The following is a 72,089-nucleotide window of genomic DNA, read 5'->3' on the forward strand; positions in this document are numbered from 1 at the left end:
CATAATATATTAAATTTGATTATTCAGTTTTTTGGGAGTAAAGAATATTTTGTAAGACTTAATACATTTATATTATATAACCATATTGGCCGCACCCTAGAGCCTGAACCCCTGACCAAGGGGCCATGAATTTCACAATTTTGTTAGAATGCTTCATGAAGATTTTCTAAGATTTAATACATTTTTACTATATGGCGATATTTGCCCCACCTTAATAATAATTATTTTAATGTTTAAAAATCTTCTCTGTTCTCACATCTCACGTTTCCAATCTAAATTACTAGTGATTTGAAACTCAGTTTTTAGTATATTTTGTGAACACGGAATTTTTTTTCCTTTTGACATGTGAATTAAAATATGTTGTGATTTGCTATTCTATGATTATGTTATTAATCTCTATATTAATAAAAACTTTCTTTGAATAATCAAATTTTGTTAATGTCTTTCAAATACTCTATGGATTTCAGTAGGTCTTCCTTTGTTGCAGCAAGTTGAAAATATAATTATATGATTTGGTGTCAAGTTGCATTACATGGCGATCGACTGCATTGCACAATGTAGTCGTATTTTATATAACTTCTAATCCCCAGAACAAATTCCCTTGATTTAAAAAACTTTTAATAATAATAATTTATTATAAATCATTTTGTTCATAACTATAGAAGTTATACGTGTTCATCAGGTTAATTCATTAGCCACGTTCTCAGATTACGAACTCGCATCTTTAATGTGAATATGATTTACTTCAAATAATAGTCTTATTTAACAATTGATCACTGTAGTGAACCCTTCCAACTGTTACTCAATTACATAACAATTGATTACCTGGGGCTATTTATGTTCTGAGATCAAGTCAGAGATAAATATAACCCATACAAAAATGTTTGCCGTTTTCCGGCTGGACTCAGGGTGAACTTAGACGTATTCCGGTTAAAATGTAATCGTACTTAGGAGTATCAATGGCGTACGTGGAAAACGCTTTGCATGTTAGACGGATTCCATTTAAATTAATTCATAAACGGACCTTACCCCAAACCTTAGCCGTATTTTTAGCATCTAGCCGTTTTCTGTTAAAGTTAACCGTATTATTTGTCACTGCCCGTTTTTCCACTCAGACCATCATTAAATATTCCGCCTTACCTAGCAGTTTGGCAATTCTTTGAAAGTTATGATATAAAATTTACGGCTAAAACTTGAAATGACCAAATCAACATGTGTTAAAGACGTACTACAGTTCTTTTTCCGTGTTATAATTATCTCAATAAATACAATTTGAATTCTCAGAGAACTGTCTGTTGTTTTCACTCGATAAACTTTTCTACTTTCTTCATATCTTTTTTTTTGTCCGTCATTCAAACGTCAATATTAAAAAGTTTTTAAACATTCATTTTGAAACAATGCTTTGTAACTTAAATTTAAATTCAATTTGATAATCCGATGACACTCTCAAACAAGTAGACGTTAGTTCTACACAACGGCTGGTTAATTGCAAGGACATTTTATCTTGACCTCAATACAACAGACTATCATTTGTAAAAAAAAAATTGCTCAAAGGACTCCTTGATGGGCAAGAGCCGCAGCTTCTCCCTGCATTGCAGAGGGGCGTCAAAAGTGGAAATTTATTTTTTCTATAATATTCATGTACATGATATGTTTGCTACAATGTTAAATCAATATAAAGACAAGAATGGGTTATGAACACGCTAGCTTATTTATTGTACTTTTCAATTGCTACTAAAATTAATTTCTATGGTCATTAGTACTTGAAACTTTGTTAAATGAAATCAGCGTTACCCCTTGCTATATTTTCTGGCCTCAAAGGTTAGTGCTTTGTGAGTTTTGAATTTGGCTACAACGGCGACGTTCCCAAATTTCCTGATCATCTTTGTTTTACAAAGACATGTGTAAACTGTTATGAGGATTATTTTTTTGGAAATTGATTTACAGCTATTTGATGTAAACCTAAGTCTTATGGAGTAAAGCAAAGTGTGCGCTGTATGTGGACTAAACGCAAACACACATGAATCTTAATGTTAAATCGAAAGTAAGTCAACAATTTGTTATGTTCATGATTTATTGAAAATAGTAGTGAAGTGCACTTTAGACTGTGGTAATTGTATATGTGAGAATGAAAGGCATTTGTTTTAGATTATTCTTCATTTAAAAGATATTAGACAATATATCCTTGACCACTCGAAGAATCTCATTCCTTAAGAAATGAAAGCCGTTGGAAACAACTGACATTCTGTTGAACAGTAAAACACAAGAAAGCAACGACATCAGCAAGTCATTGAGAGTCTGACAAACTGTTTTCTTGTAAAGCTGCCCTAGTCTATTGAGGAACAGCCTGATTAAAATAAAAACTAGCTCAAAAGCAGAAGGACAATGGACATGAGAGACTAAAAAGTAGAATACCAGGCATACCATACATGAACCCTACCAAAACCGAAGTTTTTATTTACACGGAATACGCTTAATCTCATATAAATATTTCAAACCATATACCGCCCGAACTCCACTCTGTAAAATGAAAGACGGAATCCGCCTATCAAGGTCTCACACAAGGAATTAATTTCACTATATGTTACTATATTAGCTTTAATTCAGTAATTAATTAACTATATATACTTTCAGCATATAATTCATGAAAGAGAAATTTTAGTAAAATACTTCAAGAAAAACTTTAGATTAGAAAAATAACGCCTAATGCGGCTTCTAAGAGAGATTATTGAGAGTAAACATACCTATTCCCAAGTACACGTGGGTTCCATATGTTGACAAACAGGCTCTGAGCACCATCCAGGAAGTTGCATCATTGGCATCTAAAAAAAATAGTTCCATTAAAATTAGTGTGACAATTCCACTAAAGTAATAATTCTCCCAGCCACTGAGTCCAAAATCAATACGGAAGAAAAGAAATTGTCTCTATATATATGGAGGTACAATATTAATTAAGTTCTCTTTAATTGGCCATTTCCTTTCGTAAGACGTTTAAGACAACTAAAAGTTTATGAAATTTAGTGAAATTTGCAGAAAATGTTTAGTAGGTATCTATCTCCTATATACTACACAGGATGAATCTCTGCCATTCAGTTAACTGGAATGTGACTGATCGGTAATTGAAAGGTGACTGTATGGCATAGCTGTGCCATTCAGTCACCTTTCCAGACCTTTCAGTGAACATTCAGTTGACTGAATGACAAAGGTTCATCCTGTGCTAGTGTATAAAAATCTACGTTTGACCCTAAGGAAATAAAAAGTAGGAGATAACTCCTCTTAACAGATTGCTGAATTTTGGAGTAAATTTCTGTTAAAATTCATCTACAGTTCCTCTTTTCAAAACTCAATAACATTTAATTAGTGAGATGTTGAGAAAAGAACTTGGAATGAAATGAAACCTGAGTTTATGTGTATGTGCTTTAAAAAAATTCAACTCTAATTAATAGACATTAATTAGCTAAGAAACAGGAAGTTGACTTAAATATAAGAATTAATTAGCATAAAGTTGTGAATTTTAATTCTAAGACAAAAACAGAGACTGGAAAAAAAGATGCCAGAAGATTCTTCAATAATGTACCTTGGAGCTTTGATAACGGCGGCCGCTGATAAATGGCTAGTGATTAAGATAAGAGGTTCTTAAGCAATGGGGGTGATGAGGCTTTTTCATCAGTCATCAAAGATGGGATTCCTCTTAGAAGACATGGCAGCTCTAAAATAAATAAACAGTATGAAAGTTTACAATACTTGAAAATGTGCACCATACACAACATCATATTCTTAGAAAAAGTCTACAAGTGTACAGTTCAGTATAAATCATGCCGAAGAAAGGACCAAAGTGGCTACATCGATATCAGTACAAAAAAAGAAGCATTCCTCACAACACAAGGGCTAGAAAAGTACAGGGACCACCAGCCCAGTACAGTGTCTATGGCCTATAAGAAAGCTGAGTAAAGAAGAGTTTCAGGACGTTGTACAGCAGCACAAGGATGGAATATTCATAGTAAGCGATGCTGAGCGTAGAAGCAGTCAAAAGAAGATTTGCGACCCGGGCCGAGTGAAGTGCAGCTGGTAGACTCCTACATGGATGCAGAGTCACCGAACCCAATTCCAGACTTTACAAAGTACTCCACCAAGAAAAAACTGCTAAACTATGGAACCATGCATTTAAAAAGCACTCACATAAATTCCCAGACTGTGATGGTTCATGGACTGGAAACAGCATGGGGAGGAAAAAGAGGTCTGGCATGGATCCTTTCCATTCGATGTAAGAATTGCCATTTCACCAGTCACCGTAAAAAGCTGTACGAGGAAGTCAGTCGATCAGGAAGGGAACGGAGAGCCGCACAGCTTAATGTTGCCATGGCTGTCGACCACTTGGGTACCAGCCTTACAACAGAGGGTATGTGTGGTAAGCTTCTTCGCGGCAACATCGAACCAGCATCAGCCACCAATATTCATCAGACCTGCAACAAAGTAGGCAAAATCATCACTGATGTGAACAAAACAGCATAAAGAAAATAAGGCAGGACATTCAAGAGCTTAACGAGAAATGTGGACTTGCCAATACACCTATAAGCGCGGAAAGAGATGCCCAGTATAACAATGCCACCTTCAGTGCGATCCGGTAAACACCATGTCTGTTGAATTAGTTGTGCGCTGGTCTTCAGAAGAATATGGTTTTTCTATTGAAAGAAAATATTAAGATAATAGCTAGCGCGGCGAGGCGGCGCGAAGCGCCGCTCGCGTAGCGAGCTCCATAGACAACGTGTACGAACGTAGGGAATTCGAGTTGAAATCTGCACATTGTTCAAAGAAAATTTTGTTGACCCGCGTGAAAACGTTCTACTATCCCAGTGATCCTTTGCGGTGCATAGCAACATGGTGGAACAGGAAGCGTTTCAACGGAAAATTCTTACCTCTAAATCGCATACATCATTTTCATTTAACAATAAAAAATCCTTCTAAAACATTAAAATAAATAACACATAAGCCTACGTAAAAAAAACTGTACCTATCTGAACTTTTGCTGAAATATGACGTCATTTCCTTTCCCGAATTGTCCGACAATTTACGATAACTGTCGAGCGCAAAAGAAAGTTAACTATGACGTCACAGAGATCTCGCGTTTTAATTTCCCGCGATACATTTAAAGGCGGATCAAGCTTCTGTACTGGATGTAACATGTAGGAAGTACTCAGTATAAGTGTTAACGGTGACTCTTTGGCTGATAAGTTTTGTTTTGATTATTTATTTATTTTTTTGCATAGTAAAATTAATACACATGCAAGTTCCATGCTAAATTTATTGTCATATTAATCCAATCATACGTTAGGTAGGTGACAAAAAATTATTAAAAAAGAAAATTCTAATCATTATTAGATCTACGTGCAGCCACGTCATTTTGTAATGAATAAATAAAGGAAAAGAATTAAACTGTTAAAATATCTACATGTTTTTGTTATATAGTTGCATATGTGGTCAAACCTTTCAATAATATTGGATATCACACACTAAAAAAGGGCACATGTCTACAACGCTTAAATATAGCGTACAAAAATTGATTAAAAACAAAATTGATGTCACAGAGGAAAATAGTTAAAACACAGATAACACAGACACACAATTTATTGTTTACTGATTTTAATGATCATTATTAAAAGGTAAAGGAATGATAAAACATTATTTTATTTACATAAAAAAAACAAACGGCTTTGTGTTTATCTAAATATTTAAATAATTCTGTTTAACATTTTATTAATGCTCAGTGGTAGTTTGTTTAAGTGTATAAGCCTAGGAAGGGACCATTGGAATAAAAGTTTAATAACTTTGGGTTCCTTGCGGCGGTAAAAGTTTTCGAACAAAGCCCAAGTTTTTTGGTTACGGCAAGTCCATAGGTTGCATTTAACAATGATGACAGATGTGTGGTTCCTTCTGCGCTCGCCCCAACGGTCACACCTTAAAACATATTATTGTTTATTCTTATGGGAATTTTGTTGAAGTTTGTAAAGACTGTAATATGATTATTCTTAATGGTAGATCTAGTAGTGATCAAGAGGGTGGGTTTACATGAAAGAAAACTAGTGTTGTTGATTACTGTATTTCTAATACTGAATTTTTAATACATGTTCAAGATTTAAGAATATTACCATTGTCTTTATTTCTATCATATGTACATAATCCTATTGAGATACTATTAGCACTTGGGAAACAAGATTACATTGATTCAGTATATCAACAGGCACAAACAAAAGAATTAACAGAAAAATGGAATTCTGAAATAAAAGATACATATCATATCCATGTAGAAGATAAATCAGAAAATATTTCAATGTTAACAAATAAACTATCGAATATTAGGCATAAAAATATATCTCTAAATGTTATTGATAATGCTGTTGAAAAGATTTGTGATATTTTGGTCGGAAGTGCTTTAGATGTTTTTGGTAGCTGAAGGATAAAACGTACGCTCAACTAGGACTTGGAGTCACCCGAAAATAGTACTCCAAAATGAGTGTATTAATGAGCACTTTTGGAACTCTTTTACAAGTAAAGATAAGAATGTAAATCTTCTTTCTTTTTTTATATCCATAAGGAGACCACAGGTCACCTTCGCCCTAAAACAATGTCGTAATCATTTTGTTAATCAATACGGAAACAAAAGTCACCTGACAGCTGCCTAGTGTCATTTTACTATATGGCGGTTCATCAGAAGTGATTCAATGTAGGGAGACCAGGGGTCACCTTATGTGGAATATCAAGGAGGAGACCATCATCCATTCTGAGGTCATCCGGTCATCTTATGTTATTTTACAAGATTAAGATTTACTAGAAGTCAGTCATTTTAGAGAGACCGGGGGTTAAATTAAATGGAATGTCCGTATGAGACCAGAGGTCACTTTAGGTCCTAAATAATGAAAAAAGGAAATGATTTTGGTAATAAATAGAATAGGCGTCACTTGAAGTGAAATATTCATAATATTTAATTTGATAAAAGCATTCAAATTTTTGAAAAATATAGATTCAATTAAAGTTTCGACCGGAATTGAAATATTTCCAATTTCAGCCTTTTTACAAAAACAAAATGACAAATGCATTAGCACAAAAAAGTTTCAAGCGTAAATATCTTAAAGCGTTTTTAGAAAAGCCCCGCACAAAATGACTTTCTAAAAATTTTAAAAATGACGTAACGTCATAACTAAAATGACGTTGTCATTTAAACTTTAACAACCTTAGAGGACTTTAATAGCAAACAATCTCTGAAAGGGTCATTGACATCGCTCGAAAACTTTTTGAGTAATGAAACAAAACAGAATTTTACTTTGAACTTAAGGAGGCCGATTTGGGGGTTTTTTGCGGAAAAACTACAATAGCATAACTCTTTATTTTTTAACCGTATGTAATTTAAACCAACTCTAGTTTATTTGCGAAGGTTCATGAAAATCGACCGTCTGGTTCTTTTTAGGGACCATCTCAAAATAGAGGTACATTTACTATAGGAATATATAGGAAACTGTCATTTTCCGCACATCAAAGCAGTTTTAAAAAATACTACAATAGCTATTTTTCTCAAATTGTTTTATATGATTAGTAATATCATTTCCTACCTTATATGTAAAAAACACAAAATTCTATCGTCTGGTTTTTAGTGGGGGCCATCTCAAAATATTAAAATGCACCAGATTTTGCTATATATTTGGATCATCACGAATGATGATTGGAATAATGGATTCATTCCAAAAATGAGGAAAATGTCCTCGAGGATAGCATCATTCTGTATATAAAATTTCAGCAGCGTACATTTTTTACTTTTTCTTTTATGTTATTTCTTATAACGTACTCCTACAAAGCTTCATTTTATCATAACGTCATAAAAGCGCAATAGCAATGCTCCCCTACCGCACAACGTAAAAATCGTGTTAAAAATAAAAATTCCCTTTAAAAATCTAAATATTTTTATCTGTATTTGTTTATTGTGTTCAATTTTATAAATGATATCAAAAAAAATTCATAAGAGAAGTATAAATCAACTGTATTATATTAGAATGCGCACAAACATGCGCAATGCAAACTAAAGTCGGCCTCCTTAAGACTAATTTTTTTACCCAAAATGCGGAATTAAAATTTACGGAAAAATCAAGTTTTAAACACCAATATCTCTGTAATGCGTCGTCCGATTTACAAACGGTTTTCAGTGCGTATACGTATTTTATTTGATCAAAAAATTTAACTTTTCGAACAATTTGATTCACTTTCGGTTTAGAGCGAAAGTGATGGATTTTCATTTCCAGCCTTATTACAGAGGTAAAATGACAAATGTATAACCATCAAAAATTTCAATCCCGTATTTTAAAGTATTTTTGATAAAAGCCCCGGACAAAATGACTTTTTTTTAATTTTAAAATTGACGTAACGTCTAAATGGAAGTGACATTGTCTTTAAAACGTTGTTTTTGAAACTTAAACATCTTTGAGGGTCGTTAACGTGCAAAAATCTCTGAAAGTTTTATCGGAATCGGTGAAGAACCTTTTGAGTTATGAAGCAAACTTATCCCAATCTCCAATTCTGACCATCTTTTATTACCAAAATAAAAATCAGAATGAATATTCAGAAAAAAACAATGCCCCTTGCGTATACGCAGTAATATACTTTGCTTATCATTATATAGCTGACACCACCAGGTGAATTTCCAATTTCTATCGGAATGCGGAGTCCTGGGGAACTTGCAGCATTAATCACCGACGAGATACATACGGTACATATATAGTTGCACATTCAATACATATTCTATAATTTAAATGTTTGTTTTTATAACTTTGGAATTAAACAAACTCTTTTTTTCTCTTTCTCTCTTTATCACAGAACAGTGACATTTGTATAAAACACTTCAAAGTTCCCTTTAATATTATCATGAGTCAATATACTTCATAGTTTATAAACCTTTGAGTCAATATCTGAAAAAAAAACCAAAATTGAAACAAAGCAGAAAAGGGTGGGCATTTATTTCTTGAGGTGATAATGAAAATTAGAAAACTAATATTATAATTATCAATTAAGTAACTGCAATTTACATATATATATTTCAAATCTTTGTCAATACATGTTATTAACTAGTAACACGAAAGCTACAAAGTTCATGATCAGATTTTTGTTTTGAATTTATCAAAGTTTGTACAAAGAATTTGCTTACAAACTATTAACTTTATAAACGTTTTCATTGTAAATTATTTAACAAATCGTTTACAATTTGATTCACATGAAAAAAATCCAAACATGATCTTTGGTTATACAACAAGCAAACCTGAGCTCTATAAAATGCTTGCTCTACATCCGACATTCAAATGTTCGTAACAGAAAATAGTTGGTTAATAAGGTAAAATAAAATTTACTTGTTTTTATTTGCAGGTATTGCCTACTACAACTGCAACTGATTCTACGGGGGAGATACAAAATGAATCGTTTCTTGAAACAATACAGAGTTTCCTGATTAAACGAAAAATGAATGTTAATAAAGATATTAAGAAAATACAGAAATACATTTAAACACACGAGAATAACGAACTGCAAAACTCATAACAAAAAATTGCAGAAGCCATATCTTATCTAGATGAAGTTTGTTTCACAGAAAACTCAATTCATGGTATGCTGAAACTTTTTCCAATTCATTTTAAGCTTTTTCAAGATGACTTTCAATTTGGTGACATTCTGCGGCAATTGCTGAGAATTTGTGGTGTGATTTTGAACTGCATTTGACATGCTCGCGACATAGAAGTTTTCGTATGCCACTATTTGGAAAATGACGAAAAGTATCGATCAACAGTTGCCAAAGATATTCGTGAACTAAAACGTTTTGCGATTTTTCTTCATGAAATTGAACATGCCGATAATATTCTTGAAAGTCGTATAACTGAAATGAAACAAGGGGCCAATTGTTTGAGGAAATGGAATGTATTACAAGCTTAACAGAAAGGGCAATGCCTGAATCTCGTTTAAAGGGTACATTTATTTCAGTCAGCATTCTACAACTTTCCATCTTATGGCAAATGTATGCTGTAGCAAAACTGCCTGGCCACAGTGAAAAAACCGCAAATTATTTGCGGCAAATTATAGTGATGCAAAAGGAGAACAATATAACGTTCGTAAAAAGCTTCAGCGGATGCAATTTGTCTTCGGGTAGTTCGGTTGATAGGTCTTTGGTCGAAAACTACCTGTTCTGCTTTGGATGCGATTCACGTGAGAAGCAGTGCTTGTGTTGCGATTCAGGTACGCCTAAACGATCTGAAATAATCAAATCAACCGGCAGAAAAAAAATTGAATTTATTACGGTTAGTTGTTGTGCCTCTCCTTGAAAATTACCTGAGAAAGAGTTTAGATTGGTTAAAAGCAAATTTTGAGCAAAAGTAGATCAATGTCTCAATATATTTGCATGATATTGCATACGGTTCTATGAACTTTTGGCAAAACACATGTGCGAAGTTGGTGATTACTCAGACTACGTAATACCGATATGCCTGTTAGATATGGAATACTAACTAATGTTTTGAGAAAAATGTGCTTTTTTGACAAATGATAATTGTTTATAGAAAAATAACACCAAAACTAATACTTTTACCATGTCTGTCAAATCATAAAGGAGTGATTATCTAGTTTATATCCTCTCGCCACGTTTAAAGAAGATTTTGTTGATAATCACGGCATGTATTCCACAGTGTCATTTGTACCAATTTTGTACATAATTGTGAATGAGGACTACATGATGTATAAGCACCTCGATGTTTGAGTTAACAAAATGAAATTTGTTAAAACAGTATAGCTTAAATGCTAAAACTATCTGAAATTCTACCGTAATTAAACAAAATAACGATTGGTCCATTTTCAAATTTTGAAGAAAAATGATCTCGTTTTAATAAAATTGTAGAATATAGAAACGTTTTAGCAATACGCTATATTGATTTAAACATTATTTGATGCACAACCTGCAAATCCTTTAATACCAGACGAAATACTTTAAAAAAACTATTTATTTCACTCATTATTTTTTTTGCGTGTTGAACACATCCATCTCACAATATAAGACTTTATTAGATAATGTCTTGTACGTTTTAGCTCACCCGAGCGAAAAGCTCAAGATAGCTATTCTGATCAAAATATGTCTCTGTCGTCTTGTTGTTGACGTCGTTTTAACCTTTTCATTTTCTTCTTTAGATATACTGTGCCTATTTTAACAGAACTTCGCACAAAGCATCATCGACGGAAGAGCTTTCAAGTCTGTGGCAATGAATAATCAGTTCTTCTTCAAGGGGAGACAATAATAATTAAAAAAAAAAGTGAAAATAGGGTTAGGTGATTTATAAAAATTCTACTCAAACACTTGACCAATGACAAACAAACTTATCAAATATAATTCTTTTGGAAAAAATTCAAGGTTGGTCATATAAAGGGTTAGTTCTTCTCTAAAGAAGAGATAAAAAGAAGGTAAAAACATGGTTGGGTGTTTTAAAAATCTTCTCCAGAACAACTGGACCAATTTCAACCCAACATGACACAATGCCTTATTGGGGAAAGGGTTTCAAACTTAATTAAATGGATATTCAGTTAAGCTTTTCAAAGATGATAATTAGGAATGAGTGAAAATATGGTTTTTAGAAATTAAAAAATTCAGAATTACTAAGCCAATTTCAACCTAACTTAATGCAAAGCATCCTGAAAAAAGTTTTTTATTTGTTCAAACTAAGAGTTAGTTCTACTTCAAGGGGTTGATAATTATGAAAGAGTGAAATAGAGTATGGTGTTTACCAATTTTTCTTCTCCATATCTATTAAGACAATTACCACACAACAGGAAATCTTTGGGGAGAGGTTCACACTTTGTTGAAATGACGGTATAATTCTTCTTAAAATGGGAAATAATCAGGAAAAAGTGAAAATAGGGTTGGGTGTTTGTAAAAATCTTTCTCCAAATCCCTAACTACAGCCTATTAGAACAAGACTTGGCATAAAGCATCCTCGAGTATTGGGGTATGGTTTCAAGTTTGCTCAATGGATGGCCATTAGATGTTGATGAATTGTAATCAGCTGAAGCAAATAGATTGACACTGTGCATTGAAATTTCATTCTTTTGTATTAGAATTAGAATCAGAGAGCTTCAGCTAGTTGATTAGACTTACAGGTTTGACCGATGTTACTTAGGTGATTAATGTGGCCCCTGGGCCCTCTTGTTTTTTGATGCATACACGAATGTTTACAATTAAGAAGAACCAATTCGAGAAAAAATCAATGTTTCTAACACTATTTAGCATTATTCCATTGCAAAGCTTTTTTGATAATGCATCAATCAATTTAGAATAGATTCAATCACCTTTCTTTAGAAAACGATTTCGAATACTGAGTCAGATTACAAAATGTTTGTAAGATACTAAATAAATGATTATATAAATTCTTTCTGCATTTTTCAATTTATTTTAATAATCCGATCTTACATATTAAGACATACATAATTAAGATCTTACATCTTACATATCAAGTGAACGCAAACTGTGAGTTGCAATTTTAAAAGACGACGTTGAAAACTATTACAGATGACAGACAGTGACTAAAATTATGCTTAAATTGCACCAATCTCTCATCATAAATACACATGATTCTTTGTATGCTTGGGGCCGCTTTTACTTCATTTCATACTAGATGATACCCCGCGCAAGCGCGAGAATTAATACTTAACACATTATTATAATATAATGCTGAATGTGTTAAACCATATTTTTTTCATTCTTGTACACACTTTGTCAAAATTTTTATCCTATAAAATTGAAATAAAAAACAAACTGCATTGTTGGATATTTAGAAGACCGGGCAGAGATAGAAAAAATCTATTGTATATGTACGTGGCCTTAATCCGGTTTGTTGCGGCTGACTGGAAAAAAATAAACTGTTTTATTCAGTATGTATTTATTTCAAACCAGTGAAAAGCTTTTAGCGCAGCTATCTCTAAATTTAGTTCTTTCTTAAAACCGTATCAATTTTTCCATTTTAGTTATTAACTTCTTATATTAATTAAAGTCTGATCCAAGGCATCTGCTTGATGAACTCATCCTTCACTTTCCGTTAATTAGTCAATCCACGATCTTGGTTACCCCGTTCTGGAAAGTTTTATTCCATTCTTTCCAGGGGTCGTGCTTCGCAAGCGAATCAAAACTAAAATCGCCAACTAAAGAAACGAATTGGCTTATTTAATTTATTCATCACTTTTCATATCTTAACTTTTATATATTCTTTAAATAGGCTCACAGTAAATAAGATCACTCTATACGAAATCTTTAAATATTTTTTCATTGCAAGAATATAGTTTCATCGAGACTATCCCTGACTTGGATCCGCCAAAGCGTGTCCACCACCTTACTCTCATTTTTGCTATTTCGGGCTTGTTTATCGAAAATGAAAATAGGTTTTTGATTAATTTCACAATAATAACTTATCGGTTAAAATTCAATTATACCTTACGGACATCATCTCACATGTGTTGAAATACCAAACGTGTAAGCAATTAAGTACTCTGGTGCAGGCAATTTGTTGTTTATTTGCAAAATGCCTTAATTTATAAGTACATGTATAGATAGGTCAAATACTGATTGTACCCAGTTATTGAAAAACCAGAAAATGCCTTTTGCGCCATGCATACCACCAGACATAATAATATTAAATGCACAATTCAGAGTGTCGGGTCAATCATCGTTATCTCGATCAAATGTTATAAAACCCATCTATTTTGCAAGGATAAACTATCATCTGAAGAGTTAAAAAATAAACTGTGGTTTCATTAATATTTTTGTATATTAGTTACGCAATACATGAATCCGTGGTCAATTACGTTGTCATACATTTAATTATTAGAAAATGCAGTTTTATTGATATTTAATTTTGTAGATCAACTGCTCAACGAATATATGAATCTTGATGTAAGAACCCTAACCCTAACCCTGAGGATGAATTTATTTCTTTTCAGATATTCTTCAAACTTATCTACCACATGAACGAAGTTGAAATTACCGGTATGGAATTGTTACTTCTTACCCGCTTATCCAACTTATTCATACTAATAATAGGGTAGCATCATTTCTATTCTCATATTTTGAATTTGCATAAGTTTAATTATAAAAGAAAAGTAGTTAACTTGATACAATGACGGCGTCAATAATTCAATTAAATTTAGTTTTACAGTGTATTAGTTTCTTGCTTTGAAATCCTTTTTTAAAAAATGTATGTCTTTTATGCATATAGTAAAAACTTTTTTGATTGCCTGCAGGGATAGGGTTAATTACATTTAAAAAAAATTAATTTAATTACAATTGCTTGCAAAAAACCTTCAATTCAATTACCATTACCTTTACAAGGATATTAATTAAATTACAATTACGTTGCACATGTAATTTATTAAATTACATTTGAGGTAAATACATTTATTAAACATATTGAATTGACATGACACTGTACATATTTTGTCATGATAAACTAATGATATAGCTAGAGCACCTACAGATGTTCACAATTGCATTTAATGTTCATCTACCGTTCACTACTCATGTCCCCTAACCTACACCTATCATTTATTCAATTTTTTTATTGGACACTGAAACTCAAATTTATATTCACTTAATTCTCTCTTATAAACACATTGGAAATTAAGGTAAAACAGGGATAGAGAGCAAAATATAATTGTTATCAAAACACAATTCACATCAATTGGTCTAACGGTCATACCCAGAACCAACCAAGTAAACATATTTGGCAAAAATAACTTAAAACAAAATTGAGGACAGTGTAAATGAAAATACATGACAACATTGTTTAAACAACAAAAACATTGATTTTATGTTTAAAAAACCAGATGATTTTTTTATCCAACTCAATTATTATACGAAACATTTCTTATTTCAATAATTAATCAATTTTTGGGGAAAAGAGACTGAGCATACCATCAAAAATATTTGGTCTCTAACAAATTTATAAATATTTGTCACATTGATATTCATAGATTTAGGATCCTTGTGATTTGATAGTCATTCCTGGAAAAAGTTTATGTTCAAAACTACAGGTGAATTTAATAATAAACAAACAATAATAGTTAAATGTGTTTTACAACTCTTCCTAACTTGACTACCCTAGTGTTTGTATTTTTGTTTTATACTGATGTACTATGGAAATATAGGAGGTCAATGAATAGCAGACAGTTTCTTATTTATATATACCTCATAGTGTATTTAAAAGTAATTGGAAAGTAATTTGAATTACATGCATATGCTTTTTTAAAGTAATTAATTAAATACCATTACATGAAATAGAAAATATGGCCTATTACACATTACTTTCAATTACATCAAAAAAAATTATTAAGTACACCCAATGACCACTACAAATTACTATATCTCCATTCCTAATTGCTCTTTATTTTTTTTAGATGCATTGAACCTTTTGCAGTGTGGCAGGTGGTCTCAATTTAGAACTATTTCAACAAGACCTTGGACTTTCGGTAGGATATAACTTGTGTCAAAACAAGTCAAATAAAAAGAAGCTTAAAAGCCAGTCAAATATTGTTGATTTCAAAGACGCTGATTGGCCAGTAATGAAATAGGCCAGCGTCACAATGCTGTTTGACACAGTTAACCAAAGTGCAAGCAAACTTCTCTTCAAATGGTTCTATTTGATTACATTATGACTGCAGTTGTTACTGTACATCCCTAGATATATCACTCGTGCCAACATCCAAACATCTTACTGAAAGTACATTTTCACAGTTGAATACTTTTAGTTTATACATTCATATCTTTTATTAAAACATAACTTTCTGCACAAAAATAATACACAAGAGAAGTTTTCTCTCGTAGAAACAAACATTTGGAACTTGTTCAATATTTTCCAGCACAGTGACTAGAAAATATCTAAACAGGTCGTGCACCTGCGAAAGCTTATTATTTCAAAACCGAATAAGGACATCAACCTTTGTATAATGTTTAATTGGCTATAACACATAATATCTTTGTATCAATATCCCCACGTTTTTTGTGTATAAATTGGAGAGAGGGGGGGAAATTGACGTGGCTGTACAGTTCATATTTATAGCAGAAACTAAACACATATGCTTTTAAGTATAACAATTTAACTTCATTTAGTGATATTCACGAATATATTAGCATACATGAACGATTCATATAAATTATGAAACGTTGCTAAAGATCTGTAGTCTGCTCTGTACAAAGTTTACAGCAGGGTATGTCAGTCACCCTTACAATATGTAATCAGGAGGTAATTAAGGTGGTCTCTATGGATGTGAATCGTTTTACCTCCGGATGGATTGGAGTGGAAAAAACGATTATATATATATATATATATATATATATATATATATATATATATATATATATATATATATATATATATATATATATATAAAACATGTTTTGTCAGCAAAAGTCAACAGATACATGTAAAGTCTTCTAAGGAGTGCAAAGAGATAGGTTTTAATGTATTTATTATCATTGCATATGGATGCACTAGATTTCTAGAGATTTTGCCAGATTATACTTTTTAGATGTAAAGTAAGTTAATTTACTTGATTTACTTATTTTTTTTTTGGCTTGACAATTATTTTACTCTTTTACTGAGCATAGATTGTGTCTCTCCTAAATAAATTATTAACAATTTTTATGAGCCTTAAGAAAAAAACACACGTGAACAACAGTGTAGACAAATCAAGCGCGCCCTTAAGATTTGATTATATTTAGTAATATTCTTAATATCTAATATGTTTAAAGCGAAACAGAACGACAAAAGCGATACTGTCAAATATCGCTGCAATATGATCTTATAAAACCATGGCCTGTCGAAGGGTTTGAGTGGACATAGTTAATCCTGTTGTAGCACACCTATTGTTCAAGGACAATTATTTTGGGATTGCAGTTTTTATTTGATTTTAAAAGATAGTTCACGCTTAAAAGTTTACGCAATTAATTAGAATTAACACAGCTCAAACAGAGGCAAAAAAATCAGATGTGATTAGATTTAGCCTTATATCATTCATTGAATTATTTCAGTGTAAATGAAATTAAATGCTTGATTTAGATAACTTGAAATTTGTTATGTTTCTACAATGCAATTGGATCAGTGCAAAAAAAGGATGGGAAGCAATGTTTAACATGCAATGAAACATATATAGAGTTAGTGAAGAAATCCATCCTGTGAAGTTAGAAAGTTTTTTCAGGATTGTTTTTATACATAGCAAAAAGAATTGATTGCAACTTCAATATATTATACTGTTTTAATTATGTGGGCAAAAAAGTCTTTGAAAATAACCTATTTTAATGATTGGATCTAGTTTAGTTTGAGGTAAGCTTTATCTTTCCTTTTATTGGTTTATTGATAAAGACTTACATAACAAGATATTTATTTGCTTTGATTAAGTTTAATTATCTACCAAGGCCTTCATAAAGTCATTTAAAAAGTATAAAGAGGAATCAACTGTGAAATTTGTAGCCAATTCAAAAAAAAAAAAATTTAAAAGATTTTTTAATCGATTGCCGTCTTAAGTACATTGTTTATATAGATACAATGTACTATTTTCTCACGATTCTTCTATTTTTTAAAAATTGAAAGTCAAGTTGAAAAACACAGACAAATCAGACTTGTATCATTCGGAGGCGTAAAGATGGGGCGTGGGTCCCACTTTTTCACAACAAACTTTTTTTCCTTAAAATTATATATGAGAAACGGGTTTTTAAGGATCTGGCCCCTTCTTAAAATATACTGTAAAATACAAAATGTGCGTGCCTTGAGAGAATGCACTATTGGTAATCTTTTAAAAACTATATACCTGACAGTATGAATAACAAACTCAATAAACCTTCAGTCTGTGGTATACCTTGGTTGCTATGAAGAGCTAATCTGCAAACATTGATTGTTTATCTAACAATCAATCACTTTCGTTTAATGGTCTATTTCTATGTCAGAAGGAAATGTGACATATCGTTCACCTGAACAACTTAATTAATCATTGATCAACGAAACAACTTACAATCTCTGCTACAATCAAACTTTAACAAATTAATTTGCAAAAAAAAAATCTGCCGAACCGTTTTTCTCTTCAGGCATAAATGCAGTAGCTAGATTGATGGAATGTGTTTCGTGGTTTACAAGTTACTGGCACAAAAGTCGACAATGTTTAATTTACTATTTTAAGCTCAGCTGAGCTCAGCTGAGCTAAAACAGTTAAGAAATCAATTTACAAGAAATGTTTGGTCAAACACTTGTTCGATCTATTTAGATTGTGTTTGTTTAACGCCTGCGAATCACGTCTTCTTGAGTACGTTTATTCCTGTACATGTTTGTATTGCATAACGTCTTCTATATAAGGTGGTGTTACTTAAATACTTATTAAGAATGCCATCGCTACTGTCAAGGTACGTTTCATATTAAGCGTTCTACCTTAAACGACTTGCAATATTAAAATATCTTACTAATAGCTGAAATAAAATTGCTAAATAACTGAATTCAAAATAATGTTAAAATAATTTGTTTTAAAATCAGCGGAAGTGTAGTAGAATCATCAAGAGGTTGATTCTTTTTATGCCCTATTGATGATCCACATCAATTGACCGACAGGTAAGTTATTTTACAGTATATCAACAATTCCAATTGGTTTTGTCGTTAGACATTTATAGTGCTTTATTATACAAATTGATAGGTAGATTATTAATATTTATGTTTCAGCTTTTTCTGGTTGTGTTTTTAATTAATAAAGACAAACAGTAGTTGAATGACGTGATGGTAATAATTTTTATCAAAATACCTTATTTCAATATGTCAATCTTTTATTTCTATTTCGTCATCTAAAAGACAATATTTACTGTAGTCTTAACCGTATTGTACATGTAGCAATTATCTGTGTGTATAATAAAAATCAAACGCAACTTTAAACTGCCTAATTATCACCTATGATTTGGAGTTTGCATTGACGATGCATGATTGCTTAAAATATATATGCTCTATGTAGTCAATAATTAGAAAATATCATACCAGTTTTATGTCATGGTTTTGAACAGAAAAAAAAATACTCTATTTTGTTTATTATAAATTTGAAAGATTATGCTGTAAATTTGCCAAAAAAACCTAAAGCTTTTTCACCGATTGCGAAATAAATAGCTTTATATCCCATCCACTTAGGCATTCGAATTTTCATAGTATAGTATTTACATTCAGTGTATGTTTCACCTTATGTTTGCATTGGTAAGAAATCTACGAGCTTCAATTTCCTGCGAATGCTTTTAGCCTATTCATGCGCCATGAGCACAAATACAGAAGTTATCACTCGTTTTGAGTGTATTTATCATTGTCACATTAAATGAAACTTTCAAACTTACATAAATTATTTGATGGAAAAAATGACAATACCAAATCGTGAACTATCTCAAAAATCCATAAAACGAAATACAAATTCAAAGCAGAGCATCATGGACCTCCAAATATATAGAGGTAAGATCAGGTACCACGGAGGAGTAAGCATCCTCTGCTGACCGGTCACAACCGCCGTGCGCCCAATGTCATATCGGTAAAAATGTCTTATCGAGAAAAATGTCGTAATTTGGGGAATTTATCATAATCGTGATATGTACTTATGAAAAGAAATTATTAAATCACATCTATTCGTTTATAAAAACGATTTTTAACAGAACAATATACTTTTCGTCGCGGAAGAGAGCTAAATAACATATGAATATGACTGTTCCATATATATATATTATATGTATCCCTGACTAAGAGCGTATGTAATGGATTTGAGGCGACGATACACAAATACTTCACACAAGTTAACATCAATATGAATATAAATATAAACATAAAATGCTTATATTTGGATATTGTCGGTCCTATAACACATTAAGGGGGTGCAGTCAAAATTGTCATACCGCGCCTTAGCGATAAACCTCAAAACTAAAATTAAAATTAGTATGAACCAAAACAATTACATCTCGCAACATTCTAGGGTAGAACAAGTATAAACGTTACCATGATATAAGCCTCTGCATTGGTGTTCCCGTACTTCATGAAAACCTACATTACAACCAAAAGATGCACAAACATATTTACAGCAAACCCCTATGGATGTGAAATATATAGATATGTTTTTAAGAAATTTCTTACATGCCTTGTTGATTTTCTTTTTCTTTTCTCTCCCTCTCTTCTGTTTATTTTTGAGGGAGGGGTTTTTTTTCTCAAATAGACGGGGATCGGAGTGGAGGTGTAGCACTCCCTTCAAAATCCGCAACTCTAAAAACCATTTAAATATGAAATAGATACAATACGATAAACCAGGATTGTTAATCATTCCAAGGACTAATCACATCTGATGAAAACACGAACCAATCCCCCCAAATAACTGACGTAAAAAAATTAAATGATCTCGTCAGTATTACAAAATGGAAAAGTCTTATAAACAACATAATTTTTTTCATCTCATTTAATATATCAGTCCCTAAAGCGAGCCATTACCCGCAGAAGCACAGAAGAAAAGCTGAAAATTATATTCCCTTAGTCATGTTTTGACGTGAACACTCCGAAAAAAAAACTTGTTTAAAAACATCGATCTCCGAAAAAACTTGTTAAGAAAACATCGATTATTCCAAGCACAATGTTAAAACCCCATTACAACGAGTAGTGTTTTATAAATGGAAACCCGAATCTCAATAACTAAAGATAACCACTTCACCACATTTTTATAGTGGTCATGGTTTACCATTTGAAGATGAACCTACTCTTTCAGGCTTAAAATTTGAATTCTAAATTTTGAATTGCGAACTGCGTTCCAGAACGCAGTTCACTTTTCAATTCCAAATAAGCCCGAATTGAAAAAAGCAGAGATAACCACTTCAGCATATTTCCAGATTGGTAATGGTATACCACTAGTAGATGACCCGGAAAATTTCAGGCCCCAAATATAAAATCTAAATTTTGAATTTCGAGCTGCGTTCCAAAACGCAGTTTGCTTTTTCATTGCAAATAAGTCCGAATCTCAAAAAGTTTAAATGATTACTACACCATATTTTCCGGGTGTTAATGGTGTACCACCAGTAGATGACCCAGAAAATATCAGGCCACAGATATGAATTCTAAATTTTGAATCGCGAACTGCGTTCCAGAACACAGTTGACTTTTAATTGGAAATAAGCCCGAATCTTAAAACAGAGAGATGACCATTTCACCATATTTTCAGGGTAGTAATGGTATACCACCAGTAGATGACCCTGAAAATTTCAGGCACAAAATATGAATTCTAAATTTTGAATTGCGAACTGCGTTCTAGAACGCAGTTCACTTTTCAATTGCAAATTAGCCCGAATCTCAAAACGTAGAGATGACCACTCCACCATACTTTCAGGGTGGTAATGGTATACCACCAGTAGATGACTCTGAAAATTTCAGGGCCCGAATATGAATTCTAAATTTTGAATTGCGAACTGAGTTCTAGAACGCAGTTCACTTTTCATTTGCGAATAGCGAATTGCGAACTTCTTTCCAAAAACCGATTGTCATTTTGACCACGATACAGAAATGCCTGATTGCTAATATGGTTATTGTTATAAATGTGTTTTTTTTTCTTTTATTGACTTGTTTAAACAATTCGTATTTAATGCTTTAAACTTAAATTCGTATTCAAAGTCGGAACTTCGATTTAGATCAAATCACTAATGCTGAGTCATAGAGTTCTGATGTTTGTATCTTCTTTTTTATTCAAACAATTGAATTCTAAATCTTTTATGCTTGCTGTTTTTCTTTTCATCTGCTTGTTGTTATTTTGTTGTATATACTACTTATAAAATAAAATACCCATTTTAAGCTTTACCATCGTGCAAGAACATTTGCAAGAGATGCTTTGAAAATAATTGACGCATGCCTCGGGGAATTTGAAGAAAAGATTCTTGTTGGGATATCTTACAGCTAAGGGGCATGGTCACGATTTTGATCAGATTCAATTTTACTATTTTTATTTTTTACAAAGCTTAGGAAATGTATTTCTAATGACCAAGTGAAGTTTGAGAGTCAGTCGTAGAGTTATGAGCAAGATACAAGCTCACAACTCTTTGTCATGTAAACAAGGCTCGTGCCCTGTATTTGTTTACAAAGGTTCAATTTACCAGTAAAATATTTTTCAAGCAGATTTGTCTTTATTCATTTTTAGCATGAATAAACAGTTTCTAACATTTAACACATTCACTTTAGGTCTAAAACAGGAATTTGTACTTTAAGGTAGCTCCATACTCGTAAAATTCTCTGAGGAAAGTTGAAAAACCAAACTGATTTCAACTTTATAGACTTAAATGTCATCAATTGTTAGAAAAAATATACATGTCATCACACTTTTTGAGATGCCAGATAAACATAAACTAAAGCATATTTTAGCATTAGAAAAATGTAGTTTTTTTCTGTTAAAAGTAAAATCTTGTCGGCTGAAATTTGTTTTTCTTGTTTAATTTTAATGTCAACTTTATCAGAAAACTAAAATAACAAAAATATTTTAAAATTAATCGTTGGAATAAGAAAAACTATAGCATTTAGACATACAACTGAGAGAAAGGTCAGAAAAAGAGTTATTTCCCCTTTGCATAGATAAAATATATAAAAATTTGGAAATTTAGAATAAAATTAAGTGCCAAAATATCTTAAACCTACCAATAATTCTAATTACATCCATGTGATTATATTCACATAAAATAAATAAAACTATCTTGCACAATTTTTAAAGAATTCAAAGTTTTACAAAAAAGTGTGACGTCACAGAACACTGGATCTACTTTAACATTCAAAATGTAAACAAAAGCTTTGTTTACATAGCAAAGAATTGTTAGCTCTGCAACTCGGTTATAACTCAACAATATATAACTCAAATTTTGGTTACCTATTCAAAATGCCTTACTGAAGCATTGTAAACATTATAATCGAAAAAATAATTGTTGACCAAAATCGTGACCATGACCCTTGAATACAATGGGTTAGCTTTTTTTTACTCAAACTGTATACTTTATTACTTGCCAAATTGATTTTCTATGTAGTATTATTTTAATATTTACGGTACGGAAAGAAAGTAATAGGTTTATTTCTTTTAACATCAAATTCAAAAGCTTTGAAGAATTTACTTGATTACTTGATTTGTTTCTTTTATCGTACAGTGGAGACAATTTATGTCGCATTCATCTTACAAAACGTGGTATTGATTGAAAAATAATATTCAAACGTCAAATTTAATTACTTTGATATTTATAGAACCTCCCATTAATGTTGTATTTGTTTTAACCTTGAACTATGTCGAAAAATATATCTTAATATATCTCCAGATCTAAAAAAAAAATCTAAACATTTGTAAATCAAATAAATTTGAAATTAAGTGAGTAATCGAAATTTGAAAATAAATAAGTAATCGATTCACATCTAGCAAAAGGGGCTCGCCCTCAAAATTGGGAGCCAAGAGAGTTCTTAACTTTTTTTTCAAATAAAGAGTAAGTACTAATATGTAAATTCAGATTTTAAAAAAAAATTGGTTTGTATTTTTTTTCCGATTATGTTTAAATACGGGACAAAGTTTTAGAAAAAGTCCTTATGGTGACCTACTACTTTGACAATTGACGGCCTTAAAATCTTCATGTTATTTTCAATAGAGATCGTGCTAATGGCATCATTCTTGTAACAATTTTTGAACATGTTTAACTCCGGTTTTTCAATTTCAATTAAATTTTTAGGTATGATCTTTAGAAAATAATTCTTATTCGCATGTTTTAATATGAAACGAAATGTAAATTAATTTGAGATACTGTTCTTTACACCTTTATCCCACTCTCAGTCAACAATAAATTTTAAAGAATATTCTCCTACAAAAAATATTAAGTCCAGGCTGCTCTCCTCTCTAGTCCTGAGAAATGAATTCCATACACTGATCACCGTCCGTTATGAATAAATTCTGATTTTACATTCATATGTCGATGCTATTTTTAATAATAAATGTCTGGTAGTACGGATAATTGATGAAATTCTGACGACTGAAATAATTATATTTTCGGATTTCTTTATGCATATCGCAATTATTTAAAAGATTTGACCTGGTCTTAAGTACGAAACTATTCCTTGCCACCTATAGTTATTTTTTCTGTATGTGGGCATTATGAATTGGTTTACCTGCAGTAAAAAATTTTAGGATTTAAATACATGTATATAGGACACCTGTTTTGCGTTATTAGCTTTGATGTTGGAACATTAAAATAAAAACTGAACAACACGTAGGTTAACAAAACAATACTATTATGATTAATATTAAGTATATTTGGAAAAATGGGATTTTCTTCATTACATGTACAAACCTTTGTTTAATTCTTACCAAAGTGGCGTTGACATAGAGCGTCGAGAGTTACGTTAGAAAATACAGCGTGGAACAATTGTGTTAAAATGCACATATATAACATTCGTTGTTGTATGAGCATAAACTGTTAATAAGCTGATCCTTCTCAGTCTTTTGCCCGAGATGGAGGTAAAAATATGACGTTTACGACAAAAATAACGACGTTAACAACGATTGACAAAGTTTAAGGAGATATTTATTCTTCTTCCATGAAGTCGAAATGTTATGCCAAAATAGTATTAAAAGGACCCGTTGAAACTATTGTAACGAATTTGTTCATTTTCATTATACAGTTTGCATTTTTCTTAAAGTTTTTACAGTTTAAACCGTTTATTGCCATTCTAAAGGTTCAAATACTTACTGTTGGTCATTTAATTCTTTCTACTCTCATATTTTTGAACAAGTTAAATGTTTTCCTATTTATAGTTACAACTCTACAGGAAATAGTATCCATGTTGTCACTTTTGCCTAAGTTATAAAGTTACCTGTTCTCTGATTGGCTAAGTTAGTCTAGTTTATGTGGTTGTCATTGGTTAAAGTTAGTGCATAGAATCTAGGCAAATATAAGAGAGTGTTCGGTCAGTTTTCTTCACTTGGGTTGGGGAGTGATTACCTAATGGTAAGTCTCCATTTCTGTTCTTAGCACTTAAACCTCTTGGTTTTAAAGCTATGAATAGATTAGAGTTAGGTTTAGCATGATAAAGCATGATTTATGTAGAGTTAGGATCTAGTTCATTTTTGTAGGATTTAAAGCGTTTTTTATAGTACAGATTTTCCTTGTTTAGAGTGTAAGTTTAGATAGGTTTTCCCTTTCCCAGTCGTCGTTGAAGGTGTTGTAGAGAACTTATTATTTTTTATAGGAAGGATTATATTAGTCATTAAAGGGAGAAATTTGATATTTATAGAGATGTAGCTCGTTCCTCTTCTTTGATTATTGAATCTATTTTTAGATTTTATGGTGGCCTAGTAGTGACATATTTTAATATTTAGCAATTATTTGGCATTTTTGCATTTTCTTATTTATTTTAATTAATTGTAGAATTTGATTAAATCATTAAGTATCCATTGTAATATCAGTTCATTATAAATTCAGATTATACCTATTTTCATATTAATTTTCACTTTGAGTACTTCCGGTTTTTTTTCTCTGATTATAAAATTCTTATAGTTATTGCTATCTTTGACTTAAATCAACTCTATAAACATTAATAAATTGTGTTAAATCTTACTAGTCTTTTCATTTCAAGTATTGACCATAGTTCATTTTTAACTGAACCAGTATTTGACATTAGGGTTACTTCGATCACAAGAGTTATTGTCCTTGTCTTACTGGTCCCGTTTACACTATAACGGGGGGGGGGGGGGTAGTATACCTTTGACATGACTCCAACTTCTCTATATTTCAATCTTTTAACGTAAATTTAGGAATAATTATACTTCATGCGAGAAAAAGTGGGGGGCTGAACCCTCTATGATGCTACGTGCCTAATGGTTAGGTCTAACTTTGCAAAAAAAGTAGGGGGGGGGGGCGGCTAAGCCCCCCCCCCTAGCCCCCCCCCCCCGGTTCCGACGCCTATGCTTAAGGTATATTCTTACAAACATTAATACTGGCTTACTGACTATTAAGGGTTGGTTGTTTAACTCGAATGGGCCCCAGTGATACCACATTGTACCCCAATGCACCCAGTTTAGAGGCATTCCAATGTTTTAATAAGTTATTAGGTCTTAAGAAACAAGGGGAACTAGAAAGACATTATAATAATATTTTTATAAATGATTATCATGGTAAAATATTTCAACTAGAGGAAAGAGACCCATTTTATCTACTGTACATGTTTGTAACCTTAAAAAGACCGTAAAATTGATGTTATTTTAAAATAGGGAAATAGTAAAACATACTTATATTGGATTCTATCCGACGATTTTTTAAAAATAATTGACAAAATTCTGGTATTGATTGTAAACGAATATCCATCTCGTTAAAATAGTTATGAAATAAGGTAGATTTGTCATATCTGTCTGACATCATTGATTTCATCTAATGAGCTTATTGTTCTTGTTAGGAGGGGGGCAAGAAATGCATGTCATGATGTTTAAAAGTTATCTAGACTAAAATAGAAAGGGGGGGTCAATTTTTTCCTTTTACAACCGAATATTTTCTTTTTGAGAAAAAGAATTCCCTTAATTTCTTTGCTAGACACAAAATGCTACATGTAAAACAGCCAAAGAAATGGGTCTCTTTACTAAACTTGCACGTACTTAACCTCTTATGGCTCCGGCTTTGATTGCTCCGGCTCTTATAGCCCAATGCAGGCCCATGCATTTTGTAATGTAGGCTCTCTGTGGTTCCTGTTCTTGTAGCTTTGTATTACATGCGTCGAATACTTTGTAAAAATAAAAAAAAGAAAAGACTCTTGTTGCTGTAGCAACAAAAAGGTCTTCCGTTCTCATAAAAATGTATTTTTCTGTAAAAACAAGCTTGTTTCAAATAGAAAGTATCAAAGATATAATATTTACTTTGAAGAAAACTTTAAGAATGTACTTCCATGTCAAACAAAGAAATGTTTTAAAAAATCATTTTTGAGTACTTCCTTTGACGACAGTAAGTTACGCCGATTCAATCAAACATGTTTAACATATCTTTATGCAAATGTTAATCATCCCACAAAGTTTGGTTGTTGAATTCTTTACCGTTTTGAGATTTCGTAGAGCAAAGGTTTATTGTCTTGGGACAGGAAACGGACGAACGGAATAACCCTATGAAGATAAAAATTAGTATATCTTGAACATTTGCCTAACATTACTACATTACTGTTTATCAAGCTTACTAAAACAGTGTAAGAAACACAGTTAAACATATAAAAACTGCTATTTGTTTTAATCCTTCCGGTGAGGACCTGAAGTGACTGCCGACAAAATGAAACACGTAAAACACATCTTCTATCAAATGTCTATTATCTATGTAAGATTTGTGTCTTGATCACTTACAGTTTCTGAGATTTGCCTGGTGCAACATTTAGTTTAAAAAAGCTACTTCACATATCTAATCGGAAGTATATATATTTTTTGTTTATTTAACATCGCATATATATGACTTATGTAACGATTTATATTAATATAATAATTCTACGTAAAATAACTAGAACGGGTTTAAAAAAATAATTTTAGAAGTGCTTCCGGTGACGACCTTACGCCGAGCAAACCAAAAAAGTGTAAACTCATCTACATACCTACCTACCTAGTCCTTGTTGCACCCGGAGGCACACAGGACAATATCTAGGGATTTCAACTCTTCTCTGTTCTTGGCTATCCTTTCCAATTCTCCCCAGGTAAGGTTTATTCCTTTAGTTCTTTTTCGACAGTACGCCTCCATGTTGTTCTCGGACAGCCTTTCCTCCTTTTTCCTCCTGAAGTCCATCTTAGTGCCACTTTTCTGATGTCATTTTTTGGCTTTCTTAATACTTGACCTATCAATCTCCATTTGTATTTTCTAAGTAATGTCCTCATGTCTGTTGTTTTTGTTATTTTATGTAGATTTTTTGTTTGTTGGAAACTCATCTACAAACATAGATCTATCATCCCACATAGTTTGAAAAAGTCATTACCGTTTTTGAGATCTCGAGGAGTCAAAGTATTTTGTCCCGGGACAGGAAGCGGACAAACGGAAGTGCTCAATGAAAATAAAAGTTAGTATTTGTTGAACATTATAAAACAGGACTTTGTTGCTTATCAATCTAAAATTGTCAAAAAAAAACCCAGTGTAACTTAAAAACAACTTGAATTGTTTAAACTCTTCGGTGTGGACCGGAAGTGACGGTCGACAAAATGAAAACAGTTAAACAAATTTTCATTCAAATGTCTATCATCCATGAAAGTTGCGTTTCTTTATCACTAATAGTTTTTGAGATCTCATGGGAACAAAATTTGTTTTAAAAAAGCTACCTGAGATAATTGAGAAATTTCACCGGAGGTAGAATGTTTTTGTTAATTCAACATCGCATAGATGACACATGTAAGAGTTTATACTATCATATTCATTCTATGTAAAATAAATAAAATTCGTGAATAAAATAATTTTGGAAGAGCTGTCGATGACGACCGGAGGTTGCGACGAACAAAACAAAATAGTTAAAACACATCTACAACAAAAGAAGTCTATCATCCCACAAATGTTTGGATGTTCAAATCTTAATCGTTTCTAAGATCTCAATGCCACAAGCTTTTCGTCGCGGGACAGGAAACGGACAAACGGAAATGAATTTTCAAAAAATTAAAAAAAAAACACGCCTCGAGTCATTATCATTTCTATCATCCCTGAAATGTCTGTTTCTGAAAAAAATCTGTTCAGCCATCTCTGACAAATTCTGTCAACAAAAAGGGGGGAAAATAAGAAGAAAGAAAGAAGAAAAAACACTACATTTACTATTACTTTAAAAACAATCGCAATTTGAATAAAACTAATCGTTGAAACTCAATACTGGTGTTCTTCTACCAGCGCTGTTTCTGCATCAACTTACTCACCGCACTTTTTTGACAACGTCAAAGATGCAAGTACTATATGTACGCCTTCAAGAGGCGGTATGACTATTTCCTGGGGCCCGTTTCTCAAAAAGGCGTACATTTTGGTTTAAGTTAGTCCGACTAACAAATTACGCAAATATTTTGTCGGGTCTAAGTTGTGTTTCTAAAAGAGGCGTTAGTTAGAGTTTAAATGTCAAAGAACAAAGAGCATGCACATATCGTATTTTGTTTTGCTTTGAGGCAATGATTTATGTGGTGGATCAATTTTCCAATTCATAGTACATGTACCTGAAAGTACGCATGTTATACTTTAATCCTGAATGTGCATAGTTCAAGTTGTTCATAACAGTTTATATTAATGAAAGTAGAACAAATGCCTACACACTATATAACATACTGAAATTTTAGAGAAAAACAGTTGATATGAAAGAGGAATATTTAAGAGGTTTCAGATACCAAATATATGACAATTAAATGCATTGTAGATGATATTGAGGCACAGTCGTACAAATTTATTGAACGAAACAATGCATAGAAATTAACTCCAATGTTCGTGTAAAGTTCAAATATTTATAAACTACACAGACAGGGTACAGTAGATATGCCTGCATACATCTGCCGAATGATAATTATGCTTCATCTAGATATTTAGACACTTTCAGATGCTCGGATAAGGCTTGATTCCTTTTTAACACATTAATATATTTTTTATAGAAAATAATATGACCATTAATAATAACCAACAACCCGCTGAAATCGAAAATATCTACTGTATAAATAACATTACATGAACCTTGTCCATGTCTACAGAAGGAAGAAAATGTCCATTCTCTGTTCCAATATTGAAAGAATGTAGACAATGGCATGGAAACGATTCTTGATTTTCTGCGATTCAAATGATAATAGTTTTGAAAGATATTGTCAACAATGAACAAAACAAGAATAATAAACATTTGAGGACGTGGTCTCCCCAAACTCCCTTTCCTGGTTTTGGTTTAATCGATTGATTGTTTTGTTTTCGTTTTTTTCGGGGGGGGGGGTTAAAAGTAATATATACTGTATACAGGGAGTTACTCGCCCCCTTTTAATTTTCAATCATTTTACCCTCGTTGTCAGCGGGCGAATTTAAGACTCGTTGATTTTCACTGTCTAATATTCAGTAACTTAAGTAACAACTGTGACTTGGCGAATTCACGACAGAGCGAAACTGTTTGCAAGTGTAGAAGGGCGAAAACTACACGGGACGAAAATAACCCTGTATACGGTATCTTGATTAAAATATAGATATAAAAGCATTCATTTAATAACACCCTACCTATTTGAAGAAAGTTTTATAAATAAAAGGTTTCTAAAATTTTAATGGAAAAGGCATCTAAAAAATCCCTTATCCCCCTCCGGATAAGCCATTGTCCATTTTAACAATTTTAACAAGAACAGTACCGATAAGACCCAACCTAACACCATAGTAAATCTCAACTTAACCACGGGTTTATTTTGGGGTTTACTCTGGGTTTACTTTTTGAAAAATTTGGGTCCACTCGGGGTTTACTTTGGGTTTACTCGGGGTTTACTTTGGATTTACTAGAAAATTGCTTTTGAGGTCAACTGTACGCACTGAAGTGTGGAACAGTTTAGTCTCTGTTTCCACTCTGGGTTAACTTTGAATTTACTCTGTGTCCACTCTCGTAAACCCAGAGTAAACCCAGAGTAATCTCAGAAAGTAAACCGAGGGTTTAGTTGGGGTTTTACTTTCTGTTAGGTTGGGTCTGATCGGTACTGTACATTTGAGTTTTACTTTTTTCCCTATCTGCTTTGGCCAATGGGTTTTGGGGTGGGAGTGTATAAAATTATTAATTTAATAATTATGACAAATGCAAGCTAGTTAAATGTGTAAATGATACACACATTTGTAAAACTGCTAAAACAACGCTTTCGTATTGCAAGTCGACAACTTCGAAATAAAAAAAAATATTCCTTGATATACATACAGTACCAATCAGACCCAACCTAACATAAAGTAAACCCCAACTAAACTCTGGGTTTACTTTCTGGGTTTACTAGAGTGGACCCAGAGTAAACCCCAAGTAAACCCAGAGTGGACACAGAGAGTAAACCCCGATCAGAAGTATACCCTGAAAGCAGACGCTACATGTGTATTCGGAATACACAAGGGGCAGGAATCACAGGAAGTAGGATGATAAAATAAAATACAGGTCTGCTTCACACTTCAGTGCATATAGTTGACTCCAAAAGCAATTCTCGAGTAAACCCAAAATAACTCCGAGTAAACCCAAAGTTAATCCCAAGTGGACCCACAGTTTTAAAAAGTAAACCCAAAGTAAACCCAGAAAGTAAACGAGGGGTTTAGTTGGGGTTTACTCTGGTGTTAGGTTGGGTCTGATCGGTACTGTACATCTTAAGGTCAGACGACACGTTCCTCGAGAATCTTTTTTGTATCTCCTCGTAATAAAGAGTTCCAATAAAAAATATTAATTTTATAAATACTTTTAAAATGATCAAAATTTACTTGGATATGGTTATATGTCTAGACGGTCGAGTGGTTAGAACCGTGGCCGCTTACTGCCAGAAGCGTATAGGTTTTAGAGGTTGTGAGTTCAAAGCCCCGCCCCGGCGGAGATATAGTTCTAATATAATGAATTTCGCTGTGCTGTAGATGTATTTTTTTTTATATCAGCAAATTAAGAGTATTTTCAAGAGGATTATATAGGAAATTGCCTACTCTAGTATTCTGCAGAAATGCCTGGTAAGGTACCCTAATTTTTTGCAAGAAAGCTTGTCAAAGTAGTAGTAAACCATTAACAAATTCCTGGGAAAAGTTATCTAAAATTTAGGAACGTGTCATCTGACTTTAATATGATGAAACAAACCTGTCATTGATGTTTAATATGAAGGCAATTGATCACTTAATCCTAGAATTGATAAGATTAATGAATTTGATTTCCAAAAATTCAAGGAGGTGTGCATGTGAAATTTTAGAATCTTCAAGAACTTTGACAAACGCTTGTCAATAGATCTAGAATTGATACACAACTCTGTACGCTTCTAAAACATAGTTTCAAGTAATATTTTAACAAAAATTGATTGTACATGTATCTAATGCGAGTTCATTTACATTCAAAATACATGTAGCTTTCGTACGGTTTCGTAAAGATACTACGAGTAAAAAAATGAAAAAGAGAATGTATACGTGTTGTAAAATTGTATGTGATATAAGTGAATGTAAACGTTTTGCGTTGCTCCTATTAAAAGGAGTATTCTTAACATTTTGAAATTAGTTTTTTTTAATAGGTTCAAATATGATTAGAAACATTAAATTCTAGTCTATGCTTACTGAGTATTGATTTAAAAACCAATAATCTAATCGTACTTATGTATACATCTATCTTGTTGGGTAATACATGTTTAATTTAGAATTATTAGCATCTTTGTAATTATTGTGTTTATATCATTTATCGGGGTATACCCATCTTTAATTATTCATACTTAAAGTAGATTTCATTAACGAGTAGTAATGTATATTACATATCAAACTGATTTACCTTAATTTATTTAGAAATAGGAACAGATATCAAACAATGGTTATTTTTTAAAGTTATACGTACATGTACAAATATTTCAATAAGCGAGAATGAATACCTTAATAACACGTAGAACAAACTAAAAATTAAACTTCTTTGTTTATTTTGCCTTCAAAACAAAACACTATCCATTTTTATGTAGAGACTAAGGACTTACGCCTACCCATTAGCAGGCGTAGATTTAAACCCATATTTAGTCCCAACTTAGTTTCCGCCTTTTTGTGAAACGCAACTTAGTCTGGTTTTGAGGTCCCTAGTTTAGTCCAGACTAAGCTTACGCCTGGACGTAGGCCTTTTTGAGAAACGGGCCCCTGATTTCCATTATATCAAATTCAAAACATAATATTTTAACTGAGTACACCCTTAAGAAGAAAAAGTTTATATTTCGAAAAGAGGTTTTCAATCTTTTAAAATATACTCTGAAACTACAGGTATCACAAATAAAATTTGTTAAAACGAAACTTGATATCGTGCACGGAGATCATGCATGTGAAACAAATACCTGGTTTTATGAAATCATGACTATTATTTTTTTTTTTTCAAAAAATAGAGTACAATGTACATAACGGTAAGTTACTTTTTTTTATCTTGTAGATGGTGCTTAGAGATTAATAAGAGGACAAAAAACCATGAATTGTTAAAAATAAAAAAACCTTATACCAAACATGGCGACTTCATATTTATCAAAACCCGAAACTAATTTCGTTTGTTTTGCAAAAGTGTGCGTGGATGTTGTAAAGATACCTTTAATTGACATTCTTTTTGATCAGATCAAGCCAGACGACCTTTACCATAAAATAAAATCGTGTGCCGCTCTTTCAGCTGAAAACGGTAAACTTGTTCCAGATCAAAAGAAAATATGCTATTTATCACCACCTCATCTCCCTGACTATAAATCATTTGATGTTACTTTACTTTACACACTTATAAGAAATTTGTGTCCTTCGCTTGAACCAACGCAAGGTTGGGGGATTAAACCAAAGGCTACACATACAAAGATTGGGGATGATATCGAGCGTCTAAGACTGTTTAGAAACAGCTTTGCACACGGCGAATCAACTGAAATTAATGACGATGAATTTGATGACATTTGGAAGGAAATAAAGTCAGTTATTCAAAGAATGCAAGCATCGACAAACCCATTAAAAAAATATGAGCTCGAGTTGATAAATATAGAGGGCTGTAGGTTTGGATATGAAGATCGGGAAAAGTACAAAACTTTTTTGGGGGTTACATTGCAGATGTGGAAACATATCGAAGGTAAATGTAAGTAAGAAAATAATCTAACAAATCTAATGATAATCTTACTAATCTAATAACTAGATAAGGTATCAACATAAAATTTTCCCTGATTCAAGACTGTTCCAATTGATCGATTTTATTCTTGTTATGCTTGGTGTGTTGTAGATGAACCTCAGATTTGTATAAAAGGTGCTCAGGAAGTTTTATGCGGGGAAACAACGCATTTTGATGCAGACTTGAAACAGTTCGATTCTCAAACTTGGTCAATGTACTGGCAAAAGACAAGAGAAAAGACAACAGAACAAATTGACACAGAAAAGGATAAGTACAAGAATAGCTCCAATTTAAGGCTTACAGTAAATTTCGTGAGTAAGGAAGATGAAGGGGAGTACCAAGTTGTCTTAGCTAGAAAACACAATGGTGGGGATTACAAGTTATGCAGCAACAGAATTTATTTAACACCAATTGGAGGTATTGTTTATATTTATCACACCAAAAAGAAAACTGGAAAAAAAATCTTACCACATAAAATGTCTAAGGCTTGTGTTTTAAAATTGCAGAAAAACCATACTTCACTCGTTGGAAAACTACAACAGGAAAAAAGAAAATAACTATTAATTACAGTTACAAAATCTCAGAGAGGTCACCAAAAGTACTTAAGATAGAGTGGACAAAAAATGGGGAAAATATAGAAATTAAGACAGGAAAGTACGATGGAGGTGGCTTGAATGACGGCTTTTTTATTCTGAAATCACCAACTATGGACGATATAGGCAATTACTCATGCACAGTCACCAATGCTGTAGGATCAGCATCAGAACATGCAGATTTTGGTAAAATTGAAGATAAAATTACAATTGTCTTTGTTTAAGATCACAGAAATTATATTTCCCCCCTATTTTTAGCCGGTGCCATGGCTATCGGCATGTTAATTGCCAGTGTTCTATAAATAGCACAACTACCAAAGTAGACAAAAAACCGAACAGCATCAAAGTAAACGTTTCCCCTATACGAAAAAGTTCCACGGTTTTTTTAAGACTGTTTTTGGGGGGGTTTTTTGTTCGCAAGGAGATTTTCTGTAGTTTTTCATTTAGACTTATTAATTATGTGTTTTCAAAAGAAGACAATGAACTTTTGGCGCATATTATACACTGCGCATGAATTTCCTTGAACTATTTTACAAAACATTGGTATTCGGCTGCACATAGAAGAAATGCGGGATTGATTTTATAATGTTTGTTTCAAACTTCAATCCACTATTGTTTTTTGTTTTTACAAGACAGATCTATTTATGTAATAGCTGCTTTCAAATTTTAGTCGTTCTCTGACGCTATAACGACATTATCATACGCACGCGAGAGAGAAAAAGACAGAGAGAGAGAGAAAAAGATTGAGATTGCCGGTCTGTACTACAGAAAATGCAAAACATCAAAACAGACCGGCTTTCAGTACTTTGATTTTGATAGTCAAGCAAAACATATGTGTCAGACGTAGAGTTATAATCAAGATGCAGAGGTCACAACTACTTGTTTTTAAACAAATTTCAGGCGATGTTTTTGTTTACATATTGAATGTTGAACAGAAAATAATGATTTAAGTCTGAATTGAGTGTGACAAACCCTTTTTTCGTTTATAATCGTTTAAAACGATCTTCCAAATCAAAAAAGGAGATTGAGACAACTTTACTACATGTAAACAAAACTAATGTAAACAAAAAGACGACACAACCATGTTTACAAAACTAAATTTGTGATATCTCTTTCTCGCATAAAAATCAACCCGTATGTTCCAATTCTTGCTGGAATTAGAATTTTAAACATAAAAATTGAAACAAAAATTTTTAGTTCATTAGACAAATTGTAACTAAGTGATGAATTTCCTTGCAATATCTCTTATCGAATCCTTACCAATCTTTTGTCGCCATTTATTGGAGAAATTGATGTGAAACCCAGACAATGGGGTGATTAAATTGTTTATGACTCACTTGATACTTCTAAAAGCCTACGCATGACTAATCTTATTTATTCTTATCAATATTAGCAAAAACTTGCAAAATATTTTTTTCAGATCTTCCAATTGCAAACATTTCAACCAACTCAAGACCAATTTTCGGATCAAATACGATAATTACTTCAAGAATTTCATCTTGTCCATCACTTGAAGGTGTGGAATGGCAAAAGAGCATTGACGGAAATACTTTTAACTGCATAGACATAAGTCAACCACGATATAAAGGAAGTAGAATTGAACCCGAGTCTCCATTACTTGTCATACCGAAAACAACATTTGAAGACAAACTTCATTATCGACTTTTAGTTTGGAATATATTTGGACGGTGTATCAGTGATCCGTTACATCTCATCGTAACAGGAAGTATGTACCAATGAATTACTCTTTTTCAATTTTAGAAAATGAAACGTTGTCAACATTTTTTATTTACGCATTAATTTGTTTTTGTTTCCTCTTTTTTCGTTAATTAAATATTATATCGTGAAATGATTGTAGGTCCTCCAAATGTTTTGACAAGTCATAGAATATATTTCGAACATCAATCAGTAAAACTGATTGGCACAGTTTTTGTGAGTGAAAAGTCTCCTGCAGTGCACACAGTATTTTGGACAAAAAATGGAGAGAAAATTGTAACGTCTGAAAGAGGTGGAAGATATTCGGAAGTGAGCGTTGACCATCCTTCACTTACCATAAACAGTGTAAACTCTCATGATATCGGGGCTTATCAACTCAATGCCATCAACGCCGTTGGATCAACTGCTAGTGACACTATTGTCCTTGGTAAGTTTAACAAAAAGTATTTTTAAAATCATAGTTAATATACGTTAATCTAATGATCCAAATTTTACATGTAGCCGTAGGATTCAATCCTTAGCAAATTCATTGCTATTGGATTTTGTTACTAGATAAATGTATATTACATGTCCATCTGGCAATTTCCTTTATTCAGGTTGATACATGTAGTATCGTTTTTACTAATTGGAACAGTTCAAAAACTCTTAAAACAAACTTCGGTTAATTCACAACCCTTATCAAATCTAATCTGGGGATTTAAATCAAGCGCAAAACTGCATGTGAACAATTTTTTAAACTAACTGGGGTTTAGAATTTTCTTCTTTATCGTTAATATGCATAATTTCAAATGTATTTAATATTGTTTTATTAAATTGTAGTTGATGTTTTTTTCTATTAAAAAAGTATTTGCAAACAAATATAAGACTCGAGCTTTGTTTAAGTAACCACGACGTCTTTCCTCTGTATTTCGCTTGTAACATAACTTCTAACATTCAAACTTTGGTGAATCATTTCAAATAAAAAAGCAAACTATTTTATTAATAAAAATAAAATTTTCATCTGAAATCGTGTCTATGTCTCTTTAATATAAATTTGAATCATGCATCTTTAAGGAATTGTGAAAATAAATTATGATAGTTCATATTTAACATATGTAACACCTACGAAGTAAGTGCACGTATAAACATTATGTCATAAGAACTTTAAAAAATTACAACAAATTATTTGAGTTTATATATGTTATCACCATATATACAATTTACAAAACTATAGAAATAGTCTCCCATATAAATAAAAATAGTTAATTTGAAAATTCCTAGCTAATATTAATTGTAGTTATATTACATAAATTTTGTCTTTCCAGCCCCGATTTTGATTGCTGGGGTTTTTTTCTTTCTATTTTTGAAATGGTTTTTTTTTATCTTTCAGATGAACCTAGAATATGTGTGGAAAGAAAAGAAAATCCTGATAGCAGCCACTGCTTTATAGCACAGATCCAATCCGTTCCGGCGGCCTATCACTCTCAATGGATGGTAAAGGGGAAGGATGATGATACGTTCAAGCCAGTCGACATCAATGATGAGGAATTTAAAGGATCTTCAAACGCCCTTCCTCGTCCTATATTGGTTGTAAAACGCAACCAACTACTTAAAGAGAATTGTTTTGTCATCGAAGTACAAAATTTTGTTGGGAGAAAAACACATTGTTTTGCAGGCATGTTTTATTTGCATTTTTATCGTTAAGGGGACTAAAACGATTTGAGAAGAATTTTCTTTTTATTTTTAAGTATAAAATGGTTTTCTTGTGCATTTTTAATGATTGACCAACATTTGAATGTTAGATGTCAAATTACAAGCGAAATACATAGCCAAGAATTAATTGTTATGTACACAAAGCTCGAGTCTTATATTTGTTTACAAATAATGTAAAGTAATGAAATTTAATTTTCTTTTACAAAACGACTCGTGGCAAACATAATGAACTGATTCAATGAGTTCATAAATAATATTATCACCGAGAGAAAGCACCATTTAATTGAAACTTATTCCAATATTACATATCTAAACGCTAACAAGACGAGCTTTGTTTATAACTAAGAATTTCAAACTTAGAGGAAACATTAACAATACCCATATAAATCTTTCTAGACATTAAAAATTGAAAAATAAATGTTTGTAAAACGTTGGCCTCAAATCGTGTCTAGGTCCCCTTAAAAGAATTTAGTTTAATCTAAACATACCAATATGTATTAATCAAACGTAAAGTTATAGCACATGTCTAACCAACAACGACGAGTTTAGTTTAGATGAAAAATTGACATTATTGTCATTTTGAATAATTATCTAGATCATAAAAGACTGCTTTAAAAAAAGTGGTGGATTCTGTAAATTCCTTATATTATCCGAGTACTTAATTCCGCAATCCCGCCGTTTTCTATAAAATCGCGAGAATATAAAATCACAAACGCGGAACGTTTATCCATATTTTTTATAGTTCTAACCTCTCAGAAAATAATGGCGAGGTTTTGAAATCTGCGAGGAGTGCTTCTCGCGATTATACGCGGATATAAATTCCGTGCGTTTAATTATAGGAACGCGCGAACACGTTAGAACAAGATTTTAGGTTTTTTTTAGTTTATGTTGATATGTTAAAAATTCATTGACGAAAAATTCTACACTGCAAGAACAATGTTGTTTCTTTTTTGTACTCTTTTGTTCTAGTTTATTAGGAAGACGGAAATCGCTTCTCAACCGAGAGGGGAGGGGCTGGAGAAGGGGATACATATACATTTTTAGCTCACCTGAGCTGAAAGCTCAAGTGAGCTATTCTGATCACATTTTGTCTGTCGTCCGTCTGTCCGTCTGTCTGTCTGTCCGTCTGTCCGTCTGTCCGTCTGTCCGTAAACTTTTCACATTTTCAACATCTTCTCAAGAACTACTAGGCCAATTTCAACCAAACTTGGCACAAATCATCCTTAGGCAAAGGGGATTCAACGTTGTGAAAATTAAGGGCCACACTCGTTTTCAAGGGGAGATAATTAGAAATTAATGAAAAATTTCGAGAAATTTTCAAAAATCTTCTTCTCAAGAACCAGAAAGCCAAGAAAGCTGAAACTTGTGTGGAAGCATCCTCAGGTAGTGTAGATTCAAAGTTGTGAAATTCATGACCCCCGGGGGTAGGGTGGGGCCACAATGGGGGGTCAAAGTTTTACAAAGGAATATCTAGAGTAAATCTTTAAAAATCTTCTTCTCAGAAACTAATCAGCCAGGAAAGCTAAAACTTGTGTGAAAGCATCCTCAGGTAGTGCAAATTCAAAGTTGTGAAATTCATGACCCCCAGGGCTAGGGTGGGGCCACAATGGGGGGTCAAAGTTTTACATAGGAATATATAGAGTAAATCTTTAAAAATCTTCTTCTCAGAAACTAATCAGCCAGGAAAGCTGAAACTTGTGTGGAAGCATCCTCAGGTAGTGTAGATTCAAAGTTGTGAAATTCATGACCCCCAGGGGTAGGGCTGGGCCACAATGGGGGGTCGAAGTTTTACATAGGAATATATAGAGTCAATCTTTAAAAATCTTCTTCTCAGAAACTAATCAGCCAGGAAAGCTGAAACTTGTGTGGAAGCATCCTCAGGTAGTGTAGATTCAAAGTTGTGAAATTCATGACCCCTGGATGTGAATGGGGCCACAATGGGGGGTCGAAGTTTTACATAGGAATATATAGAGTAAATTATTTAAAAATCTTCTTCTCAGAAACTAATCAGCCAGGAAAGCTGAGACTTGCGTGGAAGCATTCTCAGGTAGTGTAGATTCAAAGTTGTGAAAATCATGACCCCCGGGGGTAGGGTGGGGCCACAATGGGGGTCGATGTTTTACATAGGAATATATAGAGTTAATCTTTGAAAATCTTCTTCTCAGAAACTAATCATCCAGGAATGCTGAAACTTGTGTGGAAGTATCCTCAGGTAGTGTAGATTCAAAGTTGTGAAAATCATGACCCCCAGGGGTAGGGTTGGGCTACAATGGGGTAATCGAAGTTTTACATAGGAATATATAGAGTAAATATTTAAAAATCTTCTTCTCAGAAACTAATCAGCCAGGAACGCTGAAACTTGTGTTGAAGTATCCTCAGGTAGTGTAGATTCAAAGTTGTGAAAATCATGATCCCTGAGGGTAGGGTGGGGCACAATGGGGGGGTCGAAGTTTTACATAGGAATATATAGAGTAAATCTTTAAAAATCTTCTTCTTAGAAACTAATCAGCCAGGAAAGCTGAAACTTGTGTGGAAGTATCCTCAGGTAGTGTAGATTCAAAGTTGTGAAAACATGATCCCTGTGGGTAGGGTGAGGCCACATTGGGGGAGGGGTGTTAAAGTTTTACAAAGGAATATATAGAGTAAATCTTTAAAAATCTTCTTCTCAGAAACTAATCAGCCAGATGATTCTTTATAATTGTTAAGACTTTGGCTCCAGGACAATTCTTGGGCCTCACAAGAAGGTTCAGAGTTTGATGTAGCTTAATATCCCATATATTAACAATTGTAAAGGATCTTTTTGAGGACTGCAATACTCAACATGTGATATGACTATAAAATCATCCTGTTAGAAAAGGGACTAATGATTAGAAACATAAGAATATCCAGGGGGAAAAATGTATTTTATTTTTACAGATTCTAGATGTATAATTGTACATTGTCCAGATTGTTTGTATTATGACTTCATTAAGCTGACTTTATAATACCCATTGTTCCTCAGGTGAGCGATGTGGCCCATGGGCCTCTTGTTGTTTATATCAGGCTATTAATTTATGAGGATAGATTAAAGAACTTTTATCAAGTAGTAGTAATGCATTATTTGATGTGAAACTGACGGTAAATTTAGAATATATGTACTTCATTAAACTATACTGCTTAGAGATTAGGTATTATTTGATCACTCAAACACATAATTATTTTTTAAAACCACTATATACAAATCCTTTTCTTATATTGGTAGGAAGAGGACATTTAAAAACCAGAAGATGTAAAAGAATGAGTACAGAGGCTTTGATCGATAAAAAACTTGAAGATGTCAACTCTCTCTGTGAATCTTGGGGATTTAACGTCGGGGATATTATCAATTCAATTAGGTTAAATGCACAAGAATTATCAGAAATGGCATTGGCAACTATAGATGTATTATTCGAATCATCAAAGAGTCAGCAATCCTGGAAGGACAAAAATGTCATTATTACGGCAGTGCACATTTTAGGAAAAGTTTTGATGCTAGTTGGATCGCCTGTCCACGTCACTGGCGTATCATCTGACGTTGTTCGTTTGGCTGACTGTTTTCTAAATATTTTCTTTAGGGTATGCAATCCAAATATTGAAGCAATGCTAGATCTAGGTGACAGCACGACTGATGGATATGATTATGTTGACTTAGCCGAGCGATTTAAAACACTTAATATATTTCTTAATGAGCAAGAATTGACAGAAAACTTCGATGAACCCGATTTAAGTGACTTTATTGCAAATATTGATATTTATATTGGAATTGACGAGATTGGAATAGTCCAAAATCGTATTAAAGAGATGATGTATGGACCAAGAGATCAATCTCAACCTTATTTGAACTATCTGAAAGTATTTTTGAGAATGTGCACATTCCGTCATGTACTTTTGTTAAGAGTAATGAATTGCCTAATAGCGAGACAATATTCTCTTCGTACAGTAAATACGTTAAGAAACTTCATCGAAAAAGAAAGAGTTGATAACCGTTGTTTTCTGAAATTTTTCTCTCTGCCGAATCTAGAAAGCACAGAAATTGTAGCTGAATTTGAACCATCAGAGCACACAGAATTGGCAGCATATCTTAGGGAAGTGCGACTGCCTTTTCAGGATTTGAGAGAAATACTTCACGACCGAATTTTCTTGATCCAATCTTTTGTAAATCCTTTTGTCTTTCTGGCTAGACAAAATTCAATTTTCAGCAACGCTGTAACATTGACATTTACTAAAAGAGTACTCTCCACTGACAACAACCAATTTAAATTCATTGCTAAAGATAACTCCTTCAATCTTTTCTACATCCAATCCCCAAATTCAGACAAATGCGTGTATATTGAGGGAAACACAATCAAACAGGGACAGGAAGCAATGCACAGGGCTGCTCAGTGGAGAGTTTTACAGGTTTACAGATCAGATGGTGGCGACAAAACAGCGTCTTGTTTCGTTATTTGTGCAAAACAAAGACCAAGTAGATTCGTTTATCTGAAAAAAGACAGAAAGTGTCTTGTAAATCAATCTAAACCCAACGATCAGTGCTTATTTGTAGTAAGTATTCATATTTATTTTTGATGTTATTAAAATTTTTGTAACAGCATGAACAATATGTCCTATCTAATTCAGTAACTCACTTTATTTTTCCCTTGTTTTAATGTAATAGCCTGTGTTTAACGAAGGCATCTTAATTTTTGTTCAAAGCAGTTCACAACATAGTAACTTTTTAAAGGGTTTGCAAATCTATGTTTGATAAACCAAAGCTGGATTTTTAAACAAATAGTCTATATTACTAAATTTCATTTCTAACAATCAAATGCTTCAAGACAAATTACAAAAATATCACAATCTTAAACGCAACGTCCAGCAGATTGATACCCCAACGTGCTTTTGTGATGCAATGTTAATGAAAAAGCCCATAAATTTAATCTGATTTAAAATATTTTTTTAAAGCTGATACCAATTGGAGAATCACCAATACTAGTCTCAAGACCTATGGAAAGGAATCTTACCGATGAATTACAGGTTGGTTAAACGATCTAATACCAATTGTTTAAAAGCCAAATTACTGATGCCTCAAACATGTTACTTTGAAACAAAATATTGTTTTTTTTTTTTATTTTTCATGTATAAAGGATTTGGAATATCAATTATAAAGACGTTTATAAGATTTCTTCTGTTTCAACTGATCAATTTTATATTATGATATATTTTGCAAACTGCTCTAAATTAAAGTACATTCAAAACACAAATAAATATTATAAAGAAGAAGATATTATTTGTTACAATCGACATTTCTTTAAAAACGAATTGCCAAAAAAAATATATTCAATGCGTTTTGCTTCATTTTTTACTTCTTATAAATAGAAAAACCAAGTAAATAAACAAATTGGAAGCAGTTATATGCAACATTAGGATAAAGAGTTATAATTTCGACCACAAATTGCACTATTCTGATTACAACGAGAATTCATCTCCGACTTCAATTTCTGGGTATACTTTTCTATCATTGATTTAGCAAGACACTCAATAGAATAAATGAAAAAAGAATACTGCTAAGCAGGGCATCGCCTAGGCAAATGAATATTGCTGGAAGAAATGCATTATTCAAGGAATTAGGAATCATTTTTTAGCATTATAAGGTGACAAAACGATTTTCCGGTAATAAATGTTGACGAGAAAATAATCTTCTCTAAACTTTGGACTAGTTTTACTCTAAGTATTTCGAAAAGCAGGCAGGAAGACACGCAGGCACGCACACACACACAGACAGACATATAGACAGACGTACAGACAGACACACACACACACACACACACACACACACACACCAACACACACTCGGCAGCAATGCTTTCTTTCCTTTGCAACAAGTTGCGCGGGGTGATAAGTAAAAGGAAGCAGCGATATTTATGGTCTTCCTATTCCAACGGAAAACCTTATAGTTTTTGTACTGTTTCTTATTATCATTTAATTTTTCCACAAATTTTGTGCACGCGATTCCTCAGAAACTGTCCAGCCGATTAACACCATATTTTCACAGATGATTAGAAGTGATCTGAATTGTTTTTGTGTTTAATATTTTTGCCGTCCGATTTTGTTTTATATGTTTGTTCCGGTACCGATTTATCGCTTATTTTGCAACTTTTACGATCCATTTTGTGCACGCTTGATCTAGAAAACTGTCAGAGATATGAATATGAAATTTGCAGGATAGGTAGACCATAGTCTGAAGTTGTGCCTGTTGGGTTTTTTTTAAGCCTGTGGTGCCATTCTTAAGAACTCACTATGGCTCGAAAATTGAGTACGAATTTTGTTCACCTCTTTTGTACACAAGATTTCTCAGAGATGGTTCGATAAATTTTCTTGAAATTTTCAGGAGTGATAGAAAAAAAGTTATCTCAAGGATTTTTTCTTCACTTTTTCCAAAGTTCATTTCCTGTCGTCCGTTTCCTGTCCCGCGACAAAAAGCATACAAGAGATCTCACAAATGATAAGGACTTGAGCATTAAGACTTTGTAGGATTATAGACCTATACTTGTAAATGTCTTTAAATCATTTTGTTTTGTTCGTCATAACTTCCAGTTGTCACCGGAAGCACTTCCAGATTTTAGTCGCTGTAAGTGATTGAGACACGAACCTTTAATGAATAATAGACAATTTATTGAAGATGTGTTTAACTGGTTTAATTTTGTCAACCGTAACTTCCAGTACTCACCGGAAGGGTTCAAACATTTCATATTTTTGATAATTTTAACAGATTTTCTTGGGTGTTTCATCTAGCATGATAAACAGTGATGTACACTAGGTAAATGTCCAAAAAAAACAGCTTTTATTTTCATTAATCACTTTTGCTCGTCCGTTTCCATTCTCGACACAAAAAACTAAGTTCCACCCGGATCTCAGATTTGGCAGAGATTATCGATATTATATTGTATCATATAGAACAAAGTCTGACGGAAGACCTACACGTTACTCGTAACGATATCTAGTTCAATTGAATATTGACAATTCACCACAATTCAAAAAAAAAATTCCAATCGGCTCATTGCTGACATAATCACATACTTTTAGTATGTGATTTGAAATAAAAGAAAATGTATTTAAATTTTTTATCTGATATCCTTTCACTTGTAGGAAATGCCTTCTTTCACACAGATGAAATCACGAAATGTCCAAATCAGGATTACAAACTTTAGAAAGATCAAGGATTTTTTGCAAAAGGAACATGCGATGATTGCAAATGATATTGACCAAATTGAAAAATACATTTCATATGAAGGAATTGAAGAGCTAATTATGTTGAACCCTTTACTGGAAAAAATAGCCAAAACAGTAGATTCAACAAAAGGTGACAACTTTGATGAACATACGATGCATGCATTACAACAGATGATTTCGATATGTTGTCAATATTTTTTGGATGAATTTCCCTTTGGGTCAATTTTAAGACAATTTTTGAGGTTGTGTGGAGTGTTAATAAGTTGCATATGGCACGCACATGGAATTGATAAACTCTTTTGCACTTTTCTTAGTGACAGTGACAAATATTATCAATTAGCTATCCAAAAAGATGTACGCTGTTTACAACGAGTTGCCTTTCTTTTGCACGAAATTGAAAGATGTGAAAATATACAGGAAAAACATATTTCCTACATAATGAACAAAGACAGGTTTTTGGTTGAATTGAGAAGTCTAGCATCGTTACGAGAAACTGCAAAAGCAACCCATCACCCTCAGATGATGGTTACAAGTTTGAAAGATAGCATACTTCAACTAGCGGTCATGTGGCAAAAGTTTGCTATCACTCTATACCCTGGTCATAGTAATAACTATGCTAAAAAACTAAGGCAGATCATCCAATCGGAAATGACTGAAGACGTCTGTTTGATGAATAAGTTTAATGAGAAAAGACAATGCCAGAGATGTACAAAAATCGCTGTAGATCTATGGCTTGTTGATGACTACGTTTCGTGTTTGGGGTGTGATTTACCAAAAGACAGGGAAAGACGGACGAGAAGAAACCTAAAAAAGATGTTTCTGGTGGTTGTCCCGTTACTTAAAAGAATATTCCAACGTAGTCCGGAGAGATACACGCAACTCGATAACCCAAATTAAAAACCAAGAGAGGAAGACGCACTTTTCTCTCTATTCTTCGAATTCTGTTTATTACATGTGTGCCTAGGACAAAATGTTATTACATGTTTACAGTTAGTAAAAGTATACCGACTAGGGTGTATTTTAGATAGGGCTTTTAGTAAAAGTTCAAAGGTTGTTATGGCATCCATTTATCCTCCGGATCCTTTAATATTTCACAATAGTATACAATAAGTCGTTTAGATTCAAATTTTTGACAATGATAATGATTTATCTACTTTCAAGGCATTTGCTTCATCCGCGTCTGTAGAACAGTCGATATTTCTAGTAACTTCAAATACACAAAATCAAATTGAATTGCAGTGTCGTGTTCTGCAATGTATATCAATCGACTTTCTGTTTTACAGCAAGAAAGCCCTGTTTATCAGTTGACCTTGACCAATGATATTATATACATATATTTTTTCCTTGTCGTCTAGGCGGACGTAAATGTCCGGGAAGTTAAGCAATTAAGCGTTCACAAGACTCTGTTTATTTCTATTGGGATTGAAGTTTTTACGTTTGTACCGGTTTATAAGAATACCGTCAATGTAAGGTAAACATTAAGATGCATTGTCTTAAAAATAAGTATATACCTTTTGGGGTTATTTTAAAGGTACTTGAACCTTTAAATTTTTTTTCAAAAAGCCTTAATAAAATATATCTTCCTTAAAAAGATAATTGTTAAAAGATTCACTACTATACAGTTAAACAGTATAACCTAATGTTATATAACAAGAATATTAATTCCAGAATAGTGGTTCTTTTTTAATATTTGGTTGATTAAGCCCATTTACATTTACGCCTAGTCTCATTTGTTCCTTTTCATATGCCAAATTTATTTGATTTTTTTAATGGCGATTTACTTTGTGTTTTCAAACGCATATCTGAATATATAATAAACTCTTATCCGTATAGCATGTGTGTGTGTGTGCGTGGGTGTGGCTGTGTGCATGCGTGTGTTCAAATTTATTATTTTAATTTTACCAGTTTTTGTCAATGCAATTTTTTTTTCATATCTTTTGATTTTTTTTTACTGGAAAAAATATAGGGTGTCCGAATTTTTCTTAATTGTTTTCAAGATTAACCTATTCTTTGGAATTGAAGTATAAAAAACATTACATAGCTGTATATTTAGCTGAGGAATGAAAAATCTAAACCGAATTGGATGATACATACATGAACATGGCCTTAATTCTTTTTGTTGCAGCTTAGGGGAAAATGATAACAATGATATTTTTTTAACCAGCGATTTGGTATTTATAGGACGTCATATCTCTCAATTTTGTACTTTAGGTCAAATTTCACTTCAGTTTTCATCACTGTCCAAAATAACAATTTCAGATAAAAAGACTGATTTGGGAGAAAAAGGGGGAGAGTGGTAACCCCCTTCTCTCAAATTTCACTTTATACATCATTTATTCATACAGACTTACAACACAATATGTTCCTTGTTTATTAATTAATGTCTTAAGATTTACTACTAATCTGTTGTTGTATAAAAATGTATGATATTGAAATGTTAATGTATGCATATTAATTAGCATTTTTAAACCAACGATATCATATCCAAAGTATCTACCCGATGATTAACTCGCCCAACACTTTCCGTCATGGTGTAAAATTATTCTAACGGCATTCCTGGGCACCCCATTGTCGAAAATAAACCCTCTCCATCAAAGCTAATATTGTTCTATTTTATTCATTAACTTTTTTGTATCAACCAAAAATATCCCACCCAGGGTATAAATATTTCCCCACGATACGCGATGAACCCATTCTAAACTTTTCGCCATGACGTTGATTTTTCATTAGTCGAACCGCGTTCTTGGTTATCCCTTTCTGTAAAGTTCTATTCTCTCGCCGACGGTCGCGTTTCGCTAGCTTCTATCTATCAAAACTAAACTCGTGCAATCAAAAAACGAATCGCCTTATTTCATTTATTCAGCATTTATCAAACCTTAACTTCTATATATAATCCAAGTATTTTTGCTGTTAACGTAATCATTCAATATTATTTCATTGCCAGGATATATTTCAATGCTTACTCCCACTGACTTGGATCCTTCAAAGCGTGTCCACCACCTTACTCGCATTTTTGCTATTTTGAGTTGGTTTTTCGAAAATGATAGTAGGTTATTGATTAATTTTACAATATTACTTCTCAGTTAAAATTCAATAACAGCTTACAGACATCATATTACAGGTATTAAATACCAAAGGTGTAAAGAGTTATGGTGCAGGCGTTTTTTAGTTTATTGGCAAAAAGTCTTAACATATAAGTATAGATACACATGCGTAATAGTATAAAAGGCTGAGCCCCTACACACTTTGCAATATACCTATTTATGGGTTATATGTAATCATTAATTCTAATGAAATAATTAGATTTATTTCATGGTTAAGTCGGTAATTGTCTGACAGTTTATACATTTATGAGTAGTACAAAAATACCGAACCCAAGTCGGTTTCTTAATACGACGCGCCGCACTGTATCTTTAAAGTAATTCCTCGTTGTTTAATTTCTCTTTTCATGAAATGTTTACTTACACATGTAGTTATAATTTTTCTCTTGCATGCTTTAAATCGAGACTTATGTAATTAGTTCAGTAGAATATATATTTTGTTCTCACTAGATGGATGTGCCACATACTTCTTCGAGAGCAAAAATTGAGAATATTCATTCTTTTTGTAAATCCTTTGGTTATGACACAAATGATATCATCCAAAATATCATTGCAAATATTAGTGAACTAACTGACAAAGATATTGTTCTCATCGATGCACTATGGAACTCAAGAGATGGATTCCAGAAAAAAAGTGGAAAATGCTCCATAATTGAAGCTATAAGGGTGTTAGGATGTGTTTCATCTGCAAATATCATTTATTCAAGGGCTGGTTTAACGCCAAAAGTTATGTTTTTGGTGTTTTACTTTTTCAAGGTCATGTTTCGCATCGTTGATCTGAAAGAATTACTGGATCCAAAATGTACATTAGGAAATTTCACTGTCCATGAATTTTCCGGATTGGCCGAAAAAATTACAAAAACTGAAATCTTAATTGATGCGGTAGAAATAAAAGAAAACGTCGATGAACCTTCATTGCACAGTTTAATTTCAAATTTTGACATACACATTGGAGTAGACCAAATAGGGAATCTAAAAAGTCGCATCACAAGCATGATCCCTAGAGGAGAGGATATGAAAACATGTCTCCATCTGTTGACATTGTTTATTAGATTATCCACCTTACGACATGCTCTCTTATTCAGATTGAAAACTTGTGTTGAGGCAAATAACTATAGTCCAAGCACAAGTGGTACATTGAAAACATATATCGAAAAAGAGAGAGCAGATAACAAAGAATTTTTGAGATTGTTTTCACTCCCAAGTCTTGAAGACATCTACGTTTTAGCAGTATTTGACCCAGCCGAACATACGGAACTCACAACATATCTCGAGGAAATGCGTCTTCCACTACAAAATTTACAAAAGGTGTTAGATGGAAAAAATTTTCTTATCCAGCCATTTAAGAATACGTCAATCCTACTTGGAAGAAACTTCCCGTCTTTTGGGGCCGCAAGAGCCATGAAAAGTTCAACAGATGTTGATAATGTTCGAATCCAATTTGAATTCGAGGCTGTTAAAGAATCCTTCAATCTTTTTTACATTAAGTCCCCAGATCTAAAAGAATACCTCTACATGACTAGCAAACTTTATTGTGATTATTCTAAAAGATACAAAGATCAAACTGGTGCCCAGTGGCGGATAATTCAAGTAAAGGATGAAAAGGGAAGGGAAGATGACCCATCTTTGTTTGTTTTATGTACAAGAAAACGACCTTGTAATTTTCTGTACATTGAGAACGCCTGGCTAGTTGATTTTGGAAGGGGTTTAGAGGACAGCAGTAAACCACCTGGGACAGAGTGTTTATTCCAAGTAAGAATGTTGATTCTACCTCTAATCAAAGAAAAAATTTTATTCCTTCAAGAAAATTTAAGATACAGAATCAATTAATTTGCAAATTAACACGACACAATTATTTTTGCAGCGAGATAGTCATGGCTTCTCTATACATTAAGTTGAAATGTTTGTGTTAATAATTTAAACCTGAAAGTTAATTGGGAATTAATGCATAATCATTAAATCATTTTCTTATCAATTATTTTGTTACTTCTTTTACCTTTGAAAAGGATAGTAACAATTTCCAATTTAACTACATTTTTCTTTTCATATGATGAAATGAAAAATTGCAGACCTGTATTTTAAAAAAGACAAAAGACATATGCATGTTTGATATATTTTCTTTACAATCAAGTATATGTGATCAGCAATGTTGAATAAACACAAATTATCATATTTATTACCTAAAACTTGCTTTTGATAATTTATTACAGTTGATGTCTCCTGGAAACCCTCCTATTAGCATTCCTTTCCCAAGTCCTAGACATTAAACAGAATCTTTAAAAGGAGGATGCTGAAAAGGTATGCTAATAACTAATATTGATAATAATGAAATAATAATGAGACACTTTTTGTTCATTTTGAATCTCGTGTTTGCTTGATTGGTAAAACAAAAAAACGTACGTGTCGCTAATATCAATGATTTTATCTTATTATATTTCAGATTTCAGGATATGAAAAAAATCTACTACATCAATTTAACTATTCCCTTGTGAATGATGTCTAGTTGCGTGACTGTATTCTTCATTAAGATATATCTAATTGAACATCCAGACTTGTTTTAAGGCTCTTTTAGCGGTCTAGCAAATTAGCAGAATTGGATTTATTGAAGTGTCGATAATCGTTTCCCCATTTTTATTTTTAAATTATTTTTTTAAATCATTTATTAACTATTTATTAGCTGTCAGAACATATGTCAAAACTCAAAGACATGTACACAAAATTAACCATAAAGTGTAAATACTTTGATTCGTGCTATTAGCAATTCAATGAATTTGTAGAACATAGTAGTTCGTAAGTGGATGACTGTACTCCTTTTTTTCGCTAACGTATTTCAAATATGATTTTTAGCAACTTATAGATTCAATTTTACCCCTTTGCAATGCTCATTAGACTGCACTACTGCCTAAAATTCATTGTTTTCAGTTTTACAATGGCTTTTTTTTTGTTATACATGTACATTATGTACTTGTTGTTGTTTTTTGTGTTTTTTTAAGATAATATTTTTGAAAACTACAAACTGATTTCATATGTAAATATATGCATACTAGTGTCTGTACAATGCTCTGAGAAATTGTGTGTGCGTAGGATTTCGAACAGAAAACTCAATTCTATATTAACCTTCGATTTACTTGTACAGGGAAGTTGTAAAGCAGAAATCTAGATTCTTTACAGCAAACTTATTTACCTTTGAAACTACTTTAAAATAAACAAAACTTTGAAAACCAACCATCTCTTGATTTCTAGAAAAAAAGTGTGTTAAAATCATCTGTTTGAATTAAAAAGATTCATCTTTTCTGAAAGCAGAAAAATATGACTTTAGTGATAAATACTATATAAATAAAACAAAATGATTTATCTATCATTGTAAAGAATTAAAATGTTTAAAATTGCTTCCTTCTTGACAATTTTATCAATCCAGACAATTTCTATTATCATAGTAGTAAATTAAGAAATGAAATATGTTTACATTGATCGGCATAAATGTTAGTTATATGTTTGATCAAGTCTCCTTAGCTAACACGATTGATCAGTATAAGCTGATAAGAAAAAGAACATACATTTTTCAAAGAAGTGATATTTGCAAGTAAGTAAGTGAGCGATTTGTTATAGTGACATGTGTTATAAAAAATTACATTAATGTAATACAAAATTAATTATGAAACACCCGCTCCTTTGGGCATATATGTCACTGCAAATACTATTATAACATACCGGTATATGCACATATTACACATTGCGTTTTGTATACAATAATGAATGTCTGTAAAGGTAAGCTTCAACACTAAAATGGTTGTCTAGAAAAACTTGACAAAACGAGAATGATACAGTTTGACTAAAACATTACTAATGTTGGATTGTATCCAATATTATTAAATAAAGACAATTTAATAAAAAAAATATATTTTATTTTATAAACAAAAATTGCATATGATTTCATCGATAGGCTCCCCTTTATACTGTCCCATTTCAATTCTAATTAGAAGTATCCTACATTTAAATTTTGTAATAATAGATCTTTGAGATTTTGAAATGTTTATTTCAAGGTAATGGTCATGGTTTGAGCTAATAAACTGAATTGAATTGAACTTGCCTCATAAATTCTCTTAAGTACGCTAAGTGAAGAATAATAAATCACGTGCAGATTGAAAGTCATCATTTTTACATGTAAAGAAACGACATTACTTAAGGAATGAATTCAATAGCTATATACTCACATGAGTTTGAACAGTTTACGCTTTATAAAACACAAAACTGTAGGGCAACAGACCTGCAGCTAACCCGAGTCCAGTTTATTCACGCTTTTAAACGATGGGTATGATAAGTATGTGTATAATAATAGACGTTGCAGTTGTTTTCCCTGTTAATCTAGCTATATTGCAATGAGAAATGACGAACAAAATTTGCTTACGACATAAAGGTTATTTCGTTATGGATGACGTCGAGGCGGGTATGATTGTCTTTAGACTGCGAAAAAAAAAAAAAAAAAAAAAAAGGTCTAATGTTTTTGCAAATCAAACATTAATCTGTGTAGAAAAAAAAATCTTTAATATTTTTGAAGTTTGTTTTGTTTAAAGTCGATGCATAGTATGCGTGTTGAATAATCATTCGGGGGGGGGGGGGGGGGGGGGGTCGAAACCAAACGGTTTCCTTTTCTGAACATCCCCATGATGCATTTGGTTTGTCGGGGGTTTTTGTTGTGGTGTTTTTGTTAACATAAAGAAATTATTTTTATTCACTTTAAATATTTTCCTTTTCAATAGGAGACCGATCCCGCTGGTATAAATAGATATGTGTTTATAACTTTCTAAGATAATTGGTTTGCATGGAAAATTACTTGATACTGTAATAGCCTAAAATTCGGACAGGGCAGCTTTAATGTCCTTTACCTGTTCAATGAGTTACCTGTAGTTGTTGCATAGCTTTCTAAATAATTGGACAGCTACAAATAATTTGGGTAAACGCACTAACGCATGCTCACAAATACACAATAGACACACATACTGTTTTCTCAAATTAGACGGAAATGGGTGAATTCCAATGGTTCATATTACATGTATCTGTGTCTGGGCAAATTCATGATAGGGCGAAGCTGTAAAATATTAATTGCAAATTTGGTAATCAATTAAAACAAATGAATCCTTATAATTTAATTTTCTGTCATTTTAAATAGTAGCGGGAAAACAGTCATTTGACCTTTAAAATGACATTAATTTGTAAAAAAGAAAAACAAAATAAAAAAAACAAACAAACAAAAAAACGTAACGTCAGGCGGATTGAAACGTTAAACGTTTTTGACGTAGTTTTTCCGTAACATAGGCTACAATGTACATTATAAATTAATGCGGTATACGTAATTTTTTAACGGTATGAAAGTGTGTTACATCCAACATTAAATTTTATAAAAAAAAAAATATAGCTTCCGTCCTCCTTTTTGCAATTCGTCAGATTCCTTGAAGCTCTGGATACGAAAAAAATCGAAAAGGATTTTTACTTTTACTTGGGTTATTCCGAAGCATCTTTTTACATTTTAATTGAAAATGAAAATATCATGTTTATAACTGTATGCTCTGTATATCAACAGTAGTTCTATAAAACGAAAATTGACCATGATTGATGACAATATACAAAAAGCTGAGGTTTTACGTATCTTATACTTAAAAAGTTCGCGACGATGTAGTTCTTGCGAACCTCGCGAATTATTTTCGCATGGGAATAAAAGTAGGTTTACAGAACATGTTTATCAAACCTGTGGGTTTCTCTCGATTATAACAAGTATCCATACTTGTGACATTGATAAGGCCATTACCAATAAAGAAACGACAATGAAGGTAAGAAAAAAATGTTAAAAATTACAACATAAATGCAAAATGTTCATGATATAAAGTTGTATACTGCAAGTTTCTCGAATTTAAATGGAAACTCGGAGTTTAATTTGAATTATATAGATATGATATCATGTATGTGTTTCAAAATTTCTGTGTCATTTGTTGCTTCGATCCCTAGATTGCGTGCGTCCTGTTGTGTCTGCTGACGGTCTCTGTATCGGCCTCCGACTACTGTCAGGAACACGCCCCCGCGGGAGCCGTCAATGGCTGCAGTGTCCCCCTCCTACACTTCCAATACGAGCCCCAGTTCACGCCCTCCTGTAATAAACACGATATCTGCTACCATTGTGTGAGTACGTTTAAACTAAGATGTTGTATTTCAAGAAAACGTAATCAGTTATGTTATCATGTGAGTGGAGTTAGATAGATTAAAGTAAACAAAGGAAAGGTATGACCTTTGATATCACTAAGATGGCTGATTTAGGACATCATACCAAATCAGTATTGTTGTTATCATTGTCTGTACATGTATATTGGTTAATATAATTGTAAAAAATATGTTTAGAAAATGTTACTTAGTTAATTGAACATGTGTACCTTTCAACCTAGTTTTTGGGTCACCTATTTAGTGTGTTATCATTCAGTGAGTTTATGTCAAGGTGTAAGACCTCACGTAACAGACTAGATAACTGTTATCACGTTCGTTACTAAAATATAAACAGTCCATCAACAAGTTCGAACTTTAGCAGAAATATCCTTCCTCAAAAATTTCAAAAATTAATGAAAGAAGTGTTCCTAATTATTGCAGTAATAATATCTAAATATCTCCTTTGCATATTTACTATACCAGACCTTAAATCATTCATAAATATTCACTAAATTTGTTGTTGAATCTTTGTAGTTTCATTACAAAGTTTTTTACAAAGATGGAAAACAAGAATGTGTGAAAAATTAGCTTATCTATTCAAAATTTATTATTCATATTTGTACGCAAGGTAAAACAGCCCTAGATTTCCGGTTGCGCTTTCACCTTTTCAAAATCGGGTGTATCGGGGCAGATACACTAAAGGTGTTAAAAATTGCTTTTTGAGAATAAAAAATAAACAAAATTAATGAAATTATTCTTTTTCCATGCAGGGACATCACTTCGGAATAACAAGATCGCAATGTGACCACAAGTTCCTGAATAACATGAAGGCGACATGTGTCTCCAAGAAGAGACTGATTAACTGCCAACACTCTGCGGAGGCTTTCTTCGCCGCTGTCCGTACGGCTGGGGGCTTGTTCTACATGTCTGACACACCCCACTACTGCATAGAGTCGTGGGTGAGGCACTGTCTCACCTGAAAAGTGTTGCTTTTTACCAACAATAAAACGGATGTAAAGTCTCTCTTAACTTTTTTTTAATCCGGAGATCAAATAGTAAAATAAAACATTATCATGGTTCATATTTATCCTTTTGGGCTTTCATAGATATAGAGGATTTTTTTAACAATATATTTAAAGCATTTTTATTAAATTGTATTTTTTTTTATTTCAATATATGCCATTCATCTTAAAGTCAGTGCATATGAAATTGACATTCCAATAATCACTTGTTATCTTTTAAAAAGAGAGAATTCGAGACTTTTTGAGACCATTATCAAACATCATGTTCTGCGTTGTCATAACAATGTTTGCCTCTTGTAGCAAAATAATGTTTGTAACCTTTGCTTCGTGTACAGTTTATAGCGCTTGCTATATGAACGTTGCAATAGCTGGTGCCGCGGCACCTGCGCAATGCTCTCTGCAGGAGTTGTACAAAGCAGTCATCACTCATTTACCTTATTGAGTCAGTGAATGTTAACGTCTCTCTATTTCTCCAGGCAGTCGTTTGGTTAATTATTCTGGAAATAATCCTGCATGGCAAAAAAAAATAAGATCACACAAACACGGAATCGTTCTCTAGCTGGCCATCCTTCCAGAGTTTAATGTTCCGCAGCAAGATCTGCTCATATTCAGAATCACTGGAACTGTGGACAATCGGGAAATTTGTCACAATGTCCGAAAACCTCCGCGCGGACAGGTACGGCCTGCGAGCCAACAAGTGGTTTGGGTTGGTTGACAATGAATTGATATCACTTATAGAGTTTATAGAGTTTCCAAATTCCTCATCTGACGTATAGTAATCTGTAAAACCAAATAAATACAGTTGCATTGGTAATAGCCTTCATCGTAGAATTGAAAAGAAGACAGATCCTTCCGAGTACATTAATTTATTACTTTGTTTCGAACATTCAAAGGTATGGATTTGCATGTAATGATTGAACGTTTTTTATAAAGTAACTTAATATTGCAGAAATGGTTTGTTCCACTATTTTAGAACTACATCGGTTTACTGCATTTTTACCTTCTACGCTAGAGATTGACACGCTTTTGAGATGGTAGGGGACGATGTTTGGGGCACTCTGACGACGGAGCAAAGGAGCCTCGGATTCTGTGAGGGACTCAGGTGGAACGATATTTACCCCTATAATGCACCAACAAAAGTCGTATCAGTCGTATCAATGTAAATAATTGTATGCGTGGTAAAGTAAAGCGTAACAAGTTTATTAAAATAAACTTGTATCTTGATAATCTATTAAATCCTTAATCAAGATTTTGACCCTATAGCTGATGCGATCATTTTTTAAAGGATCAAGCATACCGACATAGCCTTTCTTCCCATTGACTTTGGTAACAAAGGTCCGAGAGATCACGTGATGATCAGGCGGGAACTTTGACTTGTTCAGTTTCTGTATGGTTTCACTGATAGAGATCAACTGCTTCATCAAATCGACATCCTGGCGACGAAGATCTGACTAAAACAGAGCAAAGTATCGAACTAATTAAGCTCATTCTATTAGTCAAACTAATGTGGTATGTACATGCATAGGGAAAATTAATAAACACTATTTTCTAAAGCTTTCTTGTGCGTATATATCAAAAAGACAATCAGGATTCTGTAAAGTGGTAATGTGAAGGTGTTTTATATTTCATTTCTTATTTATTTATCTTTCTTTTTGGTTGTTTTATGTTTTTGTTTGTTTGGGTTTTTTTGTTTGTTTGTTTGGGGTTTTTTGTTTGTTTGTTTGTTTGGTTTTTTTTTTTTTTTGGTTTTTTTTTGGGGGGGGGGGTGGAGCTTCTCTGATTTCCTTGTCTTGTTGTGAATGATATTTTCTGACTTAGCACGAAAGCGAAATTGAAAATAATAGAATGCTACATGTACATGTAACTTTATCAAAATGTGTTATTTTCACCAAATTACAGCACTCCGTATGTTTATGTAAATCGAGATTATTTGTTATTACTCGAGGATATCCCCGATTCGATATATTTTTCAAATATTGACTTTATTCACTGGGTTATTTATATTAAACATTTTGGCTTAATAGGTTTGCTGAAAAATGATTTATATTATGTTTAGTTTATATCAAACATCAATGTGTGCTATGAATGAATAAATGAAGTACCGGTGAAAATGAATGGTGAGGTGTATATGGCAAACCTGGTTTCATTCCTGTATGCTTTAAACAAATTCAAATTTGACCTGGTATAATCAACATGCAAACTTGTAGCTCATCGGTTCGTCAACCCGAATTTCTCATCGAGCTACAACTCTGCATTTAGTAATTTGTCCAGGACGGAGAGTTATCTCGCGTTGAACGCACATTTATACGTGTACGTTTAGCAAAGATATTGTTATAGTCTGTCCCAGGTTATTGCTTCCATCGCTTTTTGATGATTTTAAATAAAATTACACATACCTTTGAAAGATATACAGTTGAAATCGTTAAAAGGGAATATATCCAAGATATCTTCATTGAACAATTATCCCTTTCCACTCAGAAAAATTCACAGGAACAAAACAGATTCCTTATGGAGAATTATAATGGGGAATGTTTACATCTTTTCTCCATTCGGAATACGCTCGGAATACATCGCGCAATTTTTTAACGTTATCATCCGGGCTTATTAATGGCTGTTGCAATGCAAAATCTCCGTAGACTTTCAATTTCGGGATGTGTATTGAAACCTGAAGCGGTAGAGGGGGCGTTTCAAAACAGATAATCTGGACATTTTTTATATTAGTGGATGAACGTAGTTTGAGCACAAAGGTATTTACTATTATTGAAATATTAAGCAAAAAGTGGTGGAAGCAAAAACTCGGGACAGAGTATAGCAGGTTTGAACTATGAAAAATGGTATTTGTATATCAATGGACGAACAACCTAAATAGCATATGAATCATAACACATGTACTTGTACTAAAGAAACTGGGCGCACAAGATAGTGAGTTTGCAGGAACCATCGACACGAACCAATTGGGGTTTAAATGTCTATATCCTCGAAATGCTATGTACAAGTTTGAACAAAAATTGATTGTGTTGAGAGTTAAAGTACAAGTCTATTCTGGCTATTGAATAAAACTCACAAGCTTTCTGAAAAGGGAAATGAGGGGTAAACCGATAAAACTTTATATTGGAAATTTTAATACACATGCATATATATTTTAATTCAATTATACTGTATATCATACTAAACTAGTAATAAGAACAGAAAATATAGTGTTCATACGGCAGAAATCAATAACGACTAATTAAAATATACCGGTATTCTAGTATAATTCAACATAATGTTATATCAATATACATTTTTAAAAAAAAAAAGTAAAAAAAAATGTTATTTTGAGTCTCGAGCAGGATTTGAACCCAAAACACTTCGTTAATGACTTCAAAATCCAGACCGAAACCAGTGAGCCATGCGAGACTTTAAAATTGCGGTATAAAGTAGTGTTGGGGACAATATTGTCATATCTCTGGACTTTGTTTTATTATCCTCCAAAAAATATTTTGAAAAAGTATATAATTAGTCATCTCTGGGTCATCTCTCCATCTTTTTTTAAAAAGCGACGTTTTTAATGTTGAATCAAGTCATCTTTACAAGTTTCAAATTTGTGGAGAGAAGACCCAGAGACATCAGAATCATTTAAAAACAGCTGTAAATAAGTACGACTTTGCATCAATTCCGCCGTGTTGCTATATTTAGGCCCATATTATGACAAAACCTTTTGCATTTCAAACATTTTTCAGCCCATTCTACGTCCAACAGAAACCAAATAACGGTTATAATTCGAAAAATGTCCAAAATTAATCAATGAAATGTTCACTCTTCTTGTGCGCCTAGATTCCTGCCGAATCTACATCTTAAGCGCCCACTTTCTTTATCACATAAAGTGCTGATGCTATTTAAAACTTCTTGCAAAACAGGAAGCTTATACATTATATATTAATATGAAATGTTATAATATTGCAAATCTTTGTGTATAATCTATAAAACTTGTTTTGAATTCATTAATTTTGATCATTAGTCTATGTTTTTGTCGAATTGTACCAAATCAATTCACTTAAAAATTCAGCATCTATTATCTAGACTCATGTACATCTAATATATATTAATGTGATGTACCATGCAGGCAACCGATTTGCAATTGTGTCCTATACGTGAATAATGATTCCTAACCCTAATCATAAAAGATAACGTAAGGCGTTTGATTTTTAAAAACAAATACAGAAAATGAATGACTTTACCACATAATGAACTTATTTTCAGAAATTAGGATTGTAAGAATATTTCTTATCTTGCACCTCAAATTTAATTTTAATATTTTGTACATGTACGTATACTTAGAATTGAAGTAACATTAATACATGTAAGTTTCATTATACTTTATCAATACCGTCAGTTAAGTTGAAATTTTAATAAAATGAACTTACAAGGTCTGATTTAATTTCCTCCAGTTTTTCTAATATTGAGTCAGGAAGAGGCATCTTAGTTTATGAACCAAAACAAGAGCAAGGCGCCACTCTTAACTCACAGAGACCAACATCCTATATATAAGAATGAATATTTACAGCATGCGAGGATCCTTCCGCCACACTCTAACAGGACGTGGCTCAAGAACTTGTTTCTGTCGTGAATATTTGAAATTTGTTTCTTTTAAAGCGGTTCCCAGTAATCCGCCATTAACAATCTTTTGTCGACTTTAATAGTCTGAAGTGTTATTTTGATAAATTATTATATTTAATCGTCGCCTTGTAGTGAAGAAATCTGTCTAAAGCTGTTTGGTCAAGGTACATGTAGTTATAGAATTCATTAAAGGGTGGTCGTCTTCATACTTTAAATTCATAGGAATCGTTGAGGGGTTTAACTGGATATTTTGATAATTTAGAGTGTCGCTTTAATGGAGTTATGAATGCCGATTATTTTGCCTCTTTTGTAGATCTAATGAACTTAACTTTTAATTCATGTTTATATTTTATCTTAAAATAAATAAAGCATATTCATATATTGAGGTTAAGAAGTACAATTCCTATTAGTTCAAATTTGTTATAAAGTACACTGAATAAAATAACTACGATACACCAGTAAACCTTTTGCACAATTCATTCTGTGTGTTTTTAAGATAGGCATTTTTTTTACCAGAAATATATAAGGTAGCCAAAAGTGTTTTTAAAAACTATTCTCAGAAACTATCATAATTTAGTTGATACACAACAATAAAATTCAAAATTCGCAGGTAATTGAAGAAATGAATAGATTATTTTAAATATCAGTGGTTGGACATTTTGAACTTCTTTCTCGAGTAGAATTCTCCAGTTCAAGGTCTCAATTACATCAACTATAGATGGTGTATGTATAAGTTTGTACGAGACAAGTTAACGTAACAAGAGAACAGGGGTTATTAAAACGCTTCTAAAAAATAATAACATGCACAGCAGTGCGTTCTGAGTGTTAGATCAATAAAATCCAACTGCCCACATGCGACTAAATTAGTCAGTGTCAATGCACTGTGATGTTGCTGACTCGTGATAAGCAATGGGAGTAGGTCTAGACTTCGCTCTCGTGATTATCTAAAATGCATTAAGATGTATACTGAAAATTGTTTTCTATACTTGGCTTTTAAGTTTATTTTTTTTGTCCCCTAAAAATTTATCGATTTTAATAGTTTTTTGTTTATTTATTTTATTTTATTTTTTTGGGGGGAGGGCTTTTTTTGTTGTCTTTTTTTTTTGGAGGGGGGTGATTTTTTTTTTTTTTTTTTTTTGGGGGGGGGGGGGGGGGCTTTTATCTCAGGACCTCTGACCAAAGAAGTACTTCATTCCATGTCTTCAGGAAGTTGACAAGATAAGTACAGACTACCGCTGTTAGGTTTTAATCAGTTGTGGCGTTTTGTTATCAGGTGCCCCCACACTTCTCCTGCACACTTTGTTCACTTCTGTAAAGGATTGATAGAGAAATCCCATGATTAATTGACTCACAACGAACTTCAGCCTCAACCAGAATATACACCCCACCAGCTTTTGAGCCTAGTTTGCCTTTTAAAAGATTTTTTTTTTCGTTGCTAATACATGTCATCTTAAAATACTAAATTTAGTTGTACATTTACAAATAGATTGAATCACAGAATTTTTAATTTTTCTTATCCTTGAATCAATTCTAAAATGACATAAACTTGTGTTTCTTCCCTCTTATTTAATGAGCGAAGGTTTCGTTTGATGGGGTTGGGGGTGATGGATTCACCCCTCGAAAACCTCTGGAATCTGAGATCTCTTATGACAGATGAGGAATTTTTAGGTAGATTTTAAACTATATTTTATCATAATTAATTCAATTAGAATTTTATAAAAGTATCTTTAGGTATATAAATTTAAAGACTTTGAGTCAAACTACGATAACTTGAAGCTTTCGTCCGATTTAAATGATTATGAGAATATGGTCTGCCGTTTTACAACTAAGGCATGATTCTTCCATGAATTACTGCATCATTCATTGTTAACTTAGTTCCATTGTAGATAAATTCAAGACAACTTGTTTGAAAAAGTAAGTATTTTTTTAAAACGCAGGTACTAACAAAATTATTTTATTCATATGGTGAGGGGGTGCGCAATCTCCTTTAAATTTCCTACTGGATATTAAACTTATGAGGGGTTATTTATCACATGACAACTAATCTTTTACATGGGCCCAGATTTCTGAGTGAAATTATGTCTTGAAAGAAAGTTAAGGTTCTACTCATTTTGAAATATATATTTTTAGTTTTGTCACTGTAGATCAATTAAATTGAACACGAGAATAAGTGCGCAAAACAAAGTAGAATATTTGATGTTCTCTTCAAAACCTAAACACTTGTCTCTCTTAATGAATTTTCAAATGGTAATGGTGCAGAATATTTTCAACAAGTGTTTGCCGAGAGTAAACACTTCAGACCGAATTTCCTCTGAAGTCGTGCATGGCCTGTTTACCGTGCATTGTCAATGAAATATCCTGAAGAGACCCAAGCGCCACCTCGAAGTGTCAAATAGTTGATTAAGAGTTAAATGTCAAGATTCTTAACTGTTAACAGCATATGGCAGGGTTATTTTTGCTATATCATGCTGTTCTCGTTGTCGCATGGGGGCAGAGACCGAGGAGAGAATAGTATACCCCCTCAAAGTTTTTTTCAGCAGAAATCGAAATGACGACCTTGCACGTTTACCCAATATTCTTGTGTAGAAACCAATAGAACAAAACATTTAATATCACTTTTCTCAACCCTGTTAAATAAAACTCGCTTTAATGCACAGAATCAAAGGAATTCGATAGAAAACTGTTTTTAAGGTATATTTACATTGCGGTACAATATCATTTATCAAGGTGACATTTTTCAATCATTTTAGGAGATGCAAATTCATGTGCAAGGATATTTCAAGAAATACGCTTTTAGACACACACTTTATCGCTATCTTTTCAAATCATTGAAAACACTGTAATCCAAGGAAGAATGTGTTTTATACGATTTTTTAAAAAGATAACGCAGGAGGTAAGGAAATGTCCCTGACAGGAACCGATAGACAGAAGAGGTAATAACTTTAAAAAGTCAATAAGTCTTTATTCTTCCGACAGAATAAAACGTTATTGAACATTTTTTTACTGTCTGGGTTATGCATTGCCCCGACTCAACGACACAAAAGCAATATAATCGATGCCCCATAAGCACATGTTTATAAGAATACCTGAAGACTTGAGTGAAGCAACATAAACTATTTTTTTTAGGTTAACAACGAAAGTTTTTTTCTGCTTCTAATTACTGCTTAGTATGTGTGTACTTTGAAATAGTGGTGTATATCTGTTCAATGACACATAAACTGCATGAAAAACGAAATCAGTAATTTTCGATCATACTTATTTATATTTTCTTTACCCGACAATTTTCTAACAAACTCACAAATTGTTCAAAGTTCTCTAAACGAATAAAGTACTATAATCAAAGAGATAAATGATATAATGTAATTTCTATGCGCTTCTCCTATTTCTCGTTTGCAAATTTCCTCTCCTTAAGCTATTATCATATCCTTCATTTAGCTGTATGAACTACTTAGAAGTACTGGACCATAAGAGGTACTAATTAGATAGCAGTGTTGTCTCTAAGACCTGGGAGGCGGGGAATTCCCCCGCCTATAATGCCTATATTACCTGACTATTTTTGAATTTTAAACACAATGTAGCAATAAGCAAGACCCCCAGACCCCCCCCCCCCCCTTCTACCTTTTCATTTCCTCCTTCTACTTCAATTTTAGAGACAACCCTGAGATAGTATCAGCATTGTCATGACAATGTTGACTGTATAGCAATTACCTTCACGAAACAGACCTGTACAACCTTTTTTATTTCGAATCCAATTGTTTTAATACATGTAGTTCCATTTTTTTAAAAATAAAATATTATCCATCTACTTTTTAAGAATAATCGCTATTTGATTCATTATCTTATAATTTTTTGTGTTTGTTATGTCTTCAGTTTTTTTCAGTTTCAGTTTCAGTTTATTTCACTCAACACCATATAATGGTACAAGAGGTACATAAGAAGAACAAACATATTTACATATATACAATATAATTGTAAAGTTCAAGAAAGTAAGTGGGGTGAACGAACAATATGATTAATTTTTGAAATAAAGAAACACAGCTTTCTTAATGTGATATAATCGACTGAAGACATGATTTCATAAAACTTTTTAGTGTTAGGAGAAGAACAGTAATATGTATTTAAAAACTGACTTCGTAATTTACTTAATGCCTTGCATTCTAATATAACATGAAATTCATCACCAATTTTGTTATAATTACACAAATTACAATAACGTTTACTTCTTTCAACAATACCCCACCTTCCTATTTCAACCGGATGATGATGATTTGTAGTTCTAAACTTAACTAATTTTTTCTTAATTTACTGGGTAACAAAAGTAAGTAGCCTTCACATTCAAAATTTGTTTTATAAATTCTATATATAACACCCTTAGTCGATTCCTGAATATCGTTATGCCATTTTTGTAAAAATTGATCTCTTAACCTTTGGTTAATAGTTGTCTTAATCCAACTGGAGTTATAATGGTACGATTCATGATCACACCATAAATTTGAAAGCCCGCATTTACCTAAAACATTTTTTAAAGAGCATAGCCATGGATTTAATATTTGTCCCTTATCAAATTATATATTCATAAGTTGGTTCATTCTTTAATTTGATAATAACCAACAGTGAAGAATATAATGGAATAGATAGTTTTAAAACAGATCTGAGAGAATAATTTAATGAACAAATATTTAAAAATTCAAAACACAATTTTACAAAATTTTAATGCTTGATTTCAATGTCAATATTAAAAGAGTCATTGCATAACATCACAGTTTTCATATAACAATACTAATAATTAAAACAAAATTAATAAAAAAAATCATCACATGAAAAATGAATTTGATGAATAGTAGAATGGAACCATTGGGTCAAATGTTGGCGCATTTTAAATTCACTCATTCGCAGTACACCTGTCTTCCTGGTTGCCCTTTATTTCAATGTTGCAGTACTTGGTGTTAATGTTCTGTTAAAACAGTCATATTTGTCCATTTTCCTTGGCTTTAAGTCCTTTATACTGACTTCAACCGTTTGTATTTACATTTGTAATTACCAGCGTGTGCATGACAGTCTGTAATTCTGTCAATGAGTTTTGCATAAATTTTGCATAAATTTACATGTCATGTCAGGGAACGGTTGGCAACATGTCGATCACTTCCGGTAAACAAGACAGGTAAATTTCAGTACTAATACAGTAAAGATCTGTAATGTGTCCTTAATGAATCAACTTGATTGTTGGCGTAATAGACAGATTTTCCTTTAATTTATGTACATGGCACACATAGTATATTACAGACCTTTGTTTGACAAAAATAACGAAGCAAACACACAACAATCACGTCTTCAAACTAGATTTCAGTTTTGAAAATTTCCAGAGTTTAATGTTCGTCATCAAAATCCCTTCATATTTACTGTCGTCTGCTTCTTCCTCTTCGTCCGGAAGTGGCGTCATCACTGCGAGAGAGTGGGACTTTGGGATTGAAGGTATCGGTGTGAGAGATGAGGATGAACAATTTATGTAGTCCTCAAGTTCCTCAATTGTCTCTTCGTTGATGTCTTCCACAGAACTTCCGAATTCTATTTCAAAATAACAAGAATCATATCAATTCATTGTACCTAATCAGATTTTATCGACACATTTTGAATGGATAGAAAATTATGATACTTTTTAATATCACAAAAAAATTGGCTCTTATCATCAACATTCTCTTGACAGGCAGTAGCTGTTACTTATCGAAATAATTCAACAATCATACATATAAACATGATGTAAAAGTAGCGAAAGTAGACAATGAAAAACAACATTTCGTTGGCTAAGTAACTGAATCCCTGGAAAATATTAAAAGATTTCTTTGTTTGAGAATGTATACGACGTGTCATGACGTCACTGATTTCTACCTTCTGAGGACCCAATGGACCCCATGCTGTCGTTCCGGTGGAGCTTGTTATAGGACGGGGCGCTCTGCTGTCTGACCAGGGGAGTCGCCATGGCAGCGAAGTCCGATGTGGACACGACTCTGGCCCCCGTACTGGGCCGCTGTTGTCGGGACTTTGTCAGATTCCGGATAGATTCGTTAATTCCGATCAATTGTTTCATTAGTTTAACATCTTGTGTTCTCATTGCTTTCTACAATGTAAAATATGCACGTGTATTTTTACACTGAAATTAGTTTTATATTGCATCATACATGTACGTGCAGTTTACACAATAATTAATAATCATGACAATTAATGACAATCCTATTAATGACAGCCATAATTAATGACAGCCCTATTTAGAATAAATGATTCTAATTTCAGAAAGAGCCTTTCTTTCAAACTTCGTCACTAATAAAAAGCGAGCATCCGTTTCTAGAGTGAATTAAAACAATGGGGAAAACAGCAAGGGCATGCAAGGGTTGTGAAGTAAAAAAGGAAGGAGGTGTTTCGTGAATTTGTCTTAAATGGCCGCTTTGCAGCAGATGTTATTGTGTATTGTTGACAGATGTATATTATATACACCCTCAATGCTTCTGGCGGTGATCTCCCAGTGCACCAGAAACGGAAATGTTTGTACAGCACAAATCTCCCCAAATTAAGGTGAACAAAGTATTTCTGTATCACCCGATATTTTGTTTTACGTAGATTTTTTTATGTCAGTAATCATCGGCTGATGCTTGCAAAACACGAGTTTTCCTTTTTTTTTCATTGCTTTTGTTACTTCATCGGACTAGGTATATCAAAAAAGATTGTCTGATTTTGCTCTGCTCACTCATTCCTTCTTTAATATTCTAGCAAACAACTGCTTATTAAAGTGAAGTTCTATTTCTTTAAGTCACTGGCCAAGGTGATGACAATGGATTGCAAAAGACATATTTAACTTTAAACGTCAAGGATTATTGTGGAACCTATCTCAATTAGCAATAAATAGACTCACGGTAAAATGCACAATCTGGATATAATTATACGGAAACACGACAAAGACAGACATTTAATTCCATGAGTTTGTTCAAGGCAATTGCATGAGTCTTGCTTTTCTAGCGTGGGGTAATACGTGGTGTCATCGTATGGAAAAAATATTTTTTAAAACGGTCCAGACAAATTAGACTGGAATGTAGATAATTGCAAGAGAAAATTTTTGAAGTAAATTCTTTTTAATATGTTTACCCCCTATGGAATAAAACTTAACATTGGCAAACATAACAGGCCGATCACATCGGTAGACTAATGGAGCAAATTGAAAATCGCATGATTAACAAGACTTTGAACTTCACGTTTTGGAGTTTGACTTTTTGATAGTAATAGGCCAAATCTGACGCATTTACATTATGTTTTTGATTTATTTTTTTTAACCTATATAGCGCTTCACGAGTTATAGATTGTAATAGGCCAATCCGACGCATTTACGTTGTGTTTTGATTTGTTTATCTTTCATAATCTAAACAGCGCGTAACTAAATTGACAATTTCATTCAGTTTAAAACTCTTGTCACGTTGGGTTTGTGTGAAATGAAATCAAACAATATGAAGTTTTCGTGCGTAGAATATTATTAGATTGTTTGTTTTAATGTTTGTTAAATAACACAGCGTGTAGGCATATAAGCAAACTTTTCTTCGTCATATTTAACACACTGTGTACCGGTTTTATAAGCGCTGCAGTCGGGCTTTATGTGAGAAATTAAATTTGAATTATTCTCAAGATGAAAGAAATTGATTCATGTTTGTGATGTTTCAATAAAGAAACGTTTTGTTCCGAAGGTCATTCACACAGAATATATTTACCCAAGGAAATTTCCATTGATGATCGATTAAATACATAACTCGACCCAAAGATCAATTCAGAACTCTAAACACCTTGGAAAACGTTAAAAAATAGTAAAATAGACAGGTAATGCTAGGCAAAAATTGCGAATTCGAAGACATTAACTTCAGAAATGTTTTTAACGTACATTATTTATATCTATATATTGTTACTTTTAAAATTAATTATTCAACACAACTTTACTCAATTTAAGAAGTTTTTTTATTCAAGTATCTGTATAAATACTTTGAAAAGGATTGAACGGCAGCCAATATGCCTATTTTTTTTCTAATATTATCGCAACTTTTTAAATATAGTCTGATAAATATTACATGATTGTCTCACGACATTTTATGATAAGACTTGGTACAGACATTTTTCATGCTGTTCTTTTATCTCTACAATCAAAAGATCTAATTCAAAATATTTTTTTTTCAGAAATTGATACTCAGCAAATACATGTATTGATTCGACATATTTTATCAGGCAGTTATGTTCAGTACTGTATGTAATCAATGTTTAGAATTGAGTGGCAAGTCCGAATGATAAATTCGTGTTATCTATCGGCAAGCATTGTAGTGATACAGAAAATACATTGTTTTTTTCTGCTTTGAAAATTTAAAAAAAAATTCTCTTTTGATATGCTATGAGTAAAATCAGTCTCTAATAAAAATTATTCATCAGTATTATTTGTAATAAATAGTAAGCTTGATAATGAAAGTTACTGTACCAATCTCTCGTATCATAACAAACGAGTAAAGTACATGGGCATATATCTTACCAAATCTGATTTTAAGGAATCCAACAACAGAGAAATTCGATCAGAGGGCGAATCCATGTTTATCAAAGTATAAAATGTAATCAACAATGTCCATGCACCAATATAGATAGAGGATCATCCATTTGCACGTGAATACGAACTGTGTATTTAGATTTCACCTGTAGTATAACGTTCGGCGTTATGGACCACCAGTAGAAGCGCTGGCTTTGTTATAGCACCTGTATTCTCTTTGATTGACAGGTGTAAAATACACTTTCAGATTAAACTACCTGCACAGGTTTTAACGTAAGCCGGTAATTAAAGTTAATGGTTTGTAATTGATGAGAAGAAATACGGATATATGTGACTTTCCCACCCTTAATTAAGTGTGTTGTGGTATAGGTATCGGGCTGGCGGGAGTTGGTATTGCAGGATAGCGATCTACACACAAATAATGAAAATGTACAGACTTGCACTTTAATTCCGGTAGAGAAAAAGAAAACCCGGCCGTTTTAGGGTGAACAAATGAGGTTTAATCCGATAATTATGGAGGAGTCGCTAATCTATGTCGTCTAATAGATCACGATTACAGCTTACACGTTTAGGAGACGTTGACCCAACATGTACTCTGATACGGTGAAGGCAAAGAGCAAGATAACCTATTTCGGATTATACTGTATGACCAATTGACTGATTCAGAATTTATTTGATCTAAGTAGGGGTATGCATCGCTTTTAATTTATTGTCCATAAATGATTTTAATGCAATAGGTTTTCATTAGGCAACTATGCATCTACAATATTCCCTCAAAAACTCGTTAAAGCAAGAGATTGGTTGTATTTAGGGTAAAGAGCTCAAAATTTTCTTTGCAATTTTTTTAAAAACATTTTCTGGAATCCATGTATTCTGTCTTCAATAAGGTTTATTTGTTTGCCAATGCATCATAGAAATTGTGTCATGCGCTCTTAATTAATACCGAAGTTGCAAGTTTTTTATGTTTATAAAAAAAAGACCTCGTAGGGAAAAAAAACAACAATTACTATCAATTGGCGATGGTGTGTTCGGCCATGCTGTATGGTGGCAGCATTCAAATAATGTATTAGTTCAATTTAACATTCATTAAATACTTAGTAGTGAGTCTGCCCAATTTTCCATTCTTCATATCAATTTCTGCAAAACCTTGTTGCACGCTTAAATTCATAGAAGTCAACGTCGCAACCTTGTTGCGTAATTTCAAGTCGTATTATTAGAGTTATCAAGGACGGTTTCTTTTGCTAGATCTTAGCTGTTCTCATTTTTCGCCCCGTTTTGGTGCTTATCCAGACAATTAAATTAAACCCTTTAAGACAGCAATATCAAGACAGACCGTGGGAAACACATTTATGTGGGGTTCTCTGTATTTTTTAGCTAATAATGATTTTGAACCCATATCCCTATATTATCAATTTAAACTAAAATTATGATTATGATTCCGAATACCGATGTTTCTAACATTAGGATAACAAAACAGATTCATTTCTCATTTGCAATAGCTGAAATGGCATAAACCGTTTTTAGATAAAATTTGATTGAACGTAATCTGAAAGCAAACTTATTTACAATAATATATAATTATTTCTAATTACTTAATTATTTCTTGTTTAATACATCATCATATTGTCCTTCGGTTGTCACACTTTTCGGGAATACGACATATAAATGCATTGCGAAAGTTTTTATCTCATCATTGGTATTGCTTTGATATTTAGTCAATTAATGAATTTAAGGTCATTTAACTTTAGGAATTAGAATTTGTAGTAACCTGGTCAGCAGAACGGTATGGCTGAGAGACAACCTGCGGTTTGTTTTGCAGTGTCTCATTGCTACTTAGGATTGCTCCAAAAGTCACTTTTGATCCAGGATATATAGGTTTGGGTTGTTTTTAGAGTTATTACTTGCAAGCATCAAACAGTATCGCTCTGCATTGGAAACCATGTAGTATGTCAAATATTATTAATTGTGAAGAAGTTCCAAATAGGTGAGGCATACTTAAGTATAAGACCCGATTATTTTTGTTTTGAAACGAGCTTTATTCTGGGTGTCTTAATAAATACATGTAAATTTCAACGGAGGAATCTGAGGTGTATTTTTTCTTTCCTCCCAAAATTGAAATTAATAAATACGGTAGTGAGATTCTCTCTTATAAAGGCTTCCTTTAATTAGGCAATGTGTTGATCAAATAGTTTCAACTGAAAGTTACTCAAGGTAACGTTAACTGGTTGTTGTGGCATTTCAGAAGTTATCTCTCTTGATTAATTAACAAGTGTTATGGCTGTCAACTAGGGACCAATGGTCGATAATACAACTTTTAATGATAATTTCGAAGTTCAGTGTTCGAACCTTTTTTATCGATTATATAAATCTAGATGTTGTTATTTTCATTCAGTCGATTTTATCGATGCAATTCTCTTTTTTTTTTACAAGATAGCATATACTCATTAAGTCGGATGTTTATATTAGAACTGGATACCAATTCGGTTTATTATACTTTCATGTTAAATACTGAAATCTGATTGGTTTAAATCCAGTTGATAATCCGTTCTATTACCCTCAGCGTTATCAAGACACTTAGCAACGAGTAACACAACGAAATGTTACATGCGCGTAAATTATATGCGAGTAATATATAATAAATTATATATTTTTATATAAAAGCAGTAAAAAAAATCTCTAAAATTAAAGCTATACACGCTATAATTTGCGTCAATTTTGAATAAAGGGGAAAATGTATGTGTTTGATTACTAATAAAAGTTACCTTTATTCTGTTAATTATAATGCTCAATTCGATCACATAACAAATATATCAAATATTAAACAATAAAAAATATTTATTTTCCTGCCAGGAAAGTAATGCCTCCTCGTGAATATCAATCTATCACGTGATATCGACAGCTAAATTTAGCCTATCATACCAAAACTGGTGAAGGGTCAACATCTTCATAATTGTGATAGTTTCACAAAGGAAAGGATATTTTCAGTAAAGCATAAATTTGTCCGATATACGAGTACAAACAAAAGAAAAAAAATACAAGCCTGTGAGTAGATATGAATACTTCCTTTAAAAAATGACGTAGACCTGTTTTTTTCCCCAATTTGCTATTTATAGATCCTATGAGTGTTAATGCAGAAGTAAGGGTATCGTGAATGGCAAGCGTATTTTACTCATTATACATGTATGTATTTCAAATTAACAACTGTTAAGCATATTAAAAATCAAGTTGGATATTTAATTAGGCAAACAATAACGACCACCTAGTTCTCCGCGGACATGCGCAATGAGGTCGGTTTGCTCTTCCTTCATCAATATTCATGAAAAGGTATATTTTCCTGGCAGGAAAATAAACAATTAAAAATCTATATCTTTGTAACGAGATGGAATTCACCCTTGTAATTTACAGATTAAGGATAACTTTTATAAGTAGACAAACACATGCGTTTTCACTGTCATTCAAAATTGACGCAAATTATAGCGTGTATAGCTTTAAGACATTCAGTATAATAAAATAAATAGTGCCTGTTTCGGAGGATAACAGTT

General features: G+C 32.6%; 5 protein-coding genes across 6 annotated transcripts; 3 read left to right on the forward strand and 2 right to left on the reverse strand.

The window, feature by feature from the left end:
* Positions 1 to 33,214: 33,214 nt before the first annotated feature.
* On the forward strand, positions 33,215 to 47,203 carry LOC128185501 (uncharacterized). The gene is made up of 9 exons (XM_052855084.1): positions 33,215 to 33,809; positions 33,957 to 34,262; positions 35,859 to 36,029; positions 36,297 to 36,581; positions 37,524 to 37,808; positions 41,088 to 42,406; positions 42,806 to 42,877; positions 44,990 to 45,257; positions 47,199 to 47,203. Exons 1-9 carry the CDS (start codon positions 33,215 to 33,217, stop codon positions 47,201 to 47,203), a joined length of 3,306 nt encoding a protein of 1,101 aa, XP_052711044.1.
* LOC128183917 (uncharacterized) lies at positions 46,228 to 51,410 on the forward strand. 2 transcript variants are annotated; one of them, XM_052853145.1, is made up of 4 exons: positions 46,228 to 46,544; positions 48,625 to 49,926; positions 50,385 to 50,472; positions 50,615 to 51,410. In XM_052853145.1, the coding sequence occupies exons 2-3, from the start codon at positions 48,625 to 48,627 to the stop codon at positions 50,439 to 50,441; spliced, it is 1,359 nt and encodes a 452-aa protein (XP_052709105.1). In that variant the 5' UTR covers positions 46,228 to 46,544; the 3' UTR covers positions 50,442 to 50,472; positions 50,615 to 51,410. The 2 variants fall into 2 exon arrangements, with proteins under 2 accessions (XP_052709105.1, XP_052709104.1); XM_052853144.1 differs by lacking the exon at positions 46,228 to 46,544 and adding an exon at positions 47,535 to 48,119.
* A 2,451-nt stretch (positions 51,411 to 53,861) lies between these two features.
* Positions 53,862 to 55,387, forward strand: LOC128183918 (conodipine-P3-like). The gene is made up of 3 exons (XM_052853147.1): positions 53,862 to 54,002; positions 54,178 to 54,348; positions 55,137 to 55,387. Exons 1-3 carry the CDS (start codon positions 53,997 to 53,999, stop codon positions 55,344 to 55,346), a joined length of 387 nt encoding a protein of 128 aa, XP_052709107.1. The 5' UTR covers positions 53,862 to 53,996; the 3' UTR covers positions 55,347 to 55,387.
* A 107-nt stretch (positions 55,388 to 55,494) lies between these two features.
* On the reverse strand, positions 55,495 to 60,102 carry LOC128183919 (uncharacterized). The gene is made up of 4 exons (XM_052853148.1): positions 59,795 to 60,102; positions 56,686 to 56,839; positions 56,389 to 56,508; positions 55,495 to 56,168 (listed from the first exon to the last, which is right to left on the reverse strand). The coding sequence occupies exons 1-4, from the start codon at positions 59,846 to 59,848 to the stop codon at positions 55,921 to 55,923; spliced, it is 576 nt and encodes a 191-aa protein (XP_052709108.1). The 5' UTR covers positions 59,849 to 60,102; the 3' UTR covers positions 55,495 to 55,920.
* A 4,579-nt stretch (positions 60,103 to 64,681) lies between these two features.
* Positions 64,682 to 68,715, reverse strand: LOC128184410 (uncharacterized). The gene is made up of 3 exons (XM_052853864.1): positions 68,536 to 68,715; positions 65,874 to 66,102; positions 64,682 to 65,552 (listed from the first exon to the last, which is right to left on the reverse strand). Exons 1-3 carry the CDS (start codon positions 68,590 to 68,592, stop codon positions 65,311 to 65,313), a joined length of 528 nt encoding a protein of 175 aa, XP_052709824.1. The 5' UTR covers positions 68,593 to 68,715; the 3' UTR covers positions 64,682 to 65,310.
* Between the last annotated feature and the right edge of the window lie 3,374 nt (positions 68,716 to 72,089).

The sequence above is a fragment of the Crassostrea angulata genome, chromosome 5 (assembly GCF_025612915.1).
Source record: "Crassostrea angulata isolate pt1a10 chromosome 5, ASM2561291v2, whole genome shotgun sequence".
Taxonomy (NCBI): Eukaryota; Metazoa; Mollusca; class Bivalvia; order Ostreida; family Ostreidae; genus Magallana; species Magallana angulata.

Coding starts and splice junctions, on each gene's coding strand:
- LOC128185501 (XM_052855084.1), top strand. CDS start 33,215: ATGGCGACTTCATATTTATCAAAACCCGAAACTAATTTCGTTTGTTTT. Junction 36,030..36,296: donor TCAACCACGATATAAAGGAA/GTAGAATTGAAC, acceptor AAATGATTGTAG/GTCCTCCAAATGTTTTGACA. Junction 36,582..37,523: donor TAGTGACACTATTGTCCTTG/GTAAGTTTAACA, acceptor TTTATCTTTCAG/ATGAACCTAGAATATGTGTG.
- LOC128183917 (XM_052853144.1), top strand. Junction 49,927..50,384: donor GGACAGAGTGTTTATTCCAA/GTAAGAATGTTG, acceptor AATTTATTACAG/TTGATGTCTCCTGGAAACCC.
- LOC128183918 (XM_052853147.1), top strand. Junction 54,349..55,136: donor ACGATATCTGCTACCATTGT/GTGAGTACGTTT, acceptor TTTTCCATGCAG/GGACATCACTTCGGAATAAC.
- LOC128183919 (XM_052853148.1), bottom strand. CDS start 59,848: ATGCCTCTTCCTGACTCAATATTAGAAAAACTGGAGGAAATTAAATCA. Junction 56,840..59,794: donor AGGAAATTAAATCAGACCTT/GTAAGTTCATTT, acceptor GCTCTGTTTTAG/TCAGATCTTCGTCGCCAGGA. Junction 56,169..56,388: donor GTCAATCTCTAGCGTAGAAG/GTAAAAATGCAG, acceptor TTGGTTTTACAG/ATTACTATACGTCAGATGAG.
- LOC128184410 (XM_052853864.1), bottom strand. CDS start 68,592: ATGGATTCGCCCTCTGATCGAATTTCTCTGTTGTTGGATTCCTTAAAA. Junction 66,103..68,535: donor ATTCCTTAAAATCAGATTTG/GTAAGATATATG, acceptor TTTACATTGTAG/AAAGCAATGAGAACACAAGA. Junction 65,553..65,873: donor GTCCATTGGGTCCTCAGAAG/GTAGAAATCAGT, acceptor ATTTTGAAATAG/AATTCGGAAGTTCTGTGGAA.